Source organism: Procambarus clarkii, chromosome 13 (genome assembly GCF_040958095.1).
Source record: "Procambarus clarkii isolate CNS0578487 chromosome 13, FALCON_Pclarkii_2.0, whole genome shotgun sequence".
NCBI lineage: Eukaryota > Metazoa > Arthropoda > Malacostraca > Decapoda > Cambaridae > Procambarus > Procambarus clarkii.
The window spans coordinates 5,027,921-5,100,009 of record NC_091162.1 but is presented as its reverse complement, the minus strand read 5'-3'; the positions used below and the strand labels follow the sequence as shown (position 1 = coordinate 5,100,009).

The following is a 72,089-nucleotide window of genomic DNA, read 5'->3' as shown; positions in this document are numbered from 1 at the left end:
AGAAATGAGTCTCCTGTTTTCCGGAGGGGTCCTTGGGTTGTTGATGCTTGGTTGGTCAGGCTGGGGTGCATCGTGTGTTGTGTCCCGTTGCGGCCCTCCGCCGTTATTTGCGCACCACAGCTTGTGTGTCCGGGGACGTGCTTTGGGTTGATCCGGTTTCCCTTCTTCCCTGTTCACAGGTACAGATATCTCAGGTCATCTGCAGGGGCAGGGTTATTAAGTCTAGCCAGCCTGCAGGCTGACATTCAGGCACAGGGTTTTTGGCGGTCGAACAGGATCCTGGCTGCACACTACCTCGTTAACGTTCCTGGGCCTAGTTGGGCCTGTGTCGCTTTGGGTCGGCGGCTGCCGCCTGTCTCTCCTTCGAGTTAAGATGTGGAGCACCAACCGGCTTCCGGTTAAGTCCCCTTCTTTTTAATCTTTGGTGAAGTAGCTCCAGGGAACCATAGGGGCTCCTCCCAGAAAACTAGCGTTGAATATAATGAAACGTCATTTTCTGGGCGAGTCCCAGAGGCTCCCCAGCACCCCTCCCTCCCTCCGGTCGGCGGTTTTCGCGTATTTTGGTATCCAGCCTCGGAACTGCAGGATGGATTGGCATGGGGGGTCTGGGGCTCCTCCTTCCCCCACAACGGAGGAAGGAGGAGCCCCAGACTCCTTCGGCCGAGCGGACAGCATGCTGGACTTGTGATCCTGTGGTCCCGGGTTCGATCCCAGGCGCTGGCGAGAAACAATGGGCAGAGTTTCTTTCACCCTATGCCCCTGTTACCTAGCAGTAAAATAGGTACCTGTTCAGCTGTCACAAGCTGCTTCCTGGGGGTGGAGGCCTGGTGGAGGACCGGGCCACTGGGACACTAAAAAGCTCCGAAATCATCTCAAGATAAGATAACCTCCCAGGGAGGGAAGAGCTGCGCAGACATGCAGCGCAGCTCGTGTGACGTCATGCTTGTTTGCTCGTTTTCAATTGGGGAGTTCTGTCCACTCATTTGTCTATTTTCGTTGTTTTTAACCAGAATAGGGATTTGTTTTGTGGCGCTTACCTTTCCGGGTGCCTGTCTCGGTCGATGGCAGATATAGAATGCTCCAAAATCACATGTGCATTTTTATAGGCCATTGCTCCTCATGGCTCTCTGAGTGGGCCAGGTTCTGGCTCGTGGTCCCCGGTAGGCCTAGAACTCCACCCACATTAACTGATGCCAAAGTTAGGGATATCCTATTCAGCCTGGATAGACCCGAGGAACCTCCGGGACTCACCCAGAAAATGGCATTTCATTACATTCAACTCTGGTTTTTTTGCCAGACTTCCCCGCCAATTGCGTCTAATATATGCCATCTACGATTTTTGTTATTATTTTCCTGTGATCAGGGAACACAAATGCACACTTTTATAAGACGAAATAATTATTTATTTTTTCTTTTTTTGCGCCTGTGGGTGTTGAAAGCCAAATAGCCCAGAGTAGCTTAGGGGTTAACCCCTTATCTGCTCTGGGCTATTTGCCCTTCAACATCAACAGGCACATAAAAAAAAAAGTCTTCTAAAAATGTTCATTTGTGTTCCCTGATCACAGGAAAAAAAAAATCCTAAGTGGCATATTTTGGCCACAATAGGGCGGGGAAGTACGACAAAAACCAGCATTGACAGAGCAAGAGTCTGAGGTAATCTGCTCCGCCCCAGCTGTCAGGCAGGAGTTGCCACAACGATATTATCCTGGCCGGGGAGGATTTATTGGTCGCAAATCCTTAACTGTAGCCTCTGTTTAACTCAACAGTAAAATGGGTACTTGGTTGTAAAAACGATTCTTTGTGGCAGGGGTCATATTTCAGGGACCTGCCCAAAATGCTACGCGTACTAGTGGCTGTACAAGAATGTAACATCTCTTGTATATATATAAAAAAAAAATATTACCTAATTATTCAATGTCTCTGATTAATTTTTTCTTAGTTTTTTGGCAGTAATATTATTCAAGAGTGTGTAGTGTGATATGTTTATACAATAAAATGTGTGAATCATCGCTGTACTCAAAACTATGGTGTGCATATTATTGCTTCAATTATTATGTTCAAAAAACAATGAACAAATACTTTGCAGTTATTACACTATATACATAGATTATATATAGGAATCTACATATTTTGTTCACCATAACGAACCACTAAGTTGATATCGTGATTCAACAAGCAAAGAGAAGTGGCCACCACACACCAGCCAGCCAGCCAGCCACTCGCCGCAACTCCCTCCCTCAACTCCTCACTCGCCAACATCCTCCTTCCACCATATTGTTTTTGCTTTTATTCACTATATACATACATTATATATATAAGTACCTACATGTTTTGTTCACCATAACTGTTCAACTAAGCTGGTATAGTGCACAAAGAACATAGTGGCCACCCTTACAAGACAAGTCATTCAGATGATACCACCTCCCTCATCAAAATGGTTTCTCCCAACACTCCTTTTGCTGTCATTACACTATATATACACATTATATATAAGTATCTACATTTGTGTTCACCATAGTGAGCCACTAAGCTTGTATGGTCACAGCAGACAGTAACAGGTGGCCACAAAGGTGTTATGACAACTGTGTCAGGGGACACCCCTTGTGTCAACACCTGCATCAGAGGAGCTCCAGGATATTTCACAATTCCTAAGTATTGTAGTACAGGTTTATGATAGTGAGTGGTGTCCCAAGGAACATAAAGGTGTAGTGCTATGGAAAAATAGGGGAGATAACACAAATGTGCCAAGAGAAGTAAAAATTGGATGAGAAAAAGTTGCCCCTATTGTTCACAGTGCAGACAACAACATTTAAGATGGCCACCGGCAAGAAGGAAAACAAAACAGAGCTAGGATTTTGGGGTTTATATTGAAGAAAGCATTGATATAAGCAGTTTACAAAATAATCTGGCAAAATTAGATATTATAGTGAACTATCATGTAGAAATAATCAGCAAATTGAAAGAAAGTAGTGATCACTTGAGTAGCAAAGTTTTAGGTCTTAAAGGGTTAGTGAAAGACTTATGCAAGGATAAGAATCAATTGGAAACAAATTGCAAAGCCATGGAAGAGGAAAAAACTCTTAAAGATAGCTTTGGAAGAAGTTAAAGCAAATTTAAATATAAATGATTACAATAGGTTAGGTAAGGAAATTCAACAAGAAAAACAGCTTTTGTCAGAACAGATATGATGGAGGAAGTTACACAGGGAACAGAACAGTGCAAGAAAGATATGCAACTCACCTATGCACAAGTGGCCAAGGAGAAGGAAAAAATAGAAGAAGCAAAAAGGAAGCCAAACACTGTAGCAACCAGGATAAAACAAACATCAGGCTAGATGTCAGAAAGGAACTGGCATCAAATCCTAAATTGGTGCAAAACACAGTTGATCGAAGTAAACCTCTGATAATTTTTGGTTGCAAAAAAAAGTTGATAACATCTAGGTCAGAAAGAGCTGTAGAAGAGGAGAAAGTAGTAGATAAAATTGTTGGCCTCGTATAAGGTCTTACTACAATAAAGAATGTCTGCGACTACAGGAGGACTGGAAAGTATTTAAAAGGGAAAGATCGACCTTTTAAGATCACCTTGAACGGTGCCAAACAGATGGAAGACATACTAAGGAATGCTAGAAAATTACAAAGTGATGAGGTAGGGAAAGTATGGTCATTAAGACAAGATCATTCAAAAGAAGACAGAAAGAAGCTGAAACTGAACTTCATCAAGGCAAAACGTCTAAATGAGAGCTGGAATGAAGAAGAAATCATTTCTTTTTTCTACAAAGTAATAGGGGTAAGTAGTAAGTAAGTAATTATCAAAAGAAGGTACCAAAAGTGATAGGGGAAGGCAGACCAGTAAAATGGTACAAAAAGGCAAACCAACAAAATCACTAGAGAAAGGGGTAGTGAAGAATAAGGAGAGGGAGGGAGCATGTTCCTTAAAATTACATACACCAACATAGATGGAGTGAGATCAAAGATACTGGAGTTAAATGATTAATACAGCTGCAGACACCACACATTGTTGCACTCACGGAGACAAAACTTGAATATGATATTTTAAATAAGGTCATATTCTCAAGGGACTACTCAGTTTGGAGACGGTCCAGAAAAATTAGTTAAGGCGGTGGAGTTGCTGTGCTGGTGAAAGAACACCTATATCTTGAGATGATTTTGGGGCTTTTTTAGTGTCCCCGTGGCCCGGTCCTCGACCAGGCCTCCACCCCCAGGAAGCAGCCCGTGACAGCTGACTAACACCCAGGTACCTATTTTACTGCTAGGTAACAGGGGCATAGGGTGATAGAAACTCTGCCCATTGTTTCTCGCCGGTGCCCAGACTCGAAGCCGGGACCACAGGATCACAAATCCAGCGTGCTGTCTGCTCGGTCGACCGGCTCTCCTCGACCGGCGTTTACCTAAAGGTAAACGAAATAATGATTGCCAATCCACGAGAAGTTGACATAATAGCACTAGAGATCTGGAATCAGGATGATAAACTAACGGTCATAAATGCATATAGTCCACTGCCAAGCAACACATGGACAAAGGAGAAGCTAGATAATAAACGAGAGGGGTCTTATAACAATAATGATAGAAATTATAGCGAGAGCTGATAAAGATAGATCACAACTGTTGGTAGCCGGCGACTTCAACTTGAAATCAATAGACTGGGAGGCATATGGAGCTAGAACAGGAATTTTGGATTTGTAAATTCATAAACCTCATCCTGGAAACATTCATGTTTCAACATGTTAAACAAGCTAAGAGGATGAGGGGAAGGAGATGTCCCCTCCATGCTGGACTTGATATTTTACCTGGAAAGAGGAAGAGATATCTGACATTCAGTAACTTCTTCCCATGGGTAAAAGTGACCATGTCTTTTTGGGAATAAAGTATGCAATGTATTATAATATGGAAGAAAATGAGGTTGAAGCAGTTGAAAAACCTAATTTCAGGAGAGGTCATTATGGGGAACTCAGACATTTCTTTAAGGAATTTGACTGGAAAGACTCAGTGTTAGGACATGAAGTAAATGTGATGTATGTCAAGTTTTTTAAAATATATGATAAGGGCACAACAAAATTTATACCAAAGCAGAGATGCAGAACTAGGAAACAGGATTTGGTTCAACAGAAATTGCGAGAGGGCCAGAGACCAAAAGACACAAACATGGAATCAATATAGGAAGAGGCCAAACCCCCAAACATACAAGCGATACAAAGATACGATAAACAACTACACGGCAGTGAGGAGAGAGGCAGAAAGAAATTTAAAAAAAGGGATTGCGGACAAATGTAAAACTGAACCTGGCCTATTATATAAATTCATAAACAACAAATTACAGGTAAAGGATAATATTCAGAGGTTGAAAACAGGAAACAGATTCACAGAAAATGAAAAGAAAACATGTGAAACATTAAACGAAAACTTCCAAAGTGTGTTTGTACAAAATGAAATCTTCAGGGAACCAGACACAATAAGAATTCCAGAGAACAACAGAGCACATAGAAGTATCTGGAGACAAAGTGGAAAATATGCTAAAGGAGCTAAGAACAAAGCAGTTGGTCCAGATGGAGTTTCACCATGGGTTCTGAGAGAATGTGCGTCTGAGCTCAGCATTCCACTTCACCTGATTTTTCAAGCATCCCTATGTACAGGAGTCATAACAGACGCGTGGAAAAAGACTAACATAGTTCCAATCTACAAAAGTGGCGGCAGGGAAGACCCCCCCTCAATTATAGACCTCAATCATTGACAAGTGTAATAGTCAAAATATTGGAAAAATAATTAAAACTAAATAGGTAGAACACCTGGAGACAAGCGATATAATATCAGATCGTCAGTATGGTTTTCAATCTGGAAGATCCTGTGTAACAAATTTACTCAGTTTCTATGATCGAGCCACAGAGATTTTACAGGAAAGGGATGATTGGGTTGACTGCATCTATCTGGACCTAAAAAGGCTTTCAACAGAGTTCCACATAAAAGGTTGTTCTGAAAACTGGAACACATTAGAGGGGTGACAGGTAAGCTACTAACATAGATGAACATTTTTTTGACTGATAGCAAAATGAGGGCAGAAATAAGAGGAAGTGTATCGGACTGGAGAGATGTCACAAACGGAGTACCACAAGGTTCAGTTCTTGCACCGGTGATGTTCAATGTCTACATAAATGATCTACCAGTTGGAATACAGAATTATATGAACATGTTTGCTGATGATGCTAAGATAATAGGGAAGATAAGTAACTTTGATGATTGTCATACCCATCAAGAAGACCTGAACAAAATAAGTATATGGAGCACCACTTGGCAAATGGAATTTAATGTAGATACTGTACTATAAATGCCATGTTATGGAATGTGGAATAGGAGAACATAGACCCCACACAACCTATAAATTATGTGAGAAATCTTTAAAGAAATCTGATAAAGAAAGAGATCTAGGCGTGGTTCTAGATAGAAAACTGTCACCTGAGGACCACATTAAGAACATTGTTCTTAATGTGCAAGAGGCCTATGCTACACTTTCTAACTTCAGAATTGCTTTTAGATAAGCACATCAACAAACTGGAAAAGGTGCAAAGACATGCCACTAGGTGGCTCCCAGAACTGAAGGAAAAGAGCTACGAGGAAAAGTTAGAGGCATTAAATATGCCAAAACTAGAAGACAGACGAAAAAGAGGTGATATGATCACTACATACAACATAGTAACAGGAATAGATAAAATTCAGAGGGAAGATTTCCTGAGACCTGGAATTTCAAGAACAAGAGGTCATAAATTTAAACTAACTAAACACAGATGCCGAAGAAATATAAAAAAATTCACTTTCGCAAACAGTGGTAGACAATTGGAACAAAATAGGTGAGAAGGTGGTGGAGGGTAAAACCATCAGTAGTTTCAAAGTGTTATATGACAAAGAGTGCTGGGAAAATGGGACACCACGAGCGTAGCTCCCATTCTGTAACTACACTTAGGTAATCACACACAACTGATGTTCCCTCCCTCTCTCCCTCACTGGTTCAAGGCTAGACACACTAACATTCCTCCTTCAAGTATACTTTTTGTGGTGTTATTACACTATATACACATTATATATAAGTATCTACGTGTTTTGTTCACCATAACTGTTCAATTAAGCTGGTATAGGGCCCATAGAGCATAGTTGCCACCCTTACAGAGCATGACAAGTCAGGAAGATGATGGCACCTCACCAAAATGGCTTCTCCCAACACTCCTTTTTTTGTTATTACACTATATATACACATTATATATAACATATATATATATATTATACTTCTGGGGTGTGAGTTTTCAGTTGCATATAGTCCTGGGGACCATTCAGGCTTGTTCGCACATTATATGTAAGTATCTACATTTTTGTTCACATAACGAACCACTAAGTTGGTATGCTGAGTCAAACAGCAGCAAGGAGTGGCCACCACACACCAGCTAGCCCGCAACTCCCTCCCTCACCTTACCTCACTCGCCAACATTCTCCTCCCACCATACTGTTTTAGCTTTTATTCACTACAGTATATACAAGTGTTATTTATAAGTATCTGCATGTTTTGTTCACCATAGTGAACCACTAAGCTAGTATAGTAAGTGCAAACAGCAACAGATGGCCACACAGATTCAGTAGAATACGCTACAGCCCTCCCATCCTCAACATTACTACTCACACAGCACAGCGCAAATTATCACAACAATCCTGCTATTATCAGAATCCTGGTCATTTATATCAGTCAGGGGTCTTCTGTAATACTATCATCGCTAAATAATACCAGTCACATATAATTTTTAACATTTTTAGGCGATGCTGTGGTAACAAGCTGAACAGCAGTGCTGTGAGCTTATGCTGGGTGCACCAGCCTTAGTGGCTCACTCAGTACTGAGGCACTCACACCCGGGAATGTTGCCCACAATTTTTTTTTAAATGGCATCTGTTTACAAGAACCCCGAGGAAGGTGATGTGAACCCCGTGTATCTGCGGGCCATTTAAATCTTGTGCAATACTCCAAAACTGCATATGCAGTAATGTGCACTTTTGCATCAGTTACTCAAAACTCATGTGCAGTTTTGAGCAGTTTAATGGTTAAGGGATAAACATATAAATCCTAATAGTTTATTGAATAATATACCAGTGACTAGATAGTTACAATCAATTTAACAATTTATGTGATCCTGTTGCAGACTGTTATGAATATAATAATTATGTAATATTTTGAGTAAGGAGATATGTCGAGTCATCGGAGTGCTGGCTGACTGAAAGTCGTCATTACAGTACAACCTCGATTCAATGTACCCCGATTCAACGAATATCCGGCTAGTTCGCATACTTTTCAGGCCAGATTTACTCACCCTTACATTTATTAATTCCTTCATATGACAAGTTCGATCACACAAATGGACCATACACGTGGACCGCACAAGTGGTCCACAAGTGGTCCACAAGCTTACGATGTTGGGACAGAGTGGTGGAAAACTGTCTCATTCTATCACACATTACTATTAATAATTCCTTCATAAGACAAGTTGGATCACACAAGTGGACCACACAACAAGTGACCCATATGAACCAAACACCAGTAAAAATGGTCCATACAAGAAGTGATGCATATTAACCAAACACCAGCCAGAGTGGTCCACACAAGTGAACGATTGAGTTCCAATGATTTTCGTTCACCGATTTGTGGCACACGTATCTTTGTAAATTAATTTAAAGGCTGAAGCGTGAATAGCTAGCTAATGTGTTGAAATCTTCTTATATACATTTTCTGTGATGAAACAAGATAAGTGAGGGTGGACAGATAAGGGAATACTGTACAGTAAACCTCACTTTACAGTGAGGTTTCACTCACTTTCGTCTGTGTTGTCATAGTTCAGTGACCCATGGCTTTGAACATTTCACATTAATAAATCATTTCTAAAACTGGTGTTTTAATAACTCTATATTATCCTAATTAAACTAAACTAAATAAAACCAAAAATATACTATAATATGATAGATATCTGCTATTTGAGAAATTATTCACGTTATTGGCGGCACAACTCCAGCACGAGTGGACGGGTCTAATCCCTGTTCACACAACACCATGCTTGTTTTGTTCGATTTCGTCGCAACAGTTCAGTGATCTACGGCTTCGAAATAATAAAATAAATAAATCAGTTCCAAAATAAGTATTTTTTTATAGCTCTTATTACCATAATAATGTTGCTAAACTAAACATGTAACCCAAAAATATATAATTTGATGTAAATAGAATATTTGAGAGAAATTTATGTTACTGGAAATCGAACACAACACCAGGCATGTTTTGTTCGATTTCGTCGCCACAGTTCAGTGACTTACGGCTTCGAAATAATAAAATTAATAAATCGGTTCCAAAATAAGTATTTTTTATAGCTCTTATTACCATAATAATGTTGCTAAACTAAATATATAACCCAAAAATATATAACATGATGTAAATCGAATACTTAAGAGAGATTTATGTTACTGGATTTAGCTTAAACACCAGCCTACTGAAGGGTTTATGTATAGACTTAGTCTGCGTTCGTACACACCCAGTGCCCTTAGCTTTGTCTGCGAGTGACGTACAGTATTTATCAGCCAGTGGAAGAATAATTGTGGAATTGACCATTTTTTTACTACAGCTCTTTGGTTATAAAATAAAATGTCTCAGGGGCTTACTAATAGTACCTTATTAATGCCAAAAACGAAGCAATATTTTGCAAGAACAAGTAGCAGAAAATCAACCAGCACAAGCACAGCCGTACCCAGCACAAGAACAGCCGTACCCAGCACAAGAACAGCCATACCCAGCACAAGAACAGCCGAACCCAGCACGAGAACAGCCTTACCCAACACGAAAACAGCCGTACCCAGCACGAGAACAGCCGTACCAAGCACGAGAACAGCCGAACCCAGCACGAGAACAGCCTTACCCAACACGAGAACAGCCGTACCCAGAATGAGAACAGCCGTACCCAGCACGAGAACAGCCGTACCCAGCACGAGAACAACTGTACCCAGCAAGAGAACAGCCATACCAAGTACGAGAACAGCTGTACCAAGCATGAGAACAGCCATACCCAGCACAAGAACAGCCAAACCCAGCACAAGAACAGCCGTACCCAGCACAAGAACAGCCGTACCCAGCACGAGCACAGTTGTACCCAGCACTGGTACAACAGCAGCCAGCACCAGCTCAGAAGCAGCTGAACCCACAGCAGCAGCGAGCACCAGCAAAGCTGATGCAAATATCTAAAAACATCGTGTGTGGCGTGAACAGTTAGAACAAGTGTTAAATTTAAGTGTGTACACAGTGTTAAAATTAATGTTGCAGTAATTTTAGTGTACAATAGTTTTCATAAACTGTATGGTAGTACTCAACATACAGCAGAACTACTTTTAATCAACACAGTGCTAACGGCATAATGCACTGCAGCACGTATTTACTGTAGAGCATTCACAACTTCACGAAACTTCACGATGGACATAACTCCAATAACAAGGTAAATTTATGAATTACAGTATTTTTAGTAGAGAAGTAATATATAGGTACAGTATGTAATATGATAATGCATTTTTATTGTGTACAAGAAAAAAAAAAGCACTGACGCAAACGCCTCCTGAAGGTCACCTCTTGCAACGAATCCAACGCTCCTACGAACTGGGGTTGGTCCCATATAGTACGTTGAATCGAGGTTGTACTGTATTCCTTGCCTGCTCAGCTAAGTAGTATCTCAATATATTTAGCAATTATTTGTAGCCTGTAGGATGTATAAAAACCTTTTGTTAATGAAAATGGACTCTTATATTTGTTACGATATAGTATTATTAGATGTGAATATTCAGAGATTTGTCAAAAGCTGATTGGACATCAGGTATTCTAGGGAAAATGTCAGGAAGCATCATTCAGAGACTAGATCATACATGGCATATTGGGGAAGATATCTGGAAGGTCTCAGGCCCTAGGGGGGATTTACTATGCCAATTTTTTAAGCTAAACCCCTGTTTGAACTGATATACATGCATGATAACATAGTCATTTTGAGTAATAAGGAGTACTAAATTTATAGTGAAAGTCTAGGTTTCTTATCATATTTTCTATGTTCAACTTGATGATCTTTTCTCTGTGGATAAACACTGATAGCAGAATGTGTCTTTATCTTAACCCTTAAACTGCGTATTGGCATAGTTATACGACAGACGTAATGTGTCCCACCATGTGCATGGCATACATATACGACATAGGGTACCGGCCACGATTCAAATGGCCTGCGACTACACAGGGTTCACATCAGCTTCCTCGGGACTCTTGTAAACAGATGCCATGTTTAAAAAAAAATGGGGGGCAATATTCTCCGGTGTGAGAGCCACAGTACTGTGTAAGCAACCAAGGCAGGCACATGCAGCATGAGCTCACAGCACTGCTATTCAGCTTGTGACCACAGCATCGCCTAAAAATGTCAAAATAAATATGTAACTGCTATTATTTAGCGATGACAGTATTACAGAAGACCCCCTGACTGTGATAAAAATGACGAGGATTGTGATAATAGCAGCATTGTTGTGATAATTAGTGCTGTATGAGAGGAGTAATGCTGAGGGAGGGAGGGAGGTAGCGTTGTTTGTTGAATCTGTGTGGCCATCTGTTATTGTCTGCACTCACCATACCAGCTTAGTGGTTTGCTAGGGAGAACACAAATGTAGATACTTATATGTAACGTCTCTCAGAGTACCAGTTGCACCTCTGTTTTTCAACGGGGGTATTCTGCACATCCTGCCATGTCTTCTGGTTTCATGTGATGTTATTTCTGTGTGCAGGTTTGGGACCAGCCCCTCTAATATTTTCCACGTGTAAATTATTATGTACCTCTCCCGCCTGCGCTCAAGGGAGTACAGTTTTAGGCTCTTTAGTCGGTCCCAATAGTTTAGATGTTTTACTGAGTGGATTCTAGCAGTAAAGGACCTCTGCACGCTCTCCAGGTCAGCAATTTCTCCAGCTTTGAAAGGTGCTGTCATTGTGCAGCAGTACTCCACTCTAGAGAGCACAAGCATTTTGAAAAGTATCATCATCGGTATAGCATCTCTAGTGTGAAAAGTTCTTGTTATCCAACCTGTCATTTTTCTTGCAGTTGTGACGGCTACTTTATTGTGTTCTTTAAAGGTAAGGTCTTCCGACATGAGTACACCCAGATCCTTTACATTGCCTTTTGGTTCAATGTTATGATTTGCCTGAGTTTTGTACGTGGTTTCCGTTTTTATATTTTCATTTTTTCCATGGCGCATGAGCTGGAACTTATCTTCGTTAAACACCATATTATTTTCTGTAGCCCATAGAAAGACCTGATCTACATCTGACTGGAGGATCGCCGTGTCCTCTATGTTGCCTACTCTCATGAAGATCCTAGTGTCATCTGCAAAGGATGATACAGTGCTATAGGTTGTGTTCTTGTCTATGTCCGATATGAGGATGAGAAAAAGTACTGGAACAAGCACAGTACCCTGGGGGACTGAGCTCTTCACGGTTGATGGGCTGGATTTTATTTTGTTGACTATTACACATTGGGTTCTGTTGGTCAGGAAATTGTAGATCCATCTGCTTATTTTTCCGGTAATTCCTTTTGAACGCATTTTATGTGCAATAACACCATGGTCACATTTATCAAAAGCTTTTGCGAAATCTGTGTAAATTACATCAGCGTTTTGTTTGTCTTCCATAGCATCTAATGCCATATCATAGTGGTCCAGCAACTGCGACAGGCAAGAGCGCCCTGTTCTGAAACCATGTTGTCCAGGGTTATGGAGATGCTGTGATTCCATGTATTTTGTGATCTTACTTCTTAGCACTCTCTCAAAAATTTTTATGATGTGCGATGTTAGTGCTATCAGTCTGTAATTTTTTGCCTCTGCCTTATTTCCTCCTTTATGAAGTGGTGCTATCTCTGCTGTTTTTAGTATATCAGGAATAACGCCAGTATCTAGGCTTTGTCTCCACAGAATGTGGAGGGCCTGCGATAGTGGTTTTTTACAGTTCTTTATGAGTATGGAGTTCCAAGAATCCGGGCCTGGTGCAGAGTGCATAGGCATACTGTTTATGGCTTCTTCAAAATCCAGTGGGGATAGGGTGACGTCTGATATATGATTTGATGTTGGTATCGTATCCATGAAAAACTCATTTGGGTTATCAATCTTTAGTGTATTTAATGGTTCATTGAAAACAGAGTCGTACTGCTTCCTCAGTAGCTCGTTCATTTCTTTGTTGTCATCGGTGAAAGTTCCATCTCCCTTTCGCAGGGGCCCGATACTATATGTGGTTTTTTATCTTGATTTTGCATAGGAGAAAAAATATTTCGGATTTCTCTCTATTTCACTGATGGCCTTTTGCTCTCTTTGCCTCTCCTGGGTTTTGTATGATTCTTGTAGCTTCCGTTCAATTGTTTCTATTTCTCTACCTAACCTTCTTCGCCGTTCTTGAGATAGGGTGCGACTCTCAAGTTGTTCCGCGATTCGTTTTCTTCGCCTATATAGGGAACGACGTTCCCGTTCCAATCTGCATCTTCCTCTTTTTTCTTAGGGCTATGCAGTTTGAACATATTTCTAGGGCTACTGAGCTTATTTTTTCCAGACACTGGTTCAGGTTTGCATTTTCTAGCTGTTCTTCCCAGTTTATTTCTGTGAAGTCCTGGTTTATTTGCTCCCAGTTTATCTGTTTATTATTGAAGTTGAATTTGCTGAAATCTCCTCCACCGGGAATCTGGACTGGTTTTGAAGGTCTACTCCCCATGGTTGTCATAACTTCAATTAAGTTGTGATCTGAGTAACAGGTATTTGTAATCATTATGTTCCTGATCAATTCATCATTATTAGTGAAAATGAGGTCTAGCGTGTTCTCCTTCCTAGTTGGTTCTACTATTTGCTGGTTTAAGGCAAACCTGTCGCACATCCGTAGCAGGTCATTTGCATGTGCCTGTTCATTTAGGCTACTTCCTGGTATTCTTTCTGATATTACTGTATTAGCCAGGTGCTTCCATTTCAGGTGCCGTAGGTTGAAGTCCCCAAGCAGGATGATGTTCGGAGCTGGATTTGTGAGGTTTTCCAAGCAGTGTTCTATTTTCATTAGTTGGTCTTTAAACTGCTGAGGGTTTGCCGCCGGTGACTTATATACAAGGACAATAACTACATTTAAAATCTCTATTTTGATTATCAGCACTTCCACCATATCATTTGAGGTGTTTAGCAGCTCAGTACAGATGAGTGTGTCTTTGATGTAGAGGCTGACCCCACCCTAAGCCGGTGTTTCCTATCACATCTGAAAAGATTGTACTCTGAGATCCATATTTCACCATCATGGTAGTCCTTTGTGTGGGTTTCTGTTAGGGCTGCAAACACTGCATTTGCCTCATGAAGGAGACCATCTATAAAGTGAACTTTGTTGGATTTGCATGTTTTTATACCCTGGATGTTGGCAAATATAAATGATGTTATCGTGTTAGTGGCCACACACAGTCAGAAAATGACGCCACAACCCTCCCTCCCACAGCCTTACTCCTCCCTCCATGGAGCACAGCGCTAAATATCACCACAATCCTGCTATTATCAGAATCCTGGTCAGTTTTATCACAGTCAGGGGGCTTCAGTAATACTACCACTGCTAAATAATAGCAGTATCATTTATATTATGGTATTTGTAGGCGATGCTGTGGTCACAAGCTGAACAGCGGTGCTGTGAGCTTGTGCTGCGTGCGCCAGCCTTGGTGGCTTGCTCAATACTGACGCTGTAACACCCAAGAATGTTGGCCTGGATTTTTTTTCTAGGTGGCATCTGGCAACTATCGATCGTGTCTGTACTATAGCTGCCCCTATCCCAGGCGGGGCGTTTAAATTATAGCGCTAGACACGAAATCATATATAAATGATGTGCGCGGTTTCGGTTTTGTCACTGATATCATTTATATATGATATGCGCGGTTTGAGGGTTAAGGGTTAAGAGAAGTGATGTCAGGATTGGAAGAGTTTTTGCCAAAATTAATATTTCATATCCTAGCACATTAATTAAAGTCTCAAGACTGAGGAGAGAGAGCTCACTAATTTATGTTCATTGATATTACTTTTACATGTTTTCTTTGTAAATATATAATTAGTATTACACACAATTTAGGTGTTTCTGTACTCTTTTGGGGATTTCCTGTAGAAATCTAACAGAAGGCTCATCTAATAAATCCCTAACAGTACAACCCAAGTGAAACTACACATAAGGCAAAATTCTTAGCCTAGATAAAGGTGTGCAGAAGACTATAGCACAGACCACTGGGTAGTAAGATTGCATCACAGTTAAGTGTTTTGTAGCTTGTTTACTCAGTACTTTTAAATTCTGGCTTTTAAATTCTGAATGTTCATTTAATTTAATTTAGTCTTATAATGTTTTGGTGTTGATGAATTCTTGGTAAAGGATTATTCCATGTATCTTAAGATGTGTATTTCTATTTATGTACAGTATTAATGTATTCCATGTATTTCTATTAATTACTTAATTACAAGTCGACAATTTCAAATTTTGTATTACCATAGCCTAATGACATGCATCTAATATTTACTAAAGAACAGATTATTGAAATATAACTTATAAAAAATGATGTCCTGCAGAGCATAATTCTACATAAAGCTATGAATACAAAGTTACCTTTATGGGACACATAGGACAACTCAGTAGTTTTATGATTAAGCTTACCGTCTCCAAATAATATGCTGGATTAGTGGAAAGTTGATATCCTGATATGTATCTTATCAACCCATCCTCTTGTTTAGGTAGTATCTATAGTGACAGTCATCAATAGTCACGAATTCATATGTACTTATAGATACTAATATACTGACTAGTAAGGAATTCTTTTAAAATAAATTAAGCTAAAAACAAACTTAAATATTCCTAGACCTAATATAGCACACATATGTACTATATTAGGTCTCGACTATTGTGTATTAGGCCTAGGAAGGTAAGGTTAGGTTAGATTAGTGTGTCAAGGCAACCCAAGTTAACACTTTCGCTCGGTAACGACACAGCATTGCGTCGTTTTTTTTAGTAGACGTAATCCCAGTAACGACACAGCATTGCGTCGTTTATTAAAATATTTGCCAAAAATCTGGGTTTTATCCAATTTGGGGGGACCCGTTTTAAAATGCGCGCCAACGTCTTCCCGTTTTCCTTGTTAGGCCTCGTGGCCCCCAAGCGGCGCGGTACACGCCGTAGGCCCATTGTTTTCACTCCACTATTGTGACCGGTGTCGCCTCCCCTCGTGTCTCAAACGTGTGAACATTTCGGCTATTTTCCGTGGCTATATTTCTTACTGCGGCTTTAGAAACATCTGCACTTACTCCACGATGGATAGTGATCATGAACAAGGCCCTTCCAGGAAGAAATTTGCGAAAGAAGGGCGTGAAAAGGAGAAGCTAAGTAGTGTACAAGAGAAATACAAGCGAGTCAGACTAACACCCTCTATGTTTCAGACTGTATTTGACGATTTGTCAGAGTTATCTAGTGAGGAAAGTGTTGTTGAGACCAACACTGATGAAGGTAGTGAATGTATAGAAACAGAGATGGCCGAGGAGGATTTTGGTAGTGATGGAAGTGACGATTCTGAGGTTGAGACTGCCACTCGTGCACAGCGAGGTACTGGAGCTCGTGCCAGAGCCAGACTTACCACACGTACCCCACCACCAACAGATTCTGATGAAGGGTGGTGTAGTGACAATACTCCACCCTTTGTGGACAATTTTACAGGTACACCAGGCTTGACTGTTCCTGTACCTACCCCTGCTATGGTTTTATTCAACTATTTCTCACTCAAAGCTTGTTGAAATATATTGCTTATGAAACTAATTTGTATGCTTCTCAAACTAAGGCACGTACTGGGAAAACGACAAACAAGAGATGGGAACCAGTGACAGTGAAAGACATTGCCAGATATTTGGGACTGATGATCTTGATGGGTATTTGCCCATTGCCAAGACTTAGAATGTATTGGCAAACAAACAGATTCTGGCACATACCTTGTTTCAACACCTTTATGACTGGTAAACGATTTGAAATGATTGCAAAGTATTTTCATATTTATAACAATAAGTCCAAACCACAAAGCCAAAAAGTTGACAGACTTATCAAAATTCGCTCAGTCATGCAATATCTCGTAAATAGATTCAAAACAATATACATTCCCCAGAAAAATTTGAGTTTGGATGAAGGGACAATGCCATGGTGTGGCCATCTATCTTTCAAGACCTATAATCCCAATAAACCTAATAAATATGGAATAAAGCTCTACATGCTAGCTGAATCCAAGACTGGCTACATTTGTGATTTTGAAATATATTCAGGAATTGGGAAAACGACGAATGAAACCATAATGGGCTTGATTGAACCACTGAAGAACCAAGGTTACCATTTATATATGGACAACTATTATAACTCGGTTCGGTTGAGTGAATTGCTGCTTGAATTAGGGGTATACACCTGTGGTACCATCAGAATGTAGCGTGGTGCACCTAAATCCCTTCAGATGCAAGCATAGGGTAAAGTGCCAGTAGATTAAACTTTATTCAAACGCAAGGACAATACTTTCATAATTTTGTGGAAAGATAAACAGTTGTTTCACTCATAACAACTTGCCACAATGCAGATACGCAACAAGTTGAACGTAGAAAACGAGTATGGAATCGTGATGAACATCCTCAGTGTGAACAGGCCAAATGCAATCTGTGACTACAATACAAACATGAAAGGTGTTGATCACTTTGACCAAATGGTCAAATATTATCACTTCACAAGGAAAAGTCACAAATGGACGAAGAAAATGACCTTCTATTTTATGCAAATGGCTATCCACAATGCTTATGTGATGTACAAATATTACACAACAGATAGAAGGAAACTGACATTACTCCATTTCCATGACCAAGTCATTTCGGCACTACTGTTCTTTAAGGCTAGTAACTGACCTCAGGAAAATGATGACATCCCACATCCTGCTGATGTCAATGCCACTGGAACCAATGTTGCAACACCCGGACCATCAACACCCGGACCTTCAACAGCAGGACCTTCAGGTGTGAGGCGCCCACTATTCACTTCACCTGTACCTGCAGATTTACCTTCATCGTCTGAGTCAGAAGATGAGACTCTGATTATCCCTAGTGGTGCTTCTGCAAGGACAAAACCCCGTATTGTGGATAATCCAGAATGCCTCAACAGAAACTTGTCGCATACCTAAGTAAAGATACAGAAGCGTCTGAGGTGCCGCATGTGTGCAGAATGTCGGGTAAAAGGAGGGACACACACTATAAGTGCAAGACATGTGATGTTCCACTGTGTCCTGCACCATGCTACAGCAAATACCATCGAAAGAGACAATTCTGGGCTGATAAGCAGTAATGCTTGCCCACCATCCACTCCACCTATACAAAACATGAGTTGACCCTGCAGGAAACGTTTTCCAAGAGCAGGTGGAGTGGATAAAACAAATGTTCAACCCATGTCATGCTCCACAAACAACACTGAAGTGGTAAGTACAAAAAGTTGTAGTTTTTTGTATTTTTTTTTCATACTTCCGTGTATTGTACTGGCAATATTGTTCTTCAATTGGCCTTTATATGCATATATCCATCTAAAGCATTCTATTAGGAACAATTTCATACCTAAATGAGCGCTGTAACACAAAAATTGAGATTAGCAACCGGAAAAAATACTAAACATTTGTGAGTAGGAATTGGGAGTGTAGCAGGAAGGCGTCTGGGCGCTCCCTTGCAGCTAATGCGTGGCCTGTCTTCAACTTGTCCGCGGGTGGAGCGTGACCCAGTTTTTTATTTTTTATGCTAATATTCCTCTAGAGAATTCTATTGCGAACCCATTAATACCAAAATGAAAGACCTATGACGAAAATTGAGGTGACCAGAGTGAAAAGAGTGAACACATTTTATCGCTTTTGCGCGCTCCTTGGTAACTCTTTCTCACTTTCTCTGCTGCGGGTAATTAGCCAGGCTTTTGGAGTTTATATGCATTTGGTGCTCTAGAGAATTCTATTGCAAACACATTGATACCAAATTTAATATCTTAGGATGAGAATTGAGGTGACAAAGTTGAAAAGACTATACAGTTTTCAGAATTAACGCGTGCTCCCGTGAAACGCTGAGGCCCACCCGGGGTAGTGGAGGGCTGGCGCGCCGGGTGCGTGAAAGTGTTAAAAAACATAGTTTTCCAGTTTGTCCAACTCAATAGTTCAGATTTCCATTTTCTAATTTTGTTGTACGTCGGTATATATACTATGGTCCTCATTGTTACTATATATACTACCAAAACAGGAGGATGGGCTAATCTGATATAATACTGTACTAATTAAATGAATAGCACTCAAGATTTATCTAACATACACACCATATGGTGCCTTTTAAACTTTGTTTACTATGACTTTTTCCCACAAGACAAGATTCCAGGCTTAATGAGGATTATCACTTGAATGTGCTAATATGTGACGTACCATATAACTACGATGCCTAAATCTTTTCCCACACTCAGCACACTCTAAACGCTTATAATTTGTATGCACCAACATGTGACTCTTTACATATTGAAGACTACCGAATCTTTTCCCACACTCTGGACACTCATGAGGTTTATCACCTGTATGCACCAACATGTGAGTTTTCTTAGTTTTAAGAAGCCTGAATCTTTTCCCACACTCTGGACACTCATGAGGTTTTTCACCCGTATGAACTAACATGTGAGCTTTCACAGCTGAACGATGCCTAAAACTTTTCCCACACACTGAACACTTATGAGGTTTTTCACCTGTATGCACCAACATATGAGTCTTCAAAGTTTCAAGATGTGTGAACCTCTTCCAACACTCTGGACACTCATGCGGTTTCTCACCCGTATGCCTCAACATGTGAGTCTTCAAATTTCTAAGTTCAATGTAACTTTTCCCACACTCTAAACACTTGTGCGGTTTATCACTTGCATGCACCAACATGTGGCTCTTCATACCTCCAAGCTGAATGAATCTTTTCCCACACTCTGGACACTTATGAGGTTTATCACCCGTATGCAGTGACATGTGATTCTTGATAGATCCAAGATGACGAAATCTTTTTCCACACTCTGGACACTCATGAGGTTTATCATCTGTATGCACCAACATGTGAGTCTTCATAGATCTAAGTTTGACCCTTTTCCCACATTCTGGACATTCACGAGGTTTATCATCTGTATGCAGCAGCATGTGATTCTTAATAGATCCAAGATGACGGAATCTTTTTCCACACTCTGGACACTCGTGAGGTTTTTCACCAGTATGCACTAACATGTGAGTTTTCATGTGTCCAAGTTCACCAAATCTTTTCCCACACTCTGGACACTGGTGATGTTTCATTTTCTTTATAAACAAGTAGTTTGTGTGACGGTTATCTCCTGATGACTATAGGAGTTATCTTGTTACTTGGGGTATCTACTAGAGATAAAACACTTGTTGCTGTTGGGTAGGATAATAAAACCAGGGTGCTATCTTACCATTGGTGTAGAATAGGGAGCCACAGAGGTCATTCCTAGAGGTGCAGATGCATGGACAATGGAAGAGGATTCCTACTGTCACCTCCTGCTTGGGGCACAATCAAGTAGTGAATGAAGACATCAGGAGGGAGATATGAAGATGCAAAAGGTGACAGCAGAGGCCAATCCTGGTGGAGTAGAAGCACAGACAATGGAGGTGGTGTCCTGTGTTTCCTCTTTCTGCCAGCTGGGTTCGTCTCTCAGCAGCCACGGCAGCAACAATCACAGAGACAGGCTCCGACCCCCAGCCATGTTGAATCTTCAAGTGACATAGGACAACAACATTAAGGTGTTGTATTGATAATGGCATCCCATGCTATAGTTTTATACAAATCTCTTGAAAATTATCTGAGAAAACTTGTAAGTATTAATTCATAGCAAAATTGTCAAATACATATAAAATGGAAGAACTGTAGTGTATTATGGTTAAAATAATAATGATTATAATAATAATAATAATAAAAATAATAATATTTCATTGCAAAAATTCTAAAGGATACCTGGAGCATACATGGACTGTGTTTCAAGAGTTCTATACTCACCTAGCCCGGTCTGAGGCCAAGCTTGACTTGTGATAACTTGGTCCAACAGGTTGTTGCTTAGAGTGGCTCGCTGGCCCACATATCCACTACAAGCTGATTGGTCCGGTACTTCTTGCAAGAATCTGTCCGAGTGCCTCTTGAATATCTCTACTTTCATTCCGATAATATTTATAATGCTTGCAGGGAGGGTGTTGAACAGCCATGCACCCCCTGATGTTCAGTGTTCTCTGATTGTGCCTATGGCACCTCTACTCTTCAATGGTTCTATGCTGCATTTCTTTACATATCTTTTACCCCAGTACATTGTTATTTTACTGTGTAAATTAGAGACCTGGCCCTCCAGTATCTTTCATGAATGTACAGTATTATTTGATACCTTTCTCGTCTCCTTTCCATAGATTATATTTTGAGAGCTTTGAGAAGGTCCCAATAATTTAGATGTTTTATCGCTTCTATGCGTGCCGTATATGTACTCTGTATTCCCTCTAATTCCAATGTCTCTCGTGCTCTGAAAGGGGAAGTGAGTACCGAGCAATAATCAAGGCGGGACAGCACCAGTAGTTTAAAGTGTTAGCGTTGCTGTGGGGTTCCTGGATTTGAACGTTCTCATAATCCATCCTATCATTTTCCAGGCCGCCGCTGAATTTGCTCGGTTATGTTCACTAAATGTCACGTCATTAGACATAATTCCCAGATCTTTTACATGTTGCTTTCCTTCTATGAGGAGGTTTGTTTGTGACCTGTACCTTGTGTTTTGTTTAAGTTTCTCGTTTCCACCACACCTAAGTACCTGGAACTTGTTACCGTTAAACATCACAATATTTTTATTTGCCCAGTCGAATAGTGGAACCCTGACTTATGAATGCCCCTACTTATGAATTTTTTGAGTTATGACTGCAATTTTGTCAGAAAATTTGACTCGACTTAAGACCTTTCCCTCGACTTCCGACTTTGTTGATAAACGTATGGGTCGATGGATATATAATTATTAACCACTAAACTGTGCAACGCGCCTGCAGGCCCTCGACAGGGGGTGTGCAACTCGCCTCCGGGATCTTATATTTTTAGTGAATGATTCAAAACTCCCGCGGCTACATGGGGTTCATATCAGCTTCCTCAGGGCTCCTGTAAACATATGCTCTCCTAAAAAAAAATCATGGACAACATTCCCGGGTGTGAGAGCCTCGGTACTGAGTGAGCAACCAAGGCTGGCACACGCAGCATGAGCTCACAGCACTGCTGTTCAGCTTCTGACCACAGCATCGCCTAATAATGTCAAAATATATATATAACTGGTATTATTTAGCCATGATAGTATTACACAAGAGCTTGAGTGTGATAATAACTGTGTACAATGTTCAAATATCAGTGAATCAATGCTGTTCACCATGTTCACAGCGCTAGCCACAGCACCACAGCATTATTTCGTCCATCTAGGAATCTTCAAACGACTTCATATGTTACTTTACAAAACAAAATTGTGGTCAATTATTCATTTACAGGATTTAGTGACCAGGATTGTGATAATAGGAGGATTGTGGTGATAATTAGTGCTGTGCATAGTATTGTGGGAGGACGAAGTATGGTGAGGGAGGGAAGGAATCCAGATAGCGTCTCTGTGTGGGGCAGCCACTCTTCTTTTGCTCACCATACTAGCTTAGTGGTTCGCTATAGTGAACACATATGTACATGGGTATATACAATGTGTATGTATATAGTATAATAACAGCAACAGGAGTATGTTAGGAGGAGCCATTTTGGTGAGGGAGGCGGCGTCATAATCATAGAATCGTCTGCTGGCTGCTGTGTGATTTCTCATGCAGTGTATGCTTGCCACTGTGCTGTTTGAACACAATACCGGCTTGCTTGCATAGTTATGGTGAATAAAACATGTAGATACATATACATAATGTGTGTAAATAGTGTAATACAAACAATAACAGTATGGTGGGAAAAGTAATGTTGGTGAGTAAGGTGTAAGGAGTAAATGAGGTGCTGGAGGAGTGAGGGAGAGCTGGCTGGATGTGGCAGCTCACACTCACAGAGTTCTGAGTGTGTTGACGGTTATCTTGAGATGATTTTGGGGCTTTAGTGTCCCCGCGGCCCGGTCCTCGACCAGGCCTCTACTCCCAGGAAGCAGCCCATGATAGCTGACTAACTCCCAGGTACCTATTTTACTGCTAGGTAACATGTGCATAGGGTGAAAGAAACTCTGCCCATTGTTTCTCACCGGCACCCGGGATCGAACCCGGGACCACAAGATCACGTGTCCAGCTTGCTGTTCGCTCGGCTCGCCTTGTGAATAAATACGGTGAATGTATATAACGTGTGATAGTGTATAATGTGTAATTATGTTGTAAATATACATAAATGAACATGAAACATTGGATATATGAGCAATATATGTGGACACATTTGAGAGACATATAACACAGTGTCTTGGGACAGTACGGATGTTCTACTGCCATAAAATTGTATACTTGTTCATTATACATAGGATTAGCAAGAAAAACAAAAATGTATTTGGAAATAAATGTACGCAAAAAAAATAACAAAAAAATATTTGTGGCAACTCACGCATGTTGAATCTGGCGGGCGACTGCCTCCGGGAGTCTACGTCACGGGCGACCACCAAATCGTGACGTTACACGCCATTTTCTGGACCCCATTGTAGCCAAAGTAATTACAATTTTGATTTTTTTTTACGTATCTGCGATCAGGGAAACGTATTTAACATTTTCAAAAACAAAAAGAATTTTTTCCCAAGAATTTATTTCCTGCGCACAGAGGGGGGTGCCGTATTTGGAAGGCAAGCAGCACAGTGGTTAACCCTTAAATGGCGCCTGGCTATTTATCATGTGTCACTCACAGGCGCATACCAAAAAAAAAAAAAAAAAAAAATTATTTTTTCTTCCTAACCTGTTAATTTGTGTTCACTGATCATATGAAAAATAATAAAAAATCATAAGTGGCATATATTACCCGCTATAGGGCGGGGAAGTCTGGCAAAAGAAACAGGCGCTGACTCAGCAAGCGTCCCAGACAGTCTGTTGCTCGCCAGCTGTCAGGCCGGAGTTCCCACAAAGAGATAATTACCTAATTATTTCAGTGTCTGATTGATTTTTCATAGTTTTTTTGCTGTAATATTATTCAATAGTGTGTAGTGTGATATATTTATATAATGAAATGAGTGAATCATCGCTGTACTCAAAAATATGGTGTGCATATTGTTGATTCAATTATGTTCATCAAACAGTGAACAAATACTTTGTTGGTTATTACACTATATACACAGGTTATATATAAGTATCTGCATGTTTGTTCACCATAACGAACCACTAAGTTGCTATTATGAGTCAAAAAGTAACGAGGAGTGACCGCCACACACCAGCCAGCCACTCACTCCCTCAACACCTCACTCGCCCACATTCTCCTACCCACCATACTGTTTCTGCTTTTATTTACTATATACAGATGCTATATATAAGTATCTACATTCATGTTCACCATAACAAACCACTAAGTTGGTATGCTGAGTGGCAGTAGCGGTGGCAGCCAGTGGCAGCCCGCCACTGGCTGCCACTCCCTCCCTCCCTCACCTCACCTGACTTGCCACCATTCTCCTCCCACCATACTGTACTGTTTTTGCTTTTATATACAGACGTTATATATAAGTATTTACATGTTTTGTTCACCATAACTGTACATCTAAGCTTGTATGGTGAGTAAAGGCACAAAGACGTAGCTACTCACACAGTCAGTTGGTGGCGGCCGCCCTCAAGGCCAGACGCACTAATATTTCTCCTCCAACAATACTTTTTGTGGTGTTATTACGCTATACACACATTATATATAAGTATCTAACTGTTTTATTCACCATACTTGTACAAGTAAACTGGTATGGTGCCCAAAGACCATAGTGGTCACCAGTAAACAACATGATATACCGTGCAGACGATGCACCTCCCTCACCAAAATGGCGGCTCCCAACCTATTCCTATTGCTGTTTATACCCTTTATACACACATTATATATAAGTATCTACATTTGTGTTCACCATAACGAACCACTAAGCTGGTATGGTGAGTGCAGTCAATAAAAGGTGGCCACACACAGTCAAAAGATGACGCCACCACCCTCCCTCCCACAGCATTACTCCTCCCTCCATGGAGCACAGCGCTAAATATCACCACAATCCTGCTATTATCAGAACCCTGGTCAGTTTTATCACAGTCAGGGGGCTTCTGTAATAATATCATTGCTAAATAATAGCAAGAACATGTATATTATGGCATTTTTAGGCGATGCTGTGGTCACAAGCTGAACAGTAGTGCTGTGAGCTCATGCTGCATGCATCAGGCTTGGTTGCTCACTCAATACTGAGGCCCCTCACACCTGGGAATTTGGCCCACGATTTTTTTTTGTTAAATGGCGTCTGTTTACAAGAGCCCTGATGAAGGTGTAGTGAACCCCGTGTATCCGCGGGTCATTTAAATCTTGCGCGGTACTCCAAAACATCATATGATGCCGAGTACAATTTACTGCAAGTCACTCAACGCATCATATGATGTCTTGCGCAACTAAAGGGTTAAATATCATGCCATGGGTCACAAGAAAGTCAGTGATAAGGTTCAATCTAAGAAAACACGTGAGGATGACCACAGAGGAAAAACCAAGAGATCATTCATAAACATGAAGATGGTGTGCGGATTGTTGATCTAGCTAGGCAGTACAACAAATCCATGTGTGTGTGTGTGTGTGTGGCCACGTCTGTGGTAGAAAATAATAATAATAAAAAAAAAAAAAAAAAAAAATCCATGTAACACTGTAAAAGTGTTTGGGTTAGTTTATTTAAAATATATATAGAGTACACGAGTCACAGACAAGGATCTGAGAGGCGCCAGTTGTCTGCCTTAGGAACTCTGGAGGGTGCTCTAGAATAGTTAGCTAACTGGGGACGGGATAACGGACTAGAGAGAGCTGTTTCCCCCGGCCTCGTTAGTTAACTGGGGGGTGGAATAATGGACAAGATAGAGCAATTTCCCCCACCCCCCGTTACAATGTTGGCAGCGGTGTTGAACAATGTTGTAGGTAGTTGGTGTTCTTTTAACATTGTTCAGTCCCACGTGTCTTTTTGCCGCTCAGGCGCTATCAGGGAGATCTTGACAGGTGTTTTACTTTCGCGATTTTGCGAGTTTTCAGGTTAGGAGATAGTGATTCTCTAGTGTTGTGGTTTAGTGATTGTGAGTTTTGTGGTGTTCAGGGAATGTTCACCAGAACTTGTGTGTGTAGTGATTTATGTTAGTAATAAGATTTGGCGATTTTGGAACTTAGCGGTTGGTGGGTAGTGGAGCTCACCTGAGTGTGACAGGTGACCTCGCATGTCCCACGGGGACACCCAGCCACCGCTGGTCTCCAGGTCAGTGGGGAGTGGCAGGTGTAGTTTTTAAGTAGTGGTTCTGCTCAGATTATTGCGATCGACTGTTTTACTCCATTTGAACGCAATAACCCGAGGTGTACTGGTCTGGTACAGCATGCTAGGGGGAGCCTTAGTATGTCAGTAGACTTCACGTTGGGGACGCTCGACGTTAGATAGTCTGGTCACAGGGGTGGCAACAGTTTGGAGTTGTTTACCGGCGGAGATGCTAGGGAGACACTCTGGGTCACGTAGGTGGCTGTAGGTTAAGGGTGGGAGTAACGGTTAATTATGTACTTAAGATTAGGAAAGGTATAGTTAAGTTTAGGCTAGTGTTTTGTCTATTAGTTTTGATTTTTTTTGTGACAAGTTAAAAGTAGTGATGACCTTATTCTCTCTTCTCTAACTTTCCTCTGTTACTGTCTTATGTTCCACCAAGTCAGTATCATTCAGAGTTAATTGGATTATTTTTAAAAAATTTAAGTGTAGTTGTTGCCAGGAGGAGAGCTTATAATTGGACTGTGTGAACCCTATACAAACTACAGGGTCACACAACAGCATGGAACACGGGTATTGTCGCCTTTATGTTCATTCACAGGTGGGAGCCAGAGGAGAGGCGCGACGCATATACAGAAGAGGGAGACGGCTGCCGTGTACCACACTCAGGGGCGTTTATCACCACCACCACGACCAGCCCCACTACCTGGAGGTCATGGCTCCACCACCACCACCACTACCCCGGGGACCCCAAGATGCAGTCCTCTCGGTCGGTCAACATTGGTCTACCCAGTGGACCCCAGGACGGACGGACCCCAGTGGACCCCAGGTCGTTCTGCAGACGACCCCAGACGACCCAGTAAAGATGGAAGAGGAACAACAACGATTCCAGTCTGTCCCACCAACACCGGTCTGCTCAGGATGGACCCCAGGACGGACGGACCCCAATGGACCCCAGGTCGCTTGTCAAAGACCCATGGGAGGAGGAAGAGAGAAGAAAGAAGAGAGAAGAAAGAAGAGAGAAGAAAGAAGAGAGAAGAAGGAAGAGAGAAGAAAGAAGAGAGAAGAAAGAAGATAAGACAAGCTGAGTGAGACACGATGCCTCGTGTCCCTTGCTGGTATCAGCATCATTGCATGGAGCGTAATTGCAAGACAGGATCGTTTGCCTTAACTGGCCGCCCCTCCTACAAGCATGTTGCTCTGTTGAGTGATTCTTCCTGTGTCATGCGGACTTGATGTGGCTGTCAGAAGTAGCTCTCTGAAGGAGGCGTGCTGGAGCAACAGGGAGGAAGAAGAGTAGGATGGGATTTCTACTGTTGGCAACTATATGAAGGTCTCGAAACTTGTAGTCCCTATAGCTGTGAAGAACCCCAATATACGTCTCTCATGGTGACTGACGTAGGGCCAATTACAGATCAGCTGGGACAACCGAATTCCACGGTCCTGTGCGCAGTTCAAGTAGTAACGGCTTTCGGGTTGACCAAGTGTTGTTGTGCGTTAACGACGGAGAAGCGACGGAGGCAGTTGTGTTGAAGAAATGTGGTACAGGATTATCTACAAGACCAAGCAGTGACGTCGCCCAGCCAGAGACAATGGACGTCTGTCTATATATTTCATTTTTTAGAGTAGGATGATGTATATTTGTTTAGCTAGGATGTATTCTTTTCGTTAATAAAGTTGTCGCACACAGCTAGCTTGCTTTAGCAGTGTTGCAAAAACTTTATTTTCGGGGAGAAGGGGAGATGTAACACTGTAAAAGTGTTTGGGTTAGTTTATTTAAAATATATATAGAGTACACGAGTCACAGACAAGGATCTGAGAGGCGCCAGTTGTCTGCCTGAGATCTCACACCTCTAACCGTTAATGACCCCAAGTGACCTGAGGTCAGATCATGATAATTTCACCTTGCTTCCGCTAAGCGTATAATTGGAGCCGGGTAGCCTTCAAACATGCCGACGTTTAAGGAGTGGCTTGGTAGTGCCGGAGGCTATCTATTTGTGGGCGGAGTTAGCTACTAGGTTCCCCAATAAATACTCGGAGAACTATCGAGCATGGAGCATTAACAGATAGAGCTATTTCCCCCCACCCCCCGTTACATCCATGTCAACGATATCCACCGTACTTGCTAAGAAAAAGAACATTATGAATGCTAAAGTGGCAAAAGGCATATCAACAATCACAAAACAAAGAACACAAACACTTGAGGATGTTCAAAAGTTATTATTAATTTGGATACACAACAAGGAATTAGTGGGTGATAGCGTTTTAGAGGCCAAGCTTTGTGAAAAAGCAAGGCTATTGCATGAAGATCTTATAAAGAAAACCCCTGGAACAAGTGATGCAGATACAAAAGAGTTTCAGGCGAGCAGGGGATGGTGTGAGAAATTTAGAAAAAGAGGTGGCATTCATAGTGTTGTGAGGTATGGTGAGGGGGGGGGGGGGTGTCAGCTCAGACAAACCAGCGGCTGAAAGATTTGTTGGCGAATTTAAAGATTTTGTGGAGAGTGAGGGATACATACTACAAAAAGTGTTTAATTGTGACTAGACAGTGCTATTCTGGGAAAGATTGTCGAAGAGAATGTACATTACCCAGGAGGAGAAGTCATTGCCCGGACACAAGCCTACGAAAGATAGGTTTACTCTTGTGCTGTGTGGTAATGCGAGTGGCGATTTGAAAATTAAACCCTTGCTTGTGTATCATTCTGAAATTCCAAGAGTTTTAAAAAAATATAATGTGCACAAAAGCCAAATGTGTGTGATATGGAGGGCTAATAGTAAGGAATGGGTGACTAGGCAATTTTTTACCGAGTGAAGTGTTTTGCTTTTCCATCAAAAAATATCTAAATACCAGATTGCCCTGCTTCTCCTCGAAAATGCTCTTGCTCATCCTCCAGGCTTGGAGGATTTATTGTCGGAGGAATTTAGTTTTGTTTCGGTAAAGTTCCTTCCTCCCAACACCACTCCTCTACTTCAGCGTATGGACCAGAAAATAATTTCCAATTTTAAGAAACTATAGGAAAGGGCACTTTTCTGGAAATGTGTCGAAGTGACTGATGCCACAAACCTCACACTCAAAGAGGTCTGGAAAAAACATTTTAACATTTTTAGTGCTTTAAAAGTCATACACAAAGCCTGGCAAGAAGTGACTAAGAATTATGATCTCTGGCTGGAGAAAATTGTGGACTGAATGTGTTCCAGAACAAGACTTTGAGGGATTCAGTCTGAAGCTGAAGTGCCTCATGTTGAGGAAATTGTTTCTCTGGGCCAGCAATTGGCTTGGAGTTGGATGGTGCTGATGTGGAGGAGTTGGTGGAGGAACACAGCAAAGAACTGACCACCGAAGAACTCCTATCCCTTCACAAGGAGCAGCAACAAGAGACAGCTGAGGAAATTTCTTCAGGAGAGGAAGAGGAAGCAGTACAGAATGTCCTTAATGCTTAAGCAGTGGTGTGCAGTATGGGAAGAAATGCAAAGTTTTGTTGAAACGACTCACCCAAATTAAGCTGCAGCAGGCCATTGCCTTAACTTTTTCAATGATACTGTGATGCCTCACCATACAAATGTTAGAACATAGAAAAAAACAAGTCTCTATGCAAAGGTTCTTAGTGAGAAAAACAAGTAGTGAATCACAACCAGGTCCTAGAGGTATGCAGACAAAATGTCGGAGAGAGTGTACCCCAGAGAAGTCATCACTGGCTGATGCTATAATGGAAGGGACTTTCCTTAAAACAGTAACACCTCTCCTCCTCCTCCCCTCCTCACCGTCTTCCATACGCCAACAAGAATCATCAATAAAGGTAAGCTATAACTTGTATATACTAAAGTACAAAATGTGTATGTGTGTGTGTGTGTGTACTCACCTACTTGTACTCACCTAGTTGTGTTTGTGGGGGTTGAGTTCTGGCTCTTTGGTCCCGCCTCTCAACCGTCAATCAACAGTTATACAGATTCCTGAGCCTATTGGGCTCTATCATATCTACACTTGAAACTGTGTATGGAGTCAGCCTCCACCACATCACTTCCTAATGCATTCCATTTGTCAACCACTCTGACACTAAAAAAGTTCTTTCTAATATCTCTGTGGCTCATTTTCCACCTGTGTCTCCTTGTGCGTGTGCCCCTTGTGTTAAATAGCCTGTCTTTATCTACCTTATCAATTCCCTTCAGAATCTTGAATGTGGTGATTATGTCCCCCCTAACTCTTCTGTCTTCCAGCAAAGTGAGGTTTAATTCCCGTAGTCTCTCCTCATAGCTCATACCTCTCAGCTCGGGTACTAGTCTGGTGGCAAACCTTTGAACCTTTTCCAGTTTATTCTTGTCCTTGACTAGATATGGACTCCATGCTGGGGCTGCATACTCCAGGATTGGCCTGACATATGTGGTATACAAAGTTCTGAATGATTCTTTACACAAGTTTCTAAAGGCCGTTCGTATGTTGGCCAGCCTGTAACAAACTAGGCTGTTGTAAGAATTATCCAGAAGGTTCCAGAAGTCGCGTAAGGACCTGACCTCACAACGCGCATTCCGCTGGGGATTAGCAAGTCTGAGTCACAAAATGTCTGACGTCTTTGCTCATATCTTCGTATAATGAACCATTCTATAGTATTCACTTATTTAGAGAAATTAGCCTTTATTCATTTTGCATTCAAATTGTATTGTATAATATTACTGTTTATAATATCAAGAGTAGTCTAATTATTAGGAGAATGAGTTTAAAGTCACCATCAGTGACGTCACTATCCATGACTAGACCTCGGCGCGGAAGAATTTGAGTGACCTGGCAGTCATAGGTCAACAGTTTCCACATTCAGTAATTCTCAAAGGTCAAATAGCCATTTTGGGACTGGGAATAGCCCTTCCTTAACCCTTAAACTGCGCAACGCACCTGCAGGCTCACGTCTGATTTGCGCAACGCGCCTCCGGGTATTTGTATTTTTCACGTTCCATTCAAAACTCCCGCGGCTACATGGGGTTCACATCAGCTTCCTCAGGGCTTTTGTAAACAGACGCCATCTTTAAAAAAAATCGTGGTTCACATTCCCGGGTGTGGGAGCCTCAGTAGTGTGTGAGCAACCAAGGCTGGCGCTCGCAGCATGAGCGCACAGCACTGCTGTTCAGCATGTGACCACAGCATCGCCTAATAATGTCAAAATATATATATAACTTGTATTATTTAGCTATGATAGTGTTATATTAGAGCCTGAGTGTGATAATGACTGGGTACAATGTTCAAATATCAGTGATTCAATGCTGTTCACGATGTTCACAGCGCTAGCCACAGCACCACAGCATTATTTCGTTAATCTAGGAATCTTCAAATGATTTCTTAGGTTCCTTTTCAAAATAAACGTGTGGTCAATTATTCATTTATAGGAATTAGTGACCAGGATTGTGATAATAGCAGGATTGTGGTTATAATTAGCGTTGTGCGTAGTATTGTGGAAGGAGGAATTTTGATGAGGGAGGGAGGGCGAGAATTGAGGTAGCCTCATTGTGTGTGTGTGGCTGCCACTCTTGTTTTGCTCACCATACTAGCTTAGTGGTTCGCTATGGGCAATACATATGTACATGGGTATATATAGTGTGTGTATATAGTGTAAGAACAGCAACAGGAGAATGTTGAGAGGAGCTATTTTGGTGAGGGAGGTGACGTAATCGTAGCGTCGTCTGCTGTGTGATTTTTCATGCAGTGTATGGTGGCCACTGTACTGTTTGGACACAATACCGGCTTACTTGCATAGTTCTGGTAAATAAAACATGTAGATAGGTATATAGAACATGTGTAATAAGAACTATAGCAATATGGTGGGAGGAGCAATGTTGGCGAGTAAGATGTTGGAGTGAGGGAGACTGGCTGGGTGTGGCTGCTCTCACTCGAGGCGGTCCGTCTACTTACCACAAGCTACACAAGCTTCAGAAAGCTTCCTGGCAATACGTTAGTAATGAATAAATATGATATATTTACTCATTATAATGTTGGTGCTGAATGTACAACACGAAAAAACATAATTTTAATCTGAAAAAGTATCTTTTTATAAAGAAAATAGGCGAAAATAAAAAGCTGGTGACGCCAAATCAAGTCGACGATCCAAGCGTCGATTAGGTTAGGTTAGGTTTGATTTGGTTAAGTTAGGTTAGGTTAGGTTAGGATAGGTTAGGATAGGTTAGGATAGGATAGGATAGGTTAGGTTAGGTTAGGTCAGCCTAACCTAACATATCATATTTATTCATTGCTAACGTATTGCCAGGAAGCTTTCTGAAGCTTGTGTAGCTTGTGGTAGCTTGTGGTAATTAGACGGACCCACTCGAGGTGTTCTGAATGTGTTCATGGCCAAATGCTCCTATTGGCCCATACGAGGCAGCTCCTATTGGCCCATATGCGGCAGCTGCTATTGGTCCATACGAGGCAGCTGCTATTGGCCCATACGAGACAGCTGCTATTGGCCTATACGAGGCAGCTGCTGTTGGTCCATACAGGGCAGCTGCTATTGGCCCATACGAGGCAGCTGCTATTGGCCCATACGAGGCAGCTGCTATTGGCCCATACGAAGCAGCTGCTACGCGATGTTCTGAATGTGTTGATGGTAAATGTATATAGTGTGTGACAGTGTATAGTGAGTACATATGTTGTAAATATACATAAATGAACATGAAACATTGGTGTGAATAACTGTATGATGGGAGGGGCAAAGTTGGCGAATACAATGTTGGAGAAGTGAGGGAGGGCTGGCTGGGTGTGGCAGCTCTCACTCGCGGTGTTCTGAACGTGTTGATGGTGAATGTATATAGTGTGTGACAGTGTATAGTGTGTAAATAGATTGTATATATACACAAATTAGCATGATACATAGTAAATATGTGCCGCATATGTGTACACAAGTTTCATGTACGTAACACAGTGTCTACGGACAGTACGGATGTTGTACTGCGATATTATAGTGTACGTGTTCATTATACATTGGATTGGCACATAAAAACAATGAAAATGTATTTGGAAAGGTGCGCAAAAAATGAACGAAAATATATTCTGGTTAGGCCCCATTTAGATACTGGTTAGGCCCCATTTAGATTATGCAGTTCAGTTTTGGTCGCCGTATTATAGAATGGATATAAATTCACTTGAAAGTGTCCAACGTAGGATGACTAAGTTAATTCCCCAAATTAGAAATCTTTCATATGAAGAAAGATTAACAAAGCTTAAGTTGCATTCACTGGAAAGGCGAAGAGTTAGGGGTGACATGATAGAGGTTTACAAGTGGATGAATGGACATAACAGGGGGGGGGGGATATTAATAGGGTATTAAAAATATCAACACAAGACAGAACACGAAACAATGGGTATAAATTGGATAAGTTTAGATTTAGGAAAGACTTGGGTAAATACTGGTTCAGTAACAGGGTTGTTGATTTGTGGAACCAATTGCCGTGGTGGAGGTGGGGTCCCTCGATTGTTTCAAGCGCGGGTTGGACAAGTATATGAGTGGGATTGGGTGGTTATAGATAGGAGCTGCCTCGTATGGGCCAATAGGCCTTCTGCAGTTACCTTTGTTCTTATGTTCTTATTCGCGGCAACTCGCGCACCCCGCCCCGAGCGCCCCACCGCCCCCGAGAGCTCATAGCACGGGCGCACGGGGAATGATGACGTCACGCCCCAACTTCCGGACCCCATAGCAGCCAAAGTAAGTACAATTTCGACTTTTTTTTTACATACCCATACTGAGGGAAGGGTTTTTGACACTTTAAAAAGAAAAAAGAATTTTTTCCAGAGAATTTATTTCCTGCGCATTGCGGGGGTGTCACATTTGGAGGCAACGCAGTTAAGGGGTTAAGAGGCTTGTGTAATTTAACTTCAGTAAAATATTTCAACCAATCTGGATCAATTCAGTACAAACAGTGGTTAATTGTTATAACTTAAGCCTTACTAGTAACTTGGTAAAACTTAGACTATGTGGAAGGATACAATCTTGAGGTTATCTTGAGATGATTTCGGGGCTTTTAGTGTCCCCGCGGCCCGGTCCTCGACCAGGCCTCCACCCCCAGGAAGCAGCCCGTGACAGCTGACTAACTCCCAGGTACCTATTTACTGCTAGGTAACAGGGGCATTCAGGGTGAAAGAAACTTTGCCCATTTGTTTCTGCCTCGTGCGGGAATGGAACCCGCGCCACAGAATTACGAGTCCTGCGCGCTATCCACCAGGCTACGAGGTCCCGAGGCCCTACGAGACTACAATGCTTTAGTCTGGGGAAGACCAAACGAGGAGAGATCAGTGTGGGATCGAGATCAACTGGGAGAGGTCAACCAACTCACCTCTCCCCCCCAAGACCAGCACTCCACCCAAGCTGGTCAACATAGAGGTATAGTTGCTATGGTTCTTTATAGGGATAGTCAAGTCATTGCCAAGTAGGGAGTGTTAACGTGATAGGGAGTGTTCCTCTTTAGATTTTTTTTTTTTTTTTTTTTTTTAATAAATTAATTAGCTAGTAAATTGCATTTTCATTATTTCCATGTGTATGTTATATGTATGTGAATTTGTGCTTGTCGCGTGGTCCCTACGAGGCCGAGTTGAATTGGGCGCCGATTCTAACACTCAAATCGGAATTCATCATTACCGTTGATTTTTAATTAATTCCACACTAAGAGCCAAAGGGTATATGTTACTAGTGGGGATCAAGCCCCAAGGTTGATTAATTAGCATAATCGATCCAGACCTCGATCATTGCTCAGTGTTACTGGTCTGGTGGTGGCGGCGGAGGTGACTCTAGGGTTTTGCTCAAAGCCTATGTCACGTCATACGGGTTGTAGAATCCTAAGTCGGTCAATCGTCTTAGGACCACGTGGCGTAGAGTCGGCTTTAGTAAAAGTTTTGGAGTCCCTTGGTAGAGAATAAAAAGTAAGAATACGGGTAGAGGGAGTAGCCCCAGCCATCAAAATGAGGCGAGGACAAGACAGAGAATCCAAGGAACATGGAAAAACCAGGCCCGGCACAGCAAGACCGGCAAGGAAGGAGTGCCCCAGAGGGAGCACGGAAGGGCCGAACATAACGACACAACCAACCCCGACACTCAGTTGCAGTACCAAAACCGCAGCAAAATGTCACCACACTCCCTGAGGAAGCGACAGAGAAGAGAGAGAAATCGTACACGAGTGGCACACAAGGGGACATAGGCGGAAACCGAGCACCCAACTGAGCCACAGGGACAGCAGAAGAAACATGTGCAGTGTAACAGGCAAACAAAGGAACACATTAGGCAGCCCAACATGGGCTGACCCCATACACAGCCACAAGAACAGACAAGAGCGCCCAAGAAGCACAGAATCCACCCGACAGGCAAACGACAGGGAAGAGGCGGAACCAAAGAGCCAGAACCCAACCTGCAAGCACAAGGAGGCGAAAAGAAAACCTCCGACACAGGAAAACGTACTACCAAACAGGCACCCCCACCGTTGCACTGCGGAACAAGGTGGAGGCGGGGCCCCAAACTCAAGCAAGGTTAGACAAGCATAGGAGAGGGGCAGGAGGAGTACAGGCAGGAGCCGCCTCGGAAGGGCCAAGAGGCCACCCGCAGACACCCGTGAACCAAGGAAGGAATCAGGTGGAGAGAACAAGAGCTGCCCAGTATGGGCTAATAGCCCTGCAGTAGGCACCTCGGGTGATACGGTCCACGTTCTCAAGTACCTATGTACACCCATTCCTACTCCCAAAAACAAAAACAGCGTCAGGACGAAGGAGACGCCAAACCGCACCAACTCGCCTGTAGAACATAGGCGCTGAAGGGCCATGACGCAAGCTTTTGAGTCCGTATCCACCGGAGGCGGGCAGGGCGCCCATGCTGGAGAGGAGGGGAGCAGCGAAGGAGGCTCCCCACCCTAGAACACAGGGAAAAACCTCGTGACTTCCCCACAGCGGCACCCCAGAACACCCCCAAAGCAACGGGGCATGGATTGGAATAAGTAAAGAGCGAGAGGCGAAGCCTCCCACCCTCGCCGAGAGAAAGTGGATGCAGAACACATGTGCACACCGCCCGGAACCAAAACAAACTCCCACGGCGCATGCGCAGGACGCGAAAGTAGCCCAACAAGGCGAGAAGTAGCCCAACCAGGCGAGAAGTAGCCCAACCAGGCGAGAAGTAGCCCAACCAGGCGAGAAGTAGCCCAACCAGGCGAGAAGTAGCCCATCCAGGCGAGAAGTGGCGCAACCGGCTACAAGGAGCCCAACCGGCGACAAGCAGCCCAACTGGCGACAGTAGCCCAGACTGCTACAAGGAGCGCAAACGGCGACAAAGGAGCGCCAACGGCGACAAAGGAGCCCAAACATGTACAAAAGAGCCCAAACGGCTACAAGGAGCCCAAACGGCTACAAGGAGCCCAAACGGCTACAAGGAGCCCAAACGGCTACAAGGAGCCCAAACGGCTACAAGGAGCCCAAACGGCTACAAGGAGCCAACCTGTCCAGAACAGAAGGGACCAGTATGGAGGCAAACTCCGGGACACGCAGGAGGTAAGCCGCAAAGGACAACCACACCGCAGGCGAAGAGATGCGGTTAGCCGAAAACCTCCAGAAGACGGAACCGAAGAAACCACAGGGACACGGAACCGAACCCGGGGAGGAGCAGAACCCAAGCCCAAATCGTACGCAGAGGGGATAAAGAAAACCCCACTCCTCGCAACAGTAAGCCCCGCTCAGAAGGACGGAAATCCAGGCGGGGCGCAATGGAGCCCAAGGCCCCCAAGGCCGCTCCTCCCCAACCCCAGGAGCCTCTTCACCAGGCCCCGGGGCCGAGTCGACCTCCAAAGCCCCGGCCCCACAAGAAAAAGCCGGGGCAGCCGAGAGAGCTGAAAGAGAAGGGGCCCACTGGTCAGACCCCGGAGCATCGGCCGGAGGAACAGACTCGAATGCCTCCGCAGCAACCCTGGACGGGGCAACCCCCGAAACTGCCCAAGTCTCAGAACCTCTAACCCCGCCCCGACCCCAAAGCCTGCAGATGCGTAGGGGCCGGAAGCATGGAGGGGAAAAACAAGGGGGGCGTGGAAGAACCAAGGCCGAAGCAACCAAAACACCCAAGTCTGGGTCCCTACACAAGCGGGGCAGCATCGGGGCGTCCGGGGCAGCGACAAACCTGAGCTCGTTGCAACATCCTACCCAGCATTGGGCAAGCTGCCTGCACCCACGGGAATTCATCAGCAGACTGGGTGAATAGAGTCACGAACAAGCAACAAAGCCCGCAGGACTCAGGGTCGAATGTGTCACCGACCCAACAGGCAGCATGACGGAGGCAAAACAAGGAGAGTCACCCTGAGACAAAGGGACAGAGCAACCTTCAACTCGCACAAAGCGAGAGGGGACGCAAGGGTCTCCACTATCTCTGAGAGCCCCCGGGGGGGTTTCCCAGAGCCCCTAGACTGGGTCTGCTAAGGGTTATCCCAGGCAGGGTACTGCTAACCAGCGCCCCAAACTACCAAGCAAACTGCTAAAGCTGAACCCATGGGACGTGTCCACTTGCGAGGGCAAAGCAGGGGGTGCCATCACACAAACGAACCTAATATAAGGGGGGGAGGGAACACAAGGCAGACCCCCATACCAGGCAAAATCAAATATAAAAGAAAAACCACACAAGTGGACAACGTACCCAGAGGGAACAGAGCCGGCTGCTGTCATAGGTGAAAACTAGCTACACAGTACCCTGTGCCCCACCAGTGCTATAACTACCACTTACCCCAAGGTAAACAAGGGAGGAAAATGCTCAAACCCTCGGGGCGGCCAAACGCCAAGCAGCGAAAAGCCAACAGAGGTAGACCCAAGGCGACATGTGGAAGGCAACCCCAAGCCCCAAGGGCAGTACTTACAGGGCACTCAGGGAAGGTGACTCTAAGCACATGCAACCCGAGTACCTGAGAATACTACTCCCAGCTCACACGACCACCGTAAGAGCAGCACTGCAAACAAGTCACAGCACTGAGACAAGACCAGAGCTGGAGCCACACGACCGTGCATGATCCCATCAACCGAGGAACTGGGGCGGGGATCGCCGGCGCGGGGGTCTGGGGCTTCCCCTTCCCCCTCCCGGGGAGGGGGGGGAGCTGCGCAGACATGCGGTGCGGCTCGTGTGACGTCATGCTTGTTAGTTCGTTTTCCTGGGGGAGTTCTGTCCACTCGTTTGTCGATTTTTGTTGTTAACCAGAATAGGGGTTTGTTTTGTGGCGCTTACCTTTCTGGGTGCCTGTCCCGGTCGACGGCAGATATTGAATGCTCCAAATCACATGTGCATTTCTATGGGCCATTGCTCCCCGTGGCTCTCTGAGGGGGCCAGGTTCTGGCTCGTGGTCCCCGGTAGGCCTAGAACTCCACCCACATCGACTGATGCAAAATAGTTAGGGTATCCATATCAGCCATGGATAGCTCCGGGGAGCCGTAGGGGCTCTCCCCAGAAAAGAAATGAAATTTCTGATATACAACAAATGTCAAAAAGGTTCGTTCGGTGTTCAGCAGGTAGGCTGCTGCATTATAACAATTTTTCTTTGTTTCAAATGTGTTCCATTTGTTTTGTATTTTCATTTACGTCTCAATAATGGAGCACCCTACCTTACATACACTGAACAAACCATTATGACATTTTCCTTTCTTCAAATGTGTTCAATATTTATTTTTCATTTGTCTTATAGCAAAAGGTTCATTCGGTGGTCGGCAGGTAGGCTGCTCCATGTTTCTTAAATAACAAAAAAAAACAAAAAATAAAAGAACTGTTGAAACAAGTTGAAAAATGAACAAATGCCATAAAGGTTCGTACAGTGTTTGTCGGGTAGGGAGCCAGTCGGTCGAGCGGACAGCACGCTGGACTTGTGATCCTGTGGTCCTGGGTTCGACCCCAGGTGCCGGCGAGAAACAATGGGCAGAGTTTCTTTCACCCTATGCCCCTGTTACCTAGCAGTAAAATACGTACCTGGGTGTTAACTGTCATGGGCTGCTTCCTGGGGGAGGAGGCCTGGTCAAGGACCGGGCCACGGGGACACTAAAGCCCCGAAATCATCTCAAGATAACCTCAAGATAGGCTGCTCCATTATTGAGACATAAGTGACAAATATAAAACAAATGGAACACATTTGAAACAAAGAAAGATTGTCATAATAGAGCAGCCTACCTGACAAACACTGAACAAACCTTTTGCAGTAATGATTATGAAAGACTAGGGCTGCTGGCTGGGTTAGTACTGTGTGAGCAACCATTTGTGGAACACGTGCCTCTGGCTCCCAACACCTGTCCGACACGGTGTGGAAAGATTGCGCTCAGTCGGTGAAATTCAGAACTTATTGTTTGAAGAACATAAGGGTCATAATATTGGTGAAGCTAGGCGCAATAAGGACTTAACACAACGGTCGGATGCAAGCGATACAGCACCTATGAGCATGATACAGAGAGCGTATCCATTTGTAGCTGTGAGCCCCACCTTTACCATTTCCAATTTATATAGATGATACATAGGTGAATCGTTTTCTGCGTTCAGTAATGATGCATCTGATACAAGTAGCATAGATGAACAGTGTTAGCGGCTTCCATGGTAGTGTTTTCCATAGATATTTTCAAGAATATCTGAATCTCTTCCTGACTGACGGACACTCTTTGAGGCTAGCTGAATCTCTTCCTGAGTGGGACCTTACAAAGCGATCTTTTCAAGACTACCTTACAAATTGAGCTTTTCCTATAATCGTTTCAATACTACCTTATGCTTTACAAGCTTGGCTACATACCACCTACAAGTACTAAAGCCAAGGGTGCACGCGAGTGCGTTATTTGCAAGCACACAGAACGATGAAACAGGAAGCAAAAATCTATCTGTAGCGGGTCAACGAGAGCAAAGTCGTGCTGTGTACCATGGACTATTTCGTTGATTATTATGCACCTCCAAAGTACTGAGTGTGTAATACAGTGTGTTACTGTGTAAATAGTATGTGAAACTGTACATATTGTAATTTTAGTAAATTTTAGTCAAATTTTTACCACGTAATATTGTGACAATAAACATTTATTGTGGACACATTACTGACACATGTATCACAGTTCCATTGAAAATTATGAACATTCTACTGTATACATATTGTAAAGGTCACAAATATGTATCATATACGATAAAAGAAACAAATAAAACCACATTGGAAATACTGTACATAGAAAAAATATTTGAAAATATATTTGTGGCAACACGTGGTGCTTGAATGGTCTGTGCGACCGTGTCTGGGAGCTTCACACACGGGCGACCAGGCCCTGATGACGTCACAGCGCACCTTGTCCACGCCCTCACAGCCAAAGTAAGTGAAATTTGGTCATTATTTTTACATAGACATGTTCAGGGAAGGTAATTTATCATTTTACAAAGAAAAATGATTTTTGGGGAACATTTGATGTCATGAACACTGGGGGAATTTCACAATAAACACAGTGCATCACAGTGGTTAAATGGGGACATTCGTTTTGTATGACGTCCGTTTCACATGATGAACACGGAACGGATTAAATTCGTTATTCGAGGTACCACTGTATTTGTGTTCACCATAGCGAACCACTAAGCTGGTATGGTGAGTGCAGATAGTAATAGGTGGCCACACAGATTCGACAGACAATGCTACAGCCCTCCCTCCCTCAATGTTATTCCTCCCACAATACTACGAACAGCACAAATTATCACATCAATCCTGCTATTATCAGAATCATTATCACAGCAATCCTGCTATTAACAGAATCCTGGTCTTTTATCGCAGTCAGGGGTCTTCTGTAATACTATCCTCGCTAAATAATACCAGTTACATATATTTTTTACATTTTTTGGCGATGCTGTGGTCACAACCTGAACAGCAGTGCTGTGACCTCATGCTGTGTGCACCAGACTTGGTGGCTCACTCGGTACCGACGCTTTCACACCTGGGAATGTTGCCCATTTTATGTTTTTTAAATGGTGTCTGTTTACAAGACCCCTGAGAAAGCTGATGTGAACCCCACGTAACTGTGGGACTTTTAGATCTTGCGTGGTACTCCCAAACATCATATAATGCTCTGTGTAATGTGTTAACAGTTACTCAAAGCATCATATGATGCTTTGTGCAGTTTATGGTTAATTGCTTAGCTACCTTACATTTCTGATTGAACCATGGATTCTTCTGTTGCTTTTATTTTTTTTCCTTTAGAGTTGGGATAAACCTGTCTGTAGCTTCCTGGCACTTCTGGAAGACATATTCGACCATATCATGTACAGTCTTTTCTCAAAGTTCTATTTTCCACAATATTCCCATTAGGAAGTTCCTCATCTCATCATATTTTTCTCTTTGGTAAGCCAGCCTTTTCCTGTCTGATCACCTTCCCTGGAAAAAATAATAGGTAGTTATACCTACCTCCACCATTTACTCAAATGTCAGTAGACTGTGGTCACTAATTCCCATGGGGCCTTCAAATTTGACTTCCCTTATGTCTGACTCTATCAAGGTGAATATCAAGGTGAAGTATCATTATTGGCGTGGCACATCTTGTTTTGAAGGTTCTTGTTATCCAACCTATCATGTTTCTTTCAGCTGTGACAGCAACTTTGTTGTGCTCTTTGCAAACATACAGGGTAAATCAAATCAACAAAATATTGAAGAAATGATAAGAATGTTGATAGAGGAAGTATAAGTTCTAAACATTTCCCAGGTAGGGAGGGTAGGTAAGTCAAGCAGTAAACTTGGCACTCATAACAATCGCCAATTTCGAGAACAGTAGGAAGATACTCTGAAATGCATGAATCCTAAAACACCTTAGGCTAAAACTTAGGCCAAAGCTAGAATATGCAGCAGTTGTGTGGTGCCCATATCTTAAGAAGCACATCAACAAACTGGAAAAGGTGCAAAGACATGCTACTAAATGGCTCCCAGAACTGAAGGGCAAGAGCTATGAGGAGAGGTTAGAGGCATTAAATATGCCAAAACTAGAAGACAGAAGAAAAAGAGGTGATATGATCACTATGTACAAAATAGTAACAGGAATTGATAAAATCGATAGGGAAGATTTCCTGAGACCTGAAACTTTAAGAACAAGAGGTCATAGATATAAACTAGCTAAACACAGATGCCAAAGAAATATAAGAAAATTCACTTTCGCAAACAGAGTGGTAGACGGTTGGAACAAGTTAGGGGAGAAGGTGGTGGAGGCCAAGACCGTTAGTAGTTTCAAAGTGTTATATGACAAAGAGTGCTGGGAAGACGGGACACCACGAGCATAGCTCTCATCCTGTAACTACACTTAGGTAATTACACTTAGGTAATTACCTGGATGCTTACAACAACATTTACATATCCCTAGACCAGACCTCAAAGTAAAACAGCAAAATACCCAGAATTCAATGTAATGAAACATCTCTTTCAAGCGAGTCCAAGGTGGCTCCCTGTTGTTAGCTGCTTGGATACCTCCTGACCTATTAAACTGCACTAAGCTCCTGCAAGGCCTCAAGAGCTTACCAGACACCAGAGGCAAAACCCTGGTCTCCTCAAAAAACAGCATTGAATGTAATGAAACGCCATTTTCTGGGTGAGTTCCGGAGGCTCCCCAGAGCTATCCAGACTGATAGGGATAGTCCTAACTTTTGGCATCAGTCGATGTGGGTGGTGTTCTAGGCCTACCGGGGACCACGGCCAGAACCTGGCCCCCTCAGAGAGACAGGAGGAGCAATGGCCTATAGAAATGCACGTTTATTTTGGGAGCACTCTATATTTGCCATCGACCGGGACAGGCCCCCAGAAAGGGAAGCGCCCCAAAACACAACCCTATTCTGGTGAAACCAACAAAAATAACGAAACAAATGGACAGAACTCCCCCAAAGGAAAACGAACAAACAAGCATGACATCATATGAGCCGCGCCGCATGTCTGCACAGCTCCCCCGACCCGACCCCCAAAGGTCAATGTCAACAAGAAAAGAGCCTTTGAAAAACAATCCTGAACCAAAGGGGCCACAACAAACCAAGGAGAAGAGAGAAAGGAGAGCACACTGTCCAAAGACCAGGACAGGTCAGGCAGCACACGAGCAGGCCGGAAGTGAAACAATGCACGAGACAGCTTGCGAAACAGCGCAGAAGAAACATCTATACCGAAAGCAAGCTGAAGCGGCTCCACCAGCGCCGCACTGTATGAGGTGATAGATTTGTCAGATGACGAACCTGGAACAACCACGAGAGAAAAGACAATACCACCCAAACCGAAAGCGAAGGATAATGACGAAGAGTCAAAAAGAAACGGAAGGACTGCCAGGAAACTTCATACTGCTGCCGAGACAAAGCCCGCAGGTGGGACACCATCAATGAAGCCACCTGATCACCAAACAACAGTCAATAAACTCAAGGAAAAAATACCAAAAGCGAAGACTCGAGGAGAATAGCGAACCAGGCTCGTAACGGACCGGGCCGATCTTCTGAAAGAGGTGGAGCCGGGGGAAACACACGGGTTCGGACACCGAGCAAGCTGCGACCGAAACCAAGGCTGGCAAGAAACCAGAATGAACGACCGCCAGGGAACCAGTAACCCAGCTGGAAAAGGACCAACCTGAGCGAGCAGATATGCCCCGTCTGGAAGGAATACCCCCGAGACCCCAAAAGGCCCAACAAGGCCAAAAAAGGATGACAACGAGAAGCCGCCGCTTGCTGAAGAGCCGAACCATAGACTCTGCAAATTGCAAGGCGACAAAAAGCCAGGACCCAGGCAGAGGCCAACGAGGAAGCTAGCACTGCGAGCCGACACGCAAGACGTGAAGCGAAAAACAGTGACACCGCAACCTGCAGGAGCAGTGCCACCAGCCCCTGCAGGGGAGACCGACGCACTCGAAGCAGGGTAACAGGAGAACTACCCAGGATGGGTACCGCACTAAGGCAAAATGCACTGTCCGGCAAAGGAACACTAAAGAAAAGGCCGTAGCCAGGGTAGTAATCCTAGCTCCCCCTGTCCCAACAAAAAGGAACAGTAGAGGCAGGAGTGGGTAAGTGAAACTGAACCTGTACACAGTCCAACCTAGCACCAACACTAGTATAGCCAATAAGCACATAGTAAGACACACAATGTGCTGTACTGAGATAGGAAAAGCAAGGAAAACGGAATGTACACGATCAAGTAAATATACACACACACTCCAATGTATATATATTAGAGTGCAGCTAGGCACTGAACAACAGCCAAGAAAGGAGGAACGAGAAGCAATGACTGAGTCCAGGAATGAGTGTCCAGAGCATTGACTGAGGCAACAAACAAGTACTCAGTTAATTGTACTCACCTAATTGTGCTTGCAGGGGTTGAGCTTTGACTCTTTGGTCCCACCTCTCAACTGTCAATCAACTGGTGTACAGATTCCTGAGCCTACTGGGCTCTATCATATCTACATTTGAAACTGTGTATGGAGATAGCCTCCACCACATCACTTCCTAGTGCATTCCATTTATTAACTACTCTGACACTGAAAAAATTCTTTCTAACGTCTCTGTGGCTCATCTGGGTATATCATGTCTCCCCTTACTCTTCTATTTTCCAGGGATGTGAGGTTCAGCTCCTTTAGCCTTTCCTCGTAGCTCTTTCCTCTCAGTTCCGGGACGAGCCTGGTGGCATATTGCTGAATCTTCACTAACTTTGTCTTGTGTTTAACTAAGTATGGACTCCAGGATTGGTCTTACATAAGTGGTATACAGGGTCCTGAACGATTCCTTACACAATTTTCTAAAGGCAGTTCTTATGTTGGCCAGTCTAACATGTCGCTGATGATATTCTTTTGATGTGGGCCTCTGGGGACAGGTTTGGTGTGATATATTTATGCCCGAAACGCTTTGCGTAATAGTGGCTTTAGGCATTGTATGTACTAGCCCTATCTATAAATCCATCATTCTTTGTAAAATCTCTTGTATGTATGTACCTTACCTAAATAAACATTTGATTTGATTTGATTTGATTTGATATCAACCCCCAGATCTTTCTCTCTATTTGACTCTTGCAGGATTTCACCTCCCAGATGATACCTTGTGTTCAGCCTCCTGCTCCCTTCGCCTAATTTCATTACCTTACACTTTCCTGAGTTGAACTTTAGCAGCCATTTTCTAGACCATTCCTCCAGTTTGTCCAGGTCATCCAGTCTCTGTCTATCTTCATCCGTCTTGATTCTTCTCATAATTTTTGCATCATCAGCAAACATTGAGAGAAACAAATCTATACTCTCTGGAAGATCGTTTACATATATTAGAAACAGGATGGGTCCAAGTACTGAGCTCTGTGGGACTCCTAAGGTGACATCTCGCCACTCTGATGTCTCCCCCTCACTGTTATTCGTTGTTTCCTGTTGCTTAAATACTCTCTGCCCAGCAAGGAAGGAGTATCCAGAAGCAAAGACTGAGTCAAGGAAGTAGATTCCATCTGATATCCCATGGAACTCTTCCCCTCAATCAGACTGTAGCCTTGGGCTGAGGAGCATTGATAGAAGCACCTAGGAAGGCCACTTGAAGACGCACGCAACGTGGTCAATCAATACGCAACAAACAACACCCCACACTCATCCTAAATCCGAAAACCAGCGTCTGGCTAACAGTGTCGCCAGACCGTATCCTCTCACCTGTAAAAGCATAGAAACTATCATGTCACAACACAGCTGAGCCGTGTAATATTCCGGGAGCAACTCCAGGGGACATGTCCAGAGATGTGTGAACTGTAGAAGATGAGCAGTAGAGTAACGGCGGAGGCGGCACCACTCCGAGTCACCCCATACCCGTAAAAGCAAAGAAAAAACGAAGGGTTCTCTCAACATATAAAACCCAGAATTTCCTTGGTATCCAGGGTACTATGACTGGAAAGAAGCTGAGCGAAAGCGGCGTAGAACCCGCAATAAGGAATGCGTAACACCAACACATGTTTACACCGCACACAAACCAAAACAAACACCCTCGGCGCATGCGCCTGAGGACCAAGCAACAACACCCAACCCTCGTGAAAGGGTGCCTACAAAGGTGTACTAAACTAATATTAGTAACGTCGAGACAGAAAACAGAGATAAGATGAAATGAGAAAATAAGGAGATAAGGTCTAAAAACGATTACTAGAACGGAAGAGGACCAATGAGTCTGAGACTGGACTGGAGGTAAGCCCCACCGGCAGACGACAGATGTTCCAACAGTATTTGAAGAACCAATGATCTTCCCGAACCTTTGAGACCCTTGAGAAGACAGCACAAAAGCTGGCTTTCAAGAAAGCTCACACGGACTCAGTGGCATCCGCGACCAATGGACATGCAGGATCCCGAAACGAGAGAAGATGAAGACATGACGCAGAAGAATTCACGTCCTAGAAAAGAAGGGTGAGAAAATGGTAAAATCGCCCACAGAAAGGACGGAACCGATGGACCCAAGGGACACGGAACTGAACCCGGGGAGGGGTCGACGCCCAAACGAACTCGGACGCAGAGGGGGGGGAAAGGAAAACCCCACTCCTTGTAACCAAAAGCCCCCGCCTAGAGGGTTGGAAAACCCAGGTGGGGACCAACGGGGCCCAAGGCCCCCAAGCCAGCCCATCCCCAACCTAGGGAACCTCCATGTCAGGCCCCGGGGTGAGTCATCCTCTCAAGCCTCGGCCACACAAGAAAAAGCCGGGGAGGACGAAAAAGCAGGAAGAGAACAGGCCCACTGGTCAGACCCCAGAGCTACGGCTGGAGGAACGGACTCGAATACCTCTGTAGCCACCTCGGAAGGGGCAACCCCCTAAACAGCCCGAGTCTCAGAAACCTCTAAACCCCACCCTGACTCCGAAGCCCTCAGACGCTTCGGAGCCGGAAGCAGGAGGGGGAAAATGAATGAACCACAGCAGGAGAAGAACGAGGGGGTGAAGACGGAACCAAGGCCAAAGCAACCAACACCCCCAAGTCCGGGTTCCTATAAACAAAACGGGGCAGCCTCAGGGCATCCAGGGAAGCAACCAAACAAGTGCATTGCAACAACCTAAACCTATCTTGTAACATGCGAGCCGCCTGCACCCGAATATCATCATCAAATTGGATAAACCGAGCCATAAACATGCAACAAGGCTCGCAGGACTCCAGGTCAAATGTGTCACAAACCCAACAGGCAGCATGACGGAAGCAAAACAATGAGCATCGCCCTGAGTGAAGGGAATAGAGCAACCTCCAAGCTCGCAAAAAGCGAGAAAAGACACAAGGGTCACATCTATTGGACCCAAGTGCCCCGTGGGGATTCCCAGGGCCCCTAGACTGGGTCTCCTAAGGGTTTACCCAGGCAGGGTACTGCTAACTGGCGCCTAAGCTACCAATTAGCTACTGCTAATGCTGAACCCCTGGGACGTGTCCACTCACAAGGGCAAAGCAGGGGGTACCACCAAACACAAACAACCCTAGTATATGGGAGGGAAGGAACACCAAGGCAGACCAGCCCCCCCCCCCCCCCCACCTACCAGGCAAAAAGACAAAGAAAAGAAAACCTCGCAAGAGAACAGCATACCCAGAGGGAACAGAGCCGGCCGCTGTTATAAGTGAAAACTAGCTATGCAGTACCCCACGGCCCTACCAGTGCAATAACTACCACTTGCCCCAAGGCAAACAGGACGGAAACCCCCAAAACACTCGAGGCGGTCAATCACCAAGCAGCAAAAGACCAACAGAGGTAGACCCAAGGTGACTTATGGAAGAGAACCCCAAGCCCTGATGGCGGTACTTACAGGGCACTCAGGGAAGGTGACCCTAAGCACATACAGCCCGCATACCTGTGAATATTACTCCCAGCTCTTACACCACCTAAGAGAAGTACTGAACCCAGGGTCAGCACAAATAAGTCTGGAGCTGGAGTCACAACGACTAAGCCTAATCCCATCAGCCGAGGTACTGAAGGTGTGGATCGCCGACGCGAGAGTCTGGGACTCCCCCTTCCCCCTCCCGGGGAGGGGGGAGCTGCGCAGACATGTGGCGTGGCTTGTGTGACGTCAAGCTTGTTTGCTCGTTTTCCCTTGGGGGAGTTCTGTCCATTTGTTTCGTTATTTTTGTTGGTTTTACCTGAATAGGTTTGTTTCGTTATTTTTGTTGGTTTTACCTGAATAGGGTTTGTTTTGGGGCGCTTACCTTTCTACGTGCCTGTCCCGGTCGATGGCAGATATAGAACGCTCCAAAATCACATGTGCATTTCTATAGGTCATTGCTCCTCATGCCTCTCTGAGGGGGACAGGTTCTAGCCGTCGTCCCCAGTAGGCCTAGAACTCCACCCACATTGATGCCAAAAATTAGGACTATCCCTATCAGCCTGGATAGCTCCGGCGAGCCGTAGGGGCTTCCCCCAGAAAAGGCACAGAAAGCAGAGGATTCTTAATCATCTTAACCAAGGAAATAATCACCAGAACGGTAATTAAGAAAAAAACAGAAAATATGGCAAAAAGCAAGCAAACCAGAAAATTACCCCATCCCCTCAGTAATTAGGTAGTCACCTCCCCATCACCGGGTTACCTCACCAGTGGATATCATGTGATGGTTCTGAGAGTCAATGTCCCCAAGCCCATGCGGTCTATGGCTAGGCCTACTGGTTACTGGTCTGGTCAACCAGAGCTTTGAATGGGGCTGTTTTGGGTAACAATATTCCACCCTATAAAGCATTAGTGTGTTGAAAAGTATTATTGGTATGGTATCTCTTGTTTGAAAGATTCTTGTTATCCAACCTGTCCTTTTCTTGCTATTTTCACAGTTATTGTTGGAGTGTTAAGAGCTATGGAGCTCCAGTGTTTTTGACACTTTGGGTGAAATAAACAAAGCATATCAGTGAAAAAGTGCATGTGTATGAATATCTGCCAAGCAGTCAAAAGACAAAAAAAAAATAAAGAAACAATGCAGAAAGTGTTTTTGAAGGAAACAGTGTGGGAGAACATGGTGACCAAAACAAACATGGCTGCCAGCAAGAAGGTCAATACAGAAGAGATAAATTTTGATGGTTTCGATGAGGAAAAATTAGCAAGAGTGGTTTTCACAACCCGTTGGCAAAAAACCGGTGTTGAATGTAATGAAACGCCATTTTCTGGGTGAGTTCCGGAGGCTCCCCGGAGCTTACTAGGCTGATATGCTAATGTCAGACTTTAGCATCAGTCATGCATATGGAGTTCTATGGGCCTACCGGGTACCACAAACCACAACCTGGCCCCCTCAGAAGAGGCAAGGGCAGCAATGGCCTATAGAAACCCCCGTGTGATTGGAAGCATTCTATGTCTGCCATCGACCGGGTTAGGCACCCAGAAAAGTAAGCGTCCCAAAACAAACCCCTATTCTGTTGAAAATTGCTACCACAAGCCGAACAAGTGGATAGAACTCCCCTAAAATAAACGAGCAAACAATCATGACGTCACATGTCGCCGCGCTGCAGTCCACGCAGCTCCCCCCTCCCCGGGAGGGGAAAGCCCCAGACCCATCGCGCCAGCTATCCACCATCAGTTCTGAGGCTGAATGTCAAAAAACGGGAAAAAAACGCCAACCGGAGGGAGGGAGGGATGCCGGGGAGCCTCCAGGACTCACCCAGAAAATGGCGTTTCATTACATTCAACGCTGGTTTTCTGGGGGGTTAGCCCCTTCGGCTCCCCGGAGGTAACTCCCCACAGAGGAAAGTAGAGGGACCTACCCGGGAGGCAGTCGCCGCTCACTCCTCAACTCTTAAGTCGAGACAAACGGCTGCAACTGCCGATCCAAAGCGACACAGGCCCGATTAGGCTCAGGAACGCGCACAAGATAAAGAGCAGCCTGAACCCTGCTCGACCGCCAAAAAACCCTGTGCCCGAATGACAGCCCAGGACATGTTGCCAAAAACAGCGGCAGGAGCCGCGAACTTGCAAACATGGACACGGGAAGATACCGCAGGCTGGCTAGCTGTAATAATCCTGCGGACGACCCGGGATCCCCGCACCTGCAAAACAGGGAAGGAGGGAAACCGGATCAACCCAAAGCGCAACCCAGGACACAGAAGCCGTGGCACGCAATGGATGGTGGAGGGCCTCCACCTGAAACAAAACAGGATACACCCCCGGCCAAAACAACCAAGCATCAACAACCCAAGGACCCCTCCGGAAAGCAGCCGTCTCATTCTCCGCCAAAAAGAAGAAGACTGCCGCAATGAACAACCCCATCGCCAAGACCGAAGGAGCAGAAAACTCCTGCGCCGGAGGAGAGGAGGAAGATCACCAACCCGATCTCCAGAGGCCAAGGCCAACAGAAAAAGAGCCTAGGAGACACAAACCAGAACTGAAGGGGCCACAACAAACCGAGAAGAAGATAAGAGCACTATCCAATGTCCAAGACCGCTCAGGCGGCACATGAGCAGACCGGAGATGAAACAACACCCGAGGCAGCATGCTAAACAGAGCAGAAGGAACCTCAATACCGAAAGCAAGCTGAAGCGGCTCCGCCAGCGCCGCACGATACGAGGCGACAGTATGTGGCAAATGACGGCCCCGAACTCCCAAAAGAGAAGGACATGACCACGCCAACAAAACGCAGAACTGAAGAAGGGACAGAAGGAAAAAGAAGGACCGCCAAAAGCCCCCACACTGCCGCCAAGAAGAAGAATGCAGGTGGGACACCATCAACGAAGCCACCAGACCAACAGAAAGGGAGAGACCCAAGGCAGAGCCGAACCAGCTCCGCCATGGACTAAATGAGCTGAGAAAAGGCGGAGTCGCGGGAAGATCTCGGGTGCGACCAATGAGCAGGAAGAGCCGGAAAACCGAGCCGGCAAAGAAGGAGGTGGAACGTCTGCCGGACAAAACGTCCCAACACCAGCGAGCATGCCAGGAGGTCTGAGACCACAGCCCCAACTGAGTCCCTAGGAAAGGGAACCCGCAAGACGCAGAAAAAGCCAACAGGCAGGGAAAGCCAGGAACCAGAAAACCAAACCTGGCAATCGAAGCCAAAAGGCACAGCAACGACTCCCAATGCAACCATGCACATCCACAAGAAAAAACTAGAAAGCCGTCTCCAAAGAGTGCCGGACCAACCGGGCTGTGGTGGGTACGCGTGCCCACCAGCTGCACCAAGCAACAGCCCAGTGGACCATCTCCCACAAGCCATGCCCGACCACGTGCCAGGCTTGGGAAGAAGAACTCCCAAAACCCCATCAAGCAGGCATCAAGCAGACGACAGGAAGGAAGCTGCACGACACTGGGAGACAGAAGAACCAGAGGGGACAACACTACCACAAGCAAGACCCCTCAGAGGAAGGAGAGGGCAGATAAAGATGTCCCAGGGGACACAGGAGGAACGGATGCCCAAAGAGCAGGAGAGACCACAAGGACGAGCGTCAGGAGGAGGAGACAAATGGAAAGCAGGAGGAAGGGATGAGCTGGAGGCCAACCCCCCCCCTCCCACACAGCATTAAGTGGAGAGATGACAAGAGTCCAACAAGCTCAGGAAGCCGCACAGAAGTCGAATGACAAGTGAGAGGAGAGACCAAAAAACCCCGAATGCAACTCCCTTAAACACAATGAGGCGAGCACAACAAGGTACGCACAGAAGCCACGCATATGGCAGGTGAGCGACAGAGGAGCAGGATGAAAGAGCGAAAAGCCCAACCCCTCAAGCACAACGAGGCGAGGACAACCAGAGGAGTACAGAGAAGCCAACGAACCTGGAAGGGCTAAGCCAGGTACTGCAAGGCAGGCAAGGAATGAGCGACCCAGAGAAGACAAGCTGAACAATTACCACAGACAAACACACAAGGCCCCAGGAGGAAAACACGCAAGGGCCAAACAAAACGCCACAAGCAAACCCCAACACTCTCCCTCGGTAACAAAACCGGATCAAAATCGCACCTCATAACATCCAGACACAGGAAAACCGTACCCCATAACAGTCACCTCCACCTTCGTACCACGTAACCCTTGGAGGTGGGGCCCCGAGACTAACTCAAGCATGGGTCGGACATGCATACGAGTGAGACTGGATGGATACAACGAGGAGCTGTCCCGCATGGGCCAAGAGACCCCCTGCAGGCACCTGTGGTCTGGCGTTCCCACATTCACACGCCAAAACCAAGGATCAACGCCTGGCTGATAGACACCAGATCACATGAACTCACCTGCAGAACTGAGGCATGAACGTGTCATGACACAACGTAGCCATGAAGATGCCAGGAGCACCGCCAGGGGAAGAAACACCGAGCCGCACACGCAGAAGGGGAGGGGAGAGGCAAAAGAGGCGCCCCGCACCCATAACACGGAGAAAACCCCAGCGTCCGCCCCATAACCGCAACTCAGAACACCCCAGTAGCTACGGGGTAAGGACTGGAGAAGCGAGAAGAACGAGAGACAAAGCACCCGAGAGAAAAAGCCGCAAAACATGAGCACTCGTGCACACCGCCCAGATCAAAACAAACTCCCACAGCGCACGTGCACACTTCGTGTGCGCACTTTGGGCGCACTTCCCGCTTGGTGGGAAGGCGCCCAAAAAGACCACTGCACAAGTAGCCCAAACAGCCCGTGACCCGAGGGATGGGCGCAGGGGCAGAAACAGCCCAGCGGACAGGAACAGGAGTGAAAACAGGAAGCAGCGACATACATATCCGGTGAATGTAAGGAAGACAAGGAACGAATCAGCAACCCAATTGGGCTACAAGTAGCCCAAACTGCCACCCAGGATAAGGAGTATGTAAAGAAAACGAACAGTGCCGAAACCAAGGACGAAGGAAAAAAAAAAACAGAAACAAAAGACCGAAAACCCAGAACAAACCCGGAAGGGGACCAACAAGCCCTGAAAAGACCAGAGGGAAGCAACACCAATAGACGCCAGACGTTCCAACAATACGGGAAGTAGCAAAACCCTTCCCGAACGCACGAAGGTTCATAAAAGCACAGTCGCACCCGAGACCAAAAGTCATTCAAAACCCCCCCAAAAGAAAAGGGGAACATGACAGGGAAGTCCCGTCCCAAGAAGAGGGGTGAAAAAACCGCAAAGAGCACCCACGAACAGGACAGAACCAACGGACTCAAGGAACAAGGAACTGAGCCCGGGGAGGGGCCAACGCCCAACTAATCGTACAAGGAGTGGAGGGGGGAAGAAAAATCCCCACACCCCATAACCGCAAGCCCCGCTCGAAGGGTAGAACTACCCCGGCGGGGACCAACGGGGCCTGGGGTCCCCCAGGAAGCCCCTCCCCAGACCCGGGAACCCACACATCAGGCCCCGGGGCCGAGCCGTCCCCCCAAAGCCCCAGCGTCAAGAAAAACCAGGGGAGCCGTGAAAAATACCAAGGAAGGGAGCCCACTGGCAGACTCATACAACACGGCTGGAGGAACAGGCTCGAATGCCCCTGTCGCTATCCCGGAAGGGGAATTCCCCGAGACTGCCCGAGTCTCAAAACCATCGAAACCCCGCCCCGACCCCGAACCCACAGACGGTAAGGACCCGGATGCAGAGATGAGAGGAGGGGAAGACAAGGGGGCGTGGAATGAAAACGAAACAACCAACACCCCCAAGCCCCGTCACCAAAACGGGGCTTCTGGGGAGCAACCTAGAGCGTTGGCAAACCGAAACACGATGCGTAATGCCCGTGCTTCTTGCACCCATATAAGTCAGCATAAGACTGGCTCAGCAAGCCACAAACAAGGAACAAAGCTCATAGGGCTCCGGGTCGAAGGTGCCACCGACCCCACAGGCAGCAGACGGAGGCAAAACAGTGAGTCACCCTGAGACAAGGGGACAGAGCAACCCTCGAACTCACACAAAGCAAGGGGGAAACCCCGGAGTCACATCCATCGGACCCACGCGTCCCCCGTGGGGATTCCCAGGGTCCTGAGTGTTTACTTTAAGAGGACTCGCGCCCAAGTAAACCCAGGCAGGGTACTGCTAACAGGCACCCAAAACTACCAAACAACCTTCTAAGAACTGAACCCCCCGGGACATGTACACTCACGGGGACCTAACCAGGGGGAACCACCGGAAGAAGGAAGAGTACTCAGAACACAGGGGGCAAGAACCAAGGCAGACCCCCCCACCAGGCAGAAAAAGAAAACCCCACAAGAGGACAGCGTACCCAGGCGGAACAGAGACGGCCGCTATGATAAGTGAAAACTTGCTGCGCAGTACCCTGCGCCCCGCCAGTGCAAACTGCCCCCTACCCCAAGGCGAACAAGGGAGACAGAACACTCGGGCAAACAAGGGGCGGCCGAAAACCAAGCAGTAAACGGCCTAGCAAGGGCAGAACCCAAGGAACTTGTGGAAGGGAACCCCTAGCCCCAAGGGCAGTACTTACAGTGCACCTAGGGAAGGAAACCCTAGGCGCATGCAGCCCGAGTACTGAAGAAACACTCCCGGCTCACACACCACCTACAAGACAGACACCACACTCTAGGTACAATGCTGAAACAACCACCGGAGCCGGAGCACACGACCTCAGACGTTAGCATCAGCCTTAGAACTGGGGATGGATAGCCGGCACGATGGGTCTGGGGCTTCCCTTCTCCCTCCTGTGAAGGGGGGAGCTGCGCGGATAGCGGCGAGGCGACGTGTGACGTCATGATTGTTTGCTCGTTTATTTTTTGGGGAGTTCTATCCACTTGTGCGGCTTGTGGTAGCAATTTTCACCAGAATAGGAGTTTGTTTTGGGACTCTTACTTTTCTGGGTGCCTAACCCGGTCGATGGCAGACATAGAATGCATCCAACAACACGGGGGTTTCTATAGGCCATTGCTCCCCTTGCCTCTTCTGAGGAGGCCAGTTCTGGCTCGTGGTCTCCAGTAGGCCCATAGAACTCCATACACATGACTGATGCCAAAGTCTGACATTAGCATATCAGCATAGTAAGCTCCGGGGAGCCAAAGGGGCTCCCCCCAGAAAAACAGCGTTGAAAGTAATGAAAAGCCATTTTCTGGGCGAGCCCCGGAGGCTCCCTGGAGATATCAGACTGATATTAGCTTATATAAGTCTGGGGCTTCAATCAACTGAGGTCTGCCTACTGGGGACAACAAGCAAGAACCTGATGCTTCCCCCCCCCCCCCCACCCCCTCAGAGAGCTGCAGGGAGCAATGGCCTAAGGAAACCCCCTTGTATTTATTTGTAAGTACAGTGGTACCTCAAATAATGACTTTAATCCGTTCCGTGTTCGTCATGTGAAACGGACGTCATACAAAACAAATGTCCCATTTAACCACTGTGATGCACTGTGTTTATTGTGAAATTCCCCCAGTATGCATGACATCAAGCCTTAATAACCTTGCAAACAACATGAGAGACCCGTGCTGCCAAGTGATGATGTGGGGTGCTGCCAACTGGTGGTGTGGAGTGCTGCCAACTGGTGATGTGGGGTGCTGCAAACTGGCAACTGAGAGACACACACTTCACAATACACTGTATCCAACAACGACCAACAAAATCTTTAGAGAAAGAGAGGAGTAAAGAACAATGGGAGTTGAAATGTGTTCCTGAAAATCATATATATACTGTACTAACAAAGATGGAGTTAGATTAAAATACTGGTGCTAAACTATATAACACAGCTTAAGATGCAATTAAGATGTAAGAGACTGTTTGTATTAACAGAGACAAAACTTGAAGATAATATATTAAATGAGGTCATATTCCCATGGGGCTTCTCAATTTGGCAACCTGTTCTTGCAATTTCTTTAAGTCAATATTGACTTATTAAATATGTGCATATGTGACATACTAATTTATTGTGAATATTTCAGTTTACCTTGAAAAGCTTCATAGAAACACCAACCTTACCTAACCTTCTTAGTATGTTAAGATAAGCATCTTATTGCTTCGTAATTACAATTATTACTTAACCTATACCTATAATAGGTTAAGTAATAATTGTAATTACGAAGCAATAAGATGAGCATCTTATTGGTTCGTAATTACAATTATTACTTAACCTATACCTATAATAGGTTAAGTAATAATTGTAATTACGAAGCAATAAGATGCTTATCTTAACATACTAAGAAGGTTAGGTAAGGTCGGTGTTTTCTATGAAGCTTTTCAAGGTAAACTGAAATATTCACAATAAATTAGTATGTCACATATGCACATATTTAATAAGTCAATATTGACTATAAGAAAGTGCGAGAACGGGTTGAATTTGGAGATGAAACAGAAAAATGAGAAGAATTGGAGTAGTTGCCATACTGTTGAAAGAAAACCTGAAGGTAAGATAATTAATGATCAACAACCCCTGAGAAACAAGAAAACAAAAAACAATACCAGCAATACAAAGAAACAAGAAACAACTACATGACAGTATGAAGAAAGAGTGTAAAACTGATCCAAGCCTATTCTATTAGTTTATTAAAAACAAATTATATATGAAGGATAAACTCCAGATGTTGAAAATGGGGGACAGATTCACAGAGAATAAAAAGGAAATGTGTGAAACACTAAATGAACAATTCCAACGTGTGTTTGTGAAAAATGAAGTTTTCCGTGAGTCAAACAATACAAATGTCAGAGAATACCACAGAGTACATAAACATGTTTCAAGAGGAAGTGGCCAAAATGCTTAAGGAGTTATATAGAAACAAGGCAGATGGCCAAGATGGAGTTTCATATTGGGTTCTGAGAGAATACGTATTTGAGCTGAGCACCCCACTTCAACAGATTTTTCAATAATCTTTATATACAGGGTGTCTTGGCAGATATATGGAAAATGACATACATAGTTTCAATCTACAAAAATGGTAGTAGAGAAGATCCTCTAAATTATAGATCTGTATCACTGACAAGCATTGTAGTCAAAAACATCAGAAAAATAATTAAAGCCAAATGGGTAGGAGGCTCTAACTCTGGACCTCTCCTATGTAAAGCCCAAGCTCTATGGTCTGGGGCCAACCTTCCCATTATCTGGGGCTCTAGGAGGCTCTAACTCTGGACCCAACCTGTGTAAGTAAGTAATTATCAAAAGATAATTACTTACAGACTTAAGTTGAGTGAGAAGGTGATGGATACCAAAAACTGTCAGTAGTTATAAAGCTTCATATGACAGTACTGGGAAGACAGGACACCATAAGCGTAGCTCTCATCCTGTAACTACACTTGCGTAATTACATATGTATTTTGTCAAGTATTGTGCCAAGTAAACACAATTGTGGTGTAGACTAATGTTACAGATAAACATCTTTTCTTGTTATACTGTCAATTCCATTGAGGCAGTGTTTATAATACCCAGTATTTTTATATTAAATTTAAACACCAAAAGTTTACTTTATACTTATTCAATATACAAGATTCTGTATAAAGCAAAAATTATGGGGTGGGTAATATGTACATGAGCAGCTGTGAATGTTCTAGTCATGACGTGGAATATATTGGATACAAGCTGTTGAGATGCTGCATTGGCCAGAAAGTCACACTAGGCTCCGTGTTGCAGCCTCCTGAGACTGCTGCCACTTGCAGTGACACATAGGAATATACTCTTATCTACTGGACTACATTCATGCTTATGAACTGTAACTCTTCCTCCTGCCTGACTGTTATATTACTCCACTTTGGTAATGTGCTCTCATTGTCTTCTTCAGATTTAGATTGATAGAGCACATACGGTTTAGCCTCATCACTGCCCTTAACAACCCCCACCACTCGAGGCTTTGTGCTAGCAGCATCCAGAGGCTGTTGCTGATGGTACAGACAGTCCCGTAGCACAATGGTAAGACACTTGGACCACGTTTCGTGAGCAATTTGGCCTGGGAGAGAGGAGGAGAGAGGGATTTTGGAGAGCGTGCAGAGATCCTTTACTGCTAGAATCCACTCAGTAAAACATCTAAATTACTGGGACCGACTAAAGAGCCTAAATCTGTACTCCCTTGAGCGCAGGCGGGAGAGATACATTAATAATTTACACGTGGAAAATAATTGAGGGGCTGGTCCCAAACCTGCACACAGAAATAACATCACATGAGACCAGAAGACATGGCAGGATGTGCAGAATACCCCCATTGAAAGGCAGAGGTGCAACAGGTACTCTGAGAGAGAACTCTATCAACATCAGAGGCTCGAGACTGTTCAACACGCTTCCACTACACATAAGGGGCATAACTGGCCGACCCCCTCACAGTGTTCAAGAGAGAACTGGATAAGCACCTCCAAGGATACCTGATCAACCAGGCTGTGACTCATACGTCAGGCTGCGAGCAGCCGCGTCTAACAGCCTGGTTGATCAGTCCAGCAACCAGGAGGCCTGGTCTACGACTGGGCCGCGGGACACTAAGCCCCGGAAGCACCTCAAGGTAAAGGCAAAGTGGGTTTGTATCCTAGTTGGGACGGATTGATCGGGCGCCAATCCTTAAGTGTCCGCCTCTGTTCACCCAGCAGTGAATGGTTATTTGGTTGTTAAACAATTTGGTAGGTCATATTCAAGGGAAAATTAAGATTAAGGACCTGCAGCAAATGCTATGCATGCTAGTAGCTTCACAAGAATGAAGGCACTTTTGTATACTCTACATAAATAAAAAATAAAAAAATACACAGGATGACTGATCTGCATAACCTTTATCATTTTCAATCAATTCCTTATTTTTTTGGTACAAAATACATGATTTGCAAATTACTGTACTAACATTATTTATATCAAATTAGCAAGTCATTATGTACTTTATTTGTATAATTATGGAGTGCATTTAGGCCTAAATTTGGGTAATTCATGAACCTCTTAATAAACATAACAAGTTATAGGAGATAGGGCTAAAAAATGGCCAAATGTTATAATAATAATTTGTTTTCTCAGACAGGAAGCCTGTGTATATACATACTTATATGGTTGTCATATTGAGTGCATATTTTACTGCATTATTCCTTGAAATGATCCTCAAATTGTGCTACAGTGAACAAGTTGATAACCCTCAAATTTTATCCTAATGTACCTACAAATCTTTGTCATTATTGTGTATTAATCTAATCTTTGTATCCAGTATTGTCAAATTTTCTTCCCAATGTACCTGTAAACATTTTTTGTCAATTTTGTTGGGAATTTCCTACTTAAATTATAAGTTAGATCAAGGACATGCCCAAAACAAATGCGTGCTAGTGGCTTTACATTTACAAGAATGTAAAATCCTCATGCTATGTACTCTCTTAACCCCAATGTACCTTCTTGTGTATAAATATATAAATACTTTAAGCTCGTATCAAGATCTCCCCAATGTCAAACTGTCCCAATGTCCATTATGCAACCTAGAATGTTTGTGTGGGTCAAAGTGTATGACATCCCTGACCCTCACTGACTGACCTCTGAAGACCTATTTCGATACTGCTGCAGAGCTCTGTATCTAACATGTCCACAATCACTAGGTAGTTTAACCACATTATTCAGACAACTATAGACCTTTCCAATGGCACAATACAACCTGGACAACACTACCCCAATGACCATGAATTTAAATAATAACATACCCTCATGGAGTCCTGTCAAATCGTGCGCAGGCATTTCAACGATGATCTTTTTTAAATGGCCTAAACCATATGGATTGTTAGGTTAGGTTCATTTGGGTTAAAGGGATTAGATATTAAAACCCAACCCTCCCAGAGCCTTACCTATGCAAACACAGCCTAACCTAATGATATATGTGCACATTTGACAGAAAATGAGCTTTGTTGAAATGCCCTGTGTACAATTTAACCATATCCAGTGACCCTGGGCCTATATACCCATAGGTCTGTAGTGAAGTATTACAGAACACAGGCATTTGAACAAACCTCTTTTGTATGAATTAAATCAGTCGTTATGCCAGCCTTGGTTGGGCTGGTTACTCACCAAGTTGTGCCTGCAGGGGTTGAGCTCTGACTCTTTGGGCCAGTTTCCACTGCCGCTGGGGATCGAACCAGGACCCTTAGGACTACGAATTCCCAGCGCTGTCCACTCAGCCGTCAGACAACAACAGGTCACTCGGTCCGTCTAATTACCACAAGCTACACAAGCTTCAGAAAGCTTCCTGGCAATATGTTAGTAATGAATAAATATGATATATTTACTCATTATAATGTTGGTGCTGAATGTACAACACGAAAAAACAATTTTAATCTGAAAAAGTATCTTTTTATAAAGAAATTAGACGAAAATAAAAAACTGGTGACGCCAAATCAAGTCGACGATCCAAGCTTCGGTTAGGTTAGGTTAGGTTAAGTTAGGTTAGGTTAGGTTAGGATAGGTTAGGTTAGGTTAGGTCAGCCTAACCTAACATATCATATTTATTCATTACTAACGTATTGCCAGGAAGCTTTCTGAAGCTTGTGTAGCTTGTGGTAATTAGACGGACCCCAGGTCATGTGTTGAAGTGTTGGGTACCATGTGACCCATATCCATTCACTCCCCCAACATTAGCCCCACAACTGCACCCAATACTACCCTACTCCTTGGATCAGATAATATTTCTTCAGGGCCATATTATTGTTAGTAATGTAAAGTGCTGTAATTTGGGCACTCCTATACACTTTGTGGCACCGCCTCGGCACCCACCATCCCTCATACCCACACTTGTCTAGTACTGTATTAATATATAGATTACAAAAATGTATATAAAATATAGCGTATATAAATATAATTAAGATACATAAAAAAAGGTTAGGACCTTCAACAACCAACAGATGTTGATGTCTCAAGCATGTTGTTGTTGACGTCTCAAGCATGTTGTTGTTGACGTCTCAAGCAGAGGTTTCTATAGCAGACGTCTGGAGGCTGGTGCGCCTGCCTGCGCAGGGTTGCCAGATTTCATTTGCTAAAAGTAGCGGATTTGTAGTTAAAGTACTGTAGCCCAATTTGGAGTAATAAATTTTAATACAGAGAAACACTATGCTTTAATGATTGCATTAATATTTCACTGCATGTATGATAAAAATATGTGATGATAGGATATCTTAGCAATATTTTCTGCAGGAAACACATATACAAATACAAATATTTATTCAGGTAAAGTACATACATAGATACAAAACGTTGATGGATTTATAGATTTATTTATTTATTTACATACAAGAAGGTACATTGGGTTTGTGAGAATACATAGTGTAACGATTCTATTGTTACGTAAAGTATGGTGACAAATAAACACAGACACTATGATACTTTATTTATTTATTTATTTATTTATTTATTTATATATATACAAGAAGGTACATTGGGTTTGTGAGAATACATTGGATAGTACAGTATTTACATTCTTGTTAAGCCACTAGTACGCACAGCGTTTCGGGCAGGTCCTTAATCTAGCAGATAATTTTAAGTAGGTAATTTCAATCAGAATTGATAAATGATAAAGATACATTACAAGAGAAAAATGAGATGAGAGAGATAAGTAGGTATATTAAAGCACATTGTTATATTAAAGCTCTGATTGATTACATTGACAGCTTGATTAGTAATTTAAACAAGGTTAATAGACACCATACAGCAGATTGACAGCAATGTACATACATATAAGACAGCAATGATCACAATGGTAAAGATGTTCAGATTGGGTACATAAAGACTGGGTAGCAAAAGATACAGATAAACAAGATTTATAAACACTATACAACAGATTGGCAGCACATATAAGAAAACAGCAATGATCACAATGGTAAAGATGTTCAAATTGGGAACATAAAGGTTGGGAGATTGGGTAGCAATTGATACAGTGCAATTTTAAGGCAAAAAGTGAAAAACTATGAAGATGAAATTAGGTACTTTTTAGTATTGATTTTGAATGATGTAAAAGTTGGACAGCTTTTCAATTCAGTAGGAAGTGAGTTCCATAAACTGGGTCCCTTTATTTGCATAGAGTGTTTACACAGATTAAGTTTAACTCTGGGGATATCAAAGAGATATTTATTTCTGGTGTGGTGATAATGGGTCCTATTACATCTGTCCAAGAAGAGTTTCAGACAAGGATTTGCATTTAAGAACAGGGTTTTGTAAATATAGTTGACACAAGAGAATTTGTGGAGTGAGATTATGTTTAGCATGTTTAGGGAATTAAACAAGGGGGCTGTGTGTTGTCTGAAAGCAGAATTTGATATTATTCTGATAGCAGATTTTTGCTGGGTGATGATGGACTTGAGGTGGTTTGCAGTGGTTGAACCCCATGCACAGATACCATAGTTGAGATAGGGATAGATTAGTGCATAATATAGAGAGATGAGAGCAGAGTTAGGAACATAATATCTGATTTTGGAGAGTATACCAACTGTTTTAGAGACTTTCTTAGTTATGTGTTGTATGTGGGTACTGAAGTTGAGTCTCTTGTCTAGGAATATGCCAAGAAACTTTCCATCATTTTTATTGCTAATGTTTACATTGTCAATCTGAAGCTGAATTGCATTTGTAGATTTGCTTCCGAATAGGATGTAGTAGGTCTTTTCTATGTTAAGTGTTAGTTTGTTGGTTGACATCCATAAGTGGACTTTTTTTTAGTTCATTATTAACAACACCATTTAGTGTATGTGGGTTGGGGTTGGAGTAGATGAGGGTAGTATCATCAGCAAACAAAATAGGTTTCAGAATGTTAGAGACATTAGGCAGATCATTAATGTATATAAGAAAAAGAAGAGGTCCCAAGATGCTGCCCTGTGGCACTCCAACAGTTATTGGTAGAATGGGAGCGATTATATTATTGATGGCTACACATTGGTGTCTATCACTAAGATAGGATTGGATATAGTCCAGTGCATGGCCTCGGATTCCATAATGATGGAGTTTACTTAAGAGGTAATCGTGATTAACAGTATCAAAGGCCTTTCCTAGATCCTTCTAGGAAATGATCTAGTGGCCTAGATCTAGGCCCTAGGCCCATACTTGGCCCTCTCCTCTTTCTCATCTACATTAATGACCTTCCAAATGCCTCCCAACACCTCAAACCAATCCTATTTGCTGACGACACAACCTTCATTTACTCCAGTCCTGATCCCCGTGCTCTAAATGCCACAGTAAATACTGAGCTAAATAAAGTCCATCTGTGGCTAACTGCCAACAAACTCACCCTTAACATTGACAAAACTTTCTATATTCTGTTTGGCAATAAATCCTCTAATCAAATAAATCTCAAAATAAACAATACCCAAATTTGTAACACATTAGATGGCAAATTCCTTGGCATTCTCATTGACCACAAGCTGAATTTCCAGGGACACATTCTAAACATATCAAAAAAAGTTTCAAAAACTGTGGGCATTCTTTCTAAGATCAGATATTATGTACCACGCCCTGCCCTGGTGACTCTCTATTACTCCCTTATCTATCCATATCTCAACTATGGTATTTGTGCTTGGGGCTCTACTACCCAAAATCACTTACGTCCTCTAATTACTCAACACAAAGCTGCTATTAGGACAATATTCAATTCTGGCCCCAGACATCACTCGGTACCCCTATTCAAATCCCTGAATATGTTAGACATTAAGTCACTGCACATTCTCTCATGTGTACTATACATATACAAAACGCTAAATTGTAATGCCAATCCTGATCTCAAAAGCTTCATAGAAGGTTGTAATAGAACCCATGAGCACCACACCAGAAATAAATACAGTTTTGATATTCCTAGAGTACGACTTAATCAAACCAGAAATGCTCTACAAATCAAGGGGCCCAGGATGTGGAATGACCTTCCCAACCATGTTAAAGACAGTACCTCTCTCAACCAGTTTAAGTTAAAAACGAAGCTATACCTAATAAATTCCCTGTAACCTACCTTACCTCTCTATTGTCAACCCATGTATGTTTTTTGTTTTTTTTTGTTTTACAAATCAACGCTGTTTTAATGTAATTTTCTGTAATAATTTGTAATTGTATTTGTGCTGTTTTTTCAACAATGTTCCCCCCTCTTTTACCTCTATTTTTATTTGTACTCAACGCATTTTTTTCTTTTTACCCATTAGTTTTAAGCTTTAGTCAGTAGTGTTTTTTCCTGCCCGAAACGCTTTGCGTAATAGTGGCTTTAGGCACTGTATGTACTAGCTCCTATCTATAAAGCCAACAAACTTTGTAAAATCTCTTTATGTATGTACCTTTGCCTAAATAAAAATTATTATTAATTATTATTATTATTATTTCTCAGGTCAATGAAGAGTCCAATTGGAAACTCATTTTTGTCAAGAGCTGAGTAAATTATATCAAGGAGACTAATAATTGCATCGTTGGTACTCTTTTGAGAGCGGAATCCAAACTGACAGGGGCTAAGAATGTCGAATTTTACGAGATAGGAGTAGAACTGTTTGTAGATAATTTTTCAAATATTTTTGATAGTATGGGTAGGTTCGATATTGGTCTATAGTTGTTTATGTCTGACGGATTACCTCCTTTATGAACTGGCGTTACTCTTGTTTTTTTAAGGATATCAGGGAAGGTATGACACTCAAGGGATTTGTTGAACAGCAGAGCTATAGGTGGCGCAAGGGCATGGGAGGCGCTCTTGTATACAATGGATGGGATTTCACTGATATGTTCCCAGCTTTGGTTTTTAGTGAGTGTATGATGGACACAACATCTGACGGGCTGACTGGTGAGAGAAGAGAGTTTGGATAGCTACCTGAGAGATATGTGTTGATATGTGTCTGAGTCTGTGGGATTTTACTTGCAAGGTTAGCACCAATCGATGAAAAGAAGCTATTAAATTCATTCGCCGTTTCTAAGTCAGATGACAGTGTAAGGCCATCCTTAGAGAGTGTTATCTGGTTGTGGGAGTGTTGTTTAGTTCCCAGGATGTTAGAGATGGTATTCCATGTGCTTTTCATGTTGCCTTTTGCTTCTTTGAATCTAGTCTCATAATATGAAAGTTTTGCTTTTCTTATGATACTGGTAAGCACTGATGAGTACCTTTTAACTACTTCCATTGAAACTAGCTAGGCCACTCCTAAATTTCTTTTCGTATTCATGTTTTTTGTTGATTGATTTAATTATGCCACTTGTGAGCCACGGGTTATTTTTTCTTTTATCAGTTACTTGTTTGGTAAGGAGGGGACAGTGAGTGTTGTAGAGGCTTAGAGTTTTGAAGAGAAAGAGGTTAGTTGATGAGTTTATATCCTGTGAATTATTAAATTCAGATTCCCAGTTAATATTGTGGAGTGCATTAGAGAGATTGCCTAAAGCTGATTCACTATGTAGCCTGAATGAAAGTTTTTTGGTTTCTGGTGGTGATGTGTCAATGTTTGCTATGAGGAAAGTAGGATAGTGGTCAGTTGTTCTGTCATAAATTACCCCAGATGTAAGGGGAGCTGTTATATTAGTCCATAGGTGATCCAGGGTAGTGGCAGATGTTTGAGTGACTCGGGTGGGCTTGGTGATTGTGGGGATTAGCATACAGGAGTGCATGCTGTTACGGAAATAGTCAACTTGAGGGTTGGTTTGAAGACCCAGGTCAATATTGAAATCACCTCCCAGAATGATGTGAATTTTGTTGAGATTGTTATTTATGATAAGATTCCTTACATTGTCAGAGAATAAAGCTATGTTGGTATTAGGAAATCTATAGATGGCACCGATTATCAGGGAGGATTTAAGAGATTTACTGGAGAACTTGGCAAAGGTATATTCACAATAGTCGTCTCTATCACTAATGACACTATTGCAAGTGAAGGTATCTTTGTAATATATTGCTGTACCGCCACCTTTTTTATTAGGCCTGCAGTTATGAATGGCTTTATAACCAGCTAAATTGTAGAGTTGGGTATAGTCGTTACTTAGCCAAGTTTCTGTTAAAATGATGAAAGATAATTTAGTACCTAGTGCTGTAAGAAGTGCATTTATTTTTAAAATGTTTACCAAGTGACCTAACATTTTGGTTGTAAACTGATAAGCATGTGCTATCAGTTGTGCTACCAAATATATACTACTAAATGTGCTACCAAATATATGCTATATATATATTTGGTCGAATATACAGAAGTACACAGGTGATACTTTGATGTGAGTTGAGCGCACTGAGCGTCGGTACAGTATCTCGCAAGTGTCTGCTCTAGACCACACTTGAAAGTAGACTAGTTAATGTTTGATTGATTAAGATTAAGCCACCCAAAAGGTGACACGGGCATGAATAGCCCGTAAGTGGTGGCCCTTTTGAGCCATCACCAGTATCAATAGATGATACTGGAGATCTGTGGAGGTGCGATTGCACCCTGCGTGACGGGAGATGTCTCCCCCGTGAATGTGTTAAGATGAACATGAAGCCACCCAAAAGGTGGCATGGGCATGAGTAGCTCGTAAGTGGTGGCCCTTTTGAGCCATCACCAGTATCAATAGATGATACTGGAGATCTGTGGTGGTGCGACAACACCCTGCTTGACGGGAGATGTCTCCCGGACCAAATGGTAGTTAATGTTTGCTATTCTGCTGCTTATATTCAGCAGTATATCGGGCAACACCTCACCGTGTTGCCCGGGCAACGCCTCACCTCATTCATCTCCAAAGGTTGACAGGAATATTAACAATGCATTTGGAGCGAGTATATTATTGGGATAATCTACTCGCTACAGAACTCCACCTCCCAGGGGATGAAAGGAAAAATACTTGATCAAGGAACTTAGCTGGTCGGTGAACTGTACGCCCTGCTCGCGTTACATAACCTTCAAAGTTAACTTCCTCCTCTTCGCTGATGTCATCTAACTGGGGTCGTAGGGTGCTAGGTCGCACAGGATCGTCCGTCGTCGTAGGATCAGGTTGTGGTGCGGCTGGTAACTGGGGTTGTAGGGTGGGAGGTCGTACAGGATCGTCCGTTGTCGTAGATGACGGTGCTGCTGGTAACTGTGGTCGAAAAGTGAACTGCGTAGTCGGCGGATGTGTCTCTGGATTTAGCAGTGTCGCAGACGTTGAGACGAAGCCTGGAGCAGAGCAGAGAGCTGAGTGAGGCCGGAGTCGTGGAGCTCTATGTGGGAGAGCGTGGCGGCTCGATTGAGAATTGTGAGTGTCTGAACTCGGGGAGCGAGAGCGTGGCGGCTCGATGCGGTCGTAGTCTGCTGTCTGCTCTGTGTCGAAGCTGTAGCGTCTTGGGTTGATTAGGTTGTACACGCCGAGTACTACATTGTTGACTGTGGAAATTGTAGTCTGGTACCAAAAGATGTAGGCAGTGTGTGGACAAGCTCGGTGTAGCAGGAGAGAAGAATGTGCATAATTGTTGCGTCCTTGGGTCGCTGGTGGAGCATTTAGATCCGGGGCTGATGGGCTCGGGCACCAGGACATTAGGAGGTAATGTAGGCACGTAGTTAGGACAACGAGGTAATCACATCTAGAGCTGAATTGTCCTGAAGGTGACGAAGTGTCGGAAACGCAAGCTGTAAGTCCTGTACTGCGCAAAGGGCTTGAGTCGGCCGAGTATCAAAATGCAGTGAAATGCAGTGTATAGAATGGATATAAAATCATTTGAACGTATCCAGCGTAGGATGTCAAAGTTAATTCCCAATAGTGAACGTGTAGATGAATCTGATGACAGAGCAGCTGTCGTGGGCGTAGGACAAGCAGTGCCCTAGCTGGCAGCGACGGAGAGTCGGCAGGACAAGCTGTAGATCCAACATGATGTAATCATTGATGAGGCTGTCAGATAAGTGAGTAACGATCGTGGAACAGCAAGCCGTAGTAGATGAAAATGCAGAGATGGACGCGATGAAAATCATAGCTGTGGCGAGGGTGTTGGCAGTGTTCCATCACAGCAAACAGTAGCAGTAGAGGTCCAGTGAGAGTCCATGTTGTAGTCCATCGTGGCTGGGTATCGTCGAAACTCTCTGGGGTCACCAATGTAACGATTCTATTGTTACGTAAAGTATGGTGACAAATAAACACAGACACTAAGATACTATATATATATATTTGGTCGAATATACAGAAGTACACAGGTGATACTTTGGTGTGAGTTGAGCGCACTGAGCGTCGGTACAGTATCTCGCAAGTGTCTGCTCTAGACCACACTTGAAAGTAGACTAGTTAATGTTTGCTATTCTGCTGCTTATATGCTCGGGCAACACCTCACCGTGTTGCCCGGGCAACGCCTCACCTCATTCATCTCCAAAGGTTGACAGGAATATTAACAATGCATTTGGAGCGAGTATATTATTGGGATAATCTACTCGCTACAATAGCATAGTACAGTAATTGCACTCTTGTAAAGCCACTAGTACGCGCAGCGTTTCGGGCAGGTCCTTAATCTAACAGATAATTTTGAGTAGGTAAATTCTATCAGAATTAATAAAATGATAACATATCTGGTAGATAGAGCTAGTACATACATTTCTGATCAGGGGAAAAAAGACACCGACAGTATGGGGGCTTATTTATTACGTAGTAGAAGTACAAGTAAATTAATAATAAAATAAATAAATAAATAAATATGTTTATTCAGGTAAGGTACATACATACAAGTGATGTTACATTAATGGATCGATATATAGATAGAGCTAGTACATACAATGCCTAAAGCCACTATTATGCAATGCGTTTCGGGCAGGACATGTCAATGAGGCGGCTATAAGTAAGACTTAACAAATGTAACATGTCCATGTCTAGCTGAGTACAACCAATCAACTTAATATGTACACCAGTAGTAAAATAAGAGTATGCTTATAGCCTAGTAACACGGTAAACGAAATCTGCAGAAACCTAATATCTTATCTGGTACTAGAAGTATCTTGTAAAACTAGTATTATTTTTTATACTAGTAGTCGTCAACTGTCGTCAACTTCAGAGAGGTGGTGGCACTGCTCTTTACTACCACCAAGAACTAACATGCTTAAAAGAAATTAGAACTAGAGACTGCTGTGGGGAGTATATCTTCGCCAGCTTCAGAGTCAAGGGTGCCGAGTCTGTCCTGTCTGTGGGTGCAGTTTATAGAATTCCTAACACTGATGTGTCCGAATTCAACTCAAACCTTAGAAATCTAATACTTGATAACAGACTGAACAAAAACCACCTAATTATCGCAGGGGACTTTAATATTGACCTCTGCGAGCCAGAACACCCTACTGCTGTTAGCTTCCTCAACTGTATGAATTCCTGCTTCCTCATACCCTTAATCACTAGACCTACTAGAATCACTGATAGCACTGCCACGACTCTAGATCACATCTGGACAAACATAACCTCTCCGCTTACTTCAGGTATAATCACCGATAGCACTACAGACCATTACCCCACATTTCTCTTAACTAACATTAGCAAACCACCTCTAGAGTCAAGGGAGTTAAGTTTTGGGTTGCACAATGAAACTGCTATAATGCTATAATGCTGAAACTATTGTAATTGACTATCCTTCTCACATGATCCAATTCTCTGAATTAATGTAAAGTAATTATTTCGAGCTCAATTTGACCTCTGGTTTCCAACTAAGGATCCCAGGGTTGTAACACTCCTCCCCTCTTCAGAGAAAAAAAAATGTGGCTACTAGAATAGTAGTCATATTTTTAGTAAGAGTATACAGAGAATAAAAAGGAAAATCTATGCAATAAAAGGAAATCAAACAAAAACAAAAATTTCTCTGCAAGAAAAAGCACAAAGGTAAAAGCACAGAGGTAAAAGGCACAAAGGTAAAAGCACAAAGGTCTTCTCTGAAAGAAGAAGCACAAAGGAATTCTCTGAAAGAAAAAGCACACCAAAATAAATATTCTGAAAGAAAAAACACATACAAAGGAATTCTTTGAAAGAAAAAGCACATACAAAAAAAAATGGGGAAGTAAATAAATTTGACATGGAATATTCAATGTCACAGGAGAACCTAAAAAAAATAACTAAAGCATGACTGTTGGTATATGGTTTCCTGTGGCTCAGATGAATATTACTCCGGTAACCGAGACAGCGTGTCAACTATCACGTTGAGCCGGCCCAGTAGGTGGGTAATGGAAAGATTGAAGTCCTGTAGGTACAACGCCCACCTGAGGATGCGTTTATTTTTCGCCTTCATCTGGTGTATAAACACCAGTGAGTTATGGTCCGTGTACACTTCCACTATATTTCCTGTTAGGTATACTTCAAACTATTCACATGTTAACACTAGTGCCAACACTTCTTTTTCTACCACTGAATAATTGCGTTGTGCCTTGTCAAATTTCACAAAGTAATAGTATACTGGGTGGTCCACTTGATCATCCCCAGTTTGCAACAACACTGCACCAGCACCCGAGTCAGACGCATCAACATGAATTTTAAATAGTCGGTCCAACCTTGGACTAGCGAGCACTGGGGCAGAAGCTAAGATCAATTTCAAATTTGTAAACGCCTCTGCACAGTCTGTTAACCAATTAAATTTAACGGCCTTCCACAACAAGTCCGTAAGAGGCGTGACGACACTGGAAAAGTTCTGACAAAAACGTCGGTAGTATGCTCACATACCGATAAACCTTTGAACGTCCTTTTTAGACCGGAGCACTGGATACTCCAGAATGGCACTGATCTTCGTAACTGAGGTACGTCACTGTGCCTTGGCCAAAATGACACTTTTTTACATTTAAAGCTGGTGCCTAGCCTCACCACCATTGCTCCATTGTGCTCTTGGCTTTGCCTGGGCAATTTTGATCATTAGTGCAAATTATTACCTTCAGTGTACCTAAAAGCGCCTTTAAGCAACCTACCTCATTTTTGTGTTTAGTTTTATATATTCTTTTTTTCCATAGCTAGGTCTTTAATAATTGTATTTTTTGGCTTTTTTGTAAAAACAGTCCTCTTATGCAAAGTATTATAGACCCAGACCTTAACCCTTAAACTGCGCAAACCATCATATTATGTGTGACATTGAACTCAGCTTTTTAAATTTTCTGAAACTTTTTCAAATGTTTTTTGCATAATCTAGTAGGCAAATGCTCCAACTTTGTCTAAATGATACCAGTGTAACTTGAAAAACAAGAAAATAAAAATTAATTATAAAATTGAATATTGAAAACTTCAGATTTTGAAATCACCTGCAAAAATATAAAAATATCACCAACTGTTCATTTGGTGTTATTATGATCTCAGAATAGCATATAATCTTCATTTTTATATATTTAGAATATAGGTTTTCAGTATAGTTTACTGTAGAATTTTTTTTTTAATATGGTATATGGAATATGCACATATTTAGACAAAAATTTTTTATAACGCCAAACATTTAGAGTTTATGAAAAATCCATTCTATAGGGATTGTAGAACAGACAGCCGTGCACACTATATGTAAAAATGGTGAGAATCAGTCAGAAACTAGATTTTTGGATACTGAAGTAAGTTGAAATTCTAGTTATAGATATAATTGAAGTTGAAGTTATCGACAATGAATAAGGCAGGTCTAATTCATGAATTTACTTATATGTTGTAATAAACATTGTTTGGCATTCGTACTCTAGTATGTGAAAGTTGTAAGTCAATGTGTGTAGAAATGAAGTCAAGAAAAAATAACCCCCCAAAAAAACAAAATATAGGGATAATTATAATGATTTAGGGAATATATTTTGGGTATACAGTATTTTATATAAGTAAAAAAATGGCCACTGCCTTTTGGAAACGAAAGGCGGTGGAGTTTCTGATGGGGAAGGAAGAGACAATTGCGCACCGCGTTCCGCAAGGCGCGGTGCGGACAGTCTGGGTGGCATAAATAGCGCGGGAAGGGAG

At 43.5% G+C, this 72,089-nt stretch overlaps 1 protein-coding gene across 3 annotated transcripts; it reads right to left on the bottom strand.

Moving 5' to 3' along the window:
• Positions 1-15,471: 15,471 nt before the first annotated feature.
• LOC123751669 (putative zinc finger protein 66) lies at positions 15,472-61,260 on the bottom strand. Of its 3 annotated transcripts, none has more exons than XM_045733756.2 (2): positions 61,126-61,260; positions 15,472-20,866 (listed from the first exon to the last, which is right to left on the bottom strand). In XM_045733756.2, the coding sequence occupies exon 2, from the start codon at positions 20,429-20,431 to the stop codon at positions 19,496-19,498; it is 936 nt and encodes a 311-aa protein (XP_045589712.1). In that variant the 5' UTR covers positions 20,432-20,866; positions 61,126-61,260; the 3' UTR covers positions 15,472-19,495. The 3 variants fall into 3 exon arrangements, with proteins under 3 accessions (XP_045589712.1, XP_069179661.1, XP_045589713.1); XM_069323560.1 differs by lacking the exon at positions 61,126-61,260 and adding an exon at positions 23,727-27,296; XM_045733757.2 differs by lacking the exon at positions 61,126-61,260 and adding an exon at positions 21,150-23,716.
• Between the last annotated feature and the right edge of the window lie 10,829 nt (positions 61,261-72,089).

Bases quoted from the DNA above. Each gene is read 5' to 3' on its own strand.
- LOC123751669 (XM_045733756.2), bottom strand. From the start codon at position 20,431: ATGAAACATCACCAGTGTCCAGAGTGTGGGAAAAGATTTGGTGAACTT.